The 71,291-nt window shown below is 48.8% G+C and overlaps 1 protein-coding gene and 1 long non-coding RNA gene across 7 annotated transcripts; both read left to right on the forward strand.

The window, feature by feature from the left end:
* Positions 1-26,707: 26,707 nt before the first annotated feature.
* Positions 26,708-45,493, forward strand: LOC130880266 (uncharacterized). Of its 6 annotated transcripts, none has more exons than XR_009057603.1 (4): positions 26,708-38,250; positions 40,541-42,983; positions 43,437-43,627; positions 44,120-45,493. It is a non-coding gene; the product is annotated as an uncharacterized LOC130880266 (long non-coding RNA). The 6 variants fall into 6 exon arrangements; XR_009057604.1 differs by having other exon boundaries at positions 40,541-41,818; positions 42,903-43,627; XR_009057600.1 differs by having other exon boundaries at positions 40,541-41,617; positions 41,688-43,627.
* Positions 45,494-58,221: 12,728 nt separating this feature from the next.
* On the forward strand, positions 58,222-60,772 carry Kcna5 (potassium voltage-gated channel subfamily A member 5). The gene has a single exon (XM_057778044.1). The coding sequence runs from the start codon at positions 58,353-58,355 to the stop codon at positions 60,153-60,155; it is 1,803 nt and encodes a 600-aa protein (XP_057634027.1). The 5' UTR covers positions 58,222-58,352; the 3' UTR covers positions 60,156-60,772.
* The last annotated feature ends 10,519 nt before the right edge of the window (positions 60,773-71,291 follow it).

The following is a 71,291-nucleotide window of genomic DNA, read 5'->3' on the forward strand; positions in this document are numbered from 1 at the left end:
CGCCAGCATTCTGACCTGCCAGAACTTGCTGGCTACTTGTTATGGGCACATCTGGAAAAGCAGGTGGAAAACTGTACAGATGCCTATAGCAGCTGTCTAATTACTAGTGTCACGACATGGCCCAGTTGTCAGGATCAGGCAAATGTCAGCTGGGCATGCTTGGTATGTATGCACGTGCGTGCGTGCGTGCGTGCGTGCGTGTGTGTGTGTGTGTGTGTGCATGTGGGTAAAAACTGTTGCTAACTCAGCAGTCTTGCAGTGAACAAACCCTGCATCTCCAGCTGAGGTCTTAATTCAAGGAAACCCAGGGCAGGCACAAGTTTTGTACTTGCAAGTAGCAGGCTAAGACTCTCCTCGGCCTCATGACTTAGCAAACTAGGCCAGGTGGGCATCTCTGGCTATGGATTTTGAGCTCGTCATTTGTGGCTGGTCTGCTGCCCAGGGTAAGAAGGTGAGGGCCAACCTGACTCTCACAGGAGAGTTTGGTTCAAGCATGGTGGTCTGAGGATGACTCTTGGCTTTCCCCACAGCACATGTTCCTTTAATGTATCAGTGAGACACCAATGGAGATTGTGTTTCTAGTGTTTGCCAGTTCATCTAGTGTTTCCCTTGTGATTTAATCCTCACGGGCACCTGGAGCACTCTCTACAATCATATCTGTGTCACAGATGAGGAAAACAGGGCTTTGAGACAGCCACTGTCTTGCCCAGAATGGACACGAGTGTTAGCACGTGTTGGCAGAACTGGAGCCCACTGTGCACACTCTGACAGGGTCACCCCCTTTCTGCCTAGTTCATTCTCCTGTTTATCCACCCATTTAACACATATTGAGTACTTACCACTCCTAGCACTAATTAGATGACAAAGACTGAAGAGGAAACTGTAGAATACCTTGTGCTCCATGATTACAGGGCTAATAATAGAACGGGAGGATCAATTATTGGCTCATTCTGTGGAATTCAGCTAATGGTCTTACCACTCACATTTAAGTCCAAGGAAACAGTATTAAGACTCTACCAATCACCTAGCCCATTCTACAGTCCCTAGGGATTTTTCTTCACACCCGTGCATTTATCTGCACACCTTGGCATGGTCTGTAATCTGCCCTGAATCAGTGCACGTCTCAGTTTGAAATTATTTGCTGAACACATGCATTTCCCTTCTTTGATTCCTAAAGGGGAATTTTTAAATATCTCGGTGTGCCGACTCTACGTGCGGCCAGTTTTCAGCCTGACTGTTCGCCCCCAAAGCTTGCCCCTCACTCCCGTTGTCCTAATCTTCTGGGAAAAGGTGATGTCATTCCATATGGCCATCATTCCAACCGTACAGGAGAAACTTAGAAGCAGTTCTTAGGTCCTCTCTGGATTCAGTTTGTATTTTTCATAACAGATGGTGCCTTAAATTAAAAGATATGTGCCCACATGTCCTCTTTTCTTTACTACATGATAAGCTTTCTCAGTGAGGGAATGATGGTGCCTTTATCACTCTACCTTCTGCAGAAGCTAGTAAGTTAAAAATGCTTGGCAAACATCGTACAATAGATGTCCCAGCTAGTCATAGCTCATTCCTCCAGAGACTACTTTCACCAGTACTGGACACTTCCCCTGGCTGCCTGCTCTAAGGAACGCTGTTATAACACTGACCCCAAAGACCTGAGCCCCCCTAAAAATGACTCTCCCTGTTGCTAAGCAGTTGCCTACCTCCCATTGAGCTTAACTAGTCTTGGGGTCTCAAGACCCTCTGGCAGATAGAACATTTTCTACTTGAAGTAATTAGGAATCTTTAGTGAAAACTGCATAGAAACCATCAGTCTACATCTGGTTTGCTGTGTGTTGACATCTCTCAGAGGCCATTGGTGTGGACATTGGGCAGTCTCATCAAGGGAATCTCAGAAGCTTGACCAATGCCAGTGTCCCAGGGAGCATCAGGGAGCATGTCGACGTGAACCATTTTTTATATATCAAGGTCATGGCTGGGTTGGAGATCCAGGGCAGGAGTCATCTGGGAATGGAGGATGAAAAGATTCTTAACCTGGTTCCTCAGGATTTTTGTCAGGCAGTAAGATTGTAGTTATCTGGAACTCTCCAAATATTTGTTTTATACATTGACATCCGGAGTCAGCTCTTGAACTTCCGCAAGTATTGAAAGGCAGACAATAGGTGTCTTGGGGGTGGGGGGGCGATTCTGTCAAGGTTGCCATGGAGGTTGAGTTTACCAAGAACTTGCACACATCTTTAGATGAGGAGCAGATGATTTGGGAAACCCACGCTGGTTACAGTCTTCGGGAAGTATTTCTTTGTAGCTGGCATGCAGAGGCACTTAGGTCAAGGTCAGCTGTCTTCCTTCATTGTTCTCTGTACCTTCAGAGACAAGCTTTCTTACTCAACCTTGCTTTCTACTTCCCATAGGCTGGGTGTCTAGAAAGTCCCTGATTCACCTGTCTTGGTGGCCCCGGCACTGTTGGTACAGGTGCATGACACCACGTGGGTCTTGTGTGGATACTGGGGATCGGAACCCACTTCCTCACTCTTACCCAGAAAGTGCTTCACCTCCTGAGCCACCTCCCGCCTCTGCTTTTACTTTCTCCCCACGACTGATGCTTAGCCTCGCTGACTCCAGCTTGACCCCCCAGCGGGACCCAGCCTCTCCTGATTTTGCAGCATGGTCTATTCCTGGCATCCTCTCCCCAGGGATCCAGGAGCTAGCCTGAGTCTCTAGGTTGGGCAAAATTAGTTATTTTCCAAGGCCCCGACGGGCACCTCAATTTCACTGTCCCTGTTTCTTTTGGGGATTATTCGTTTGGTGTCCCCTTGCACCTCCAAGGCCAGGGCCTTACCACGCTCATTTTATTTCTCCAGTTTTTCTGGAATACCCAGTATCTTGGGCAGTGCACTGTGGCAGTTATTCATCAGAGGGGGCAGCTGAACATTTGATATGTGGCACTGAGGAGCTGAGATGTGTATGGGTCTAACGTAGACACAGATTTTAAATACCGGGCATTAAAAAGTGAAATGATCTTGTCAGTTAGTTATTTCACGTAATGTTAAAATGACTATATACTGAATATACTGGGTAAGCTAAAATATACTATTAAAATTACCAGGCATGGTGAGACATGGCTTTTGTCATAGTACTCAGGGGAATCGTCTGGAGAGCAGTCTGGGGCTACATAGTGAGTCTGAGGCTATCCTGGACTACACAGCCACACAGCAAGTTCAAATCTCAAAGCAATTTAACGTTAGTTGTGTCAGTTTCAACGGGATGATCAGACATGGCAAATGACTTTAGCATTGTTGTGCTCTATAGGAAGTGCTGGCCGAGCACACCATGAGGCAGTGACTTCCCTGCGCTGGGTCGTGCTGTGCTGCCGGTTGGTGATTTGGGTGAAAAGTCCCTTCGGACCTCTTGGCTTATCTTTCTCTGGCCCTTTCATCTCCTCCCTCTGAGCCCGGGTTGCCCTACTATTGTTTTTACTCGGTCTGTGTATCAACCGTGTTGACGCTAAGCTTAGAGGACGTAAGTATTTGTAAAGCGGTGGGCTTTTGTATCCGATGAAGAAATTCTTTTTAAATGTCAGAACCCCTAGCCCGTGGGAGGGTCCCCCCTCTGAAGGCCTTTGCAGTCAGGTACCCTTTCCCAGCAGGCTTTAGGAGGCAGGCACAGCTTGTCCGGGACAGCTCTCCTCTCCTCTCCACACTTACATAAAGGCTCCTGTGAAACCGAGAGGCGCATTTTAAGCGCATCGAAGGTCGTGGATTTAAAACGGAGACCTTGAAATCTAGAAGTGCTTGCTTTCATAACGGCCTTGTGTTGCCTCTCTGGGATATGAAGAAAGGGCGGTGCTCTGGGCTGGCAGGCAGGCCGAGGTGGCAGTGCCAGGCTGGGGAGGAGCTTCAGAGCCACGGGGCTGCCCACTCTTCTTCCTTCTTCCTTTTCCTGGAGGAGACAGCTGCCGGCAGTCCTCCATAGCATAGTTTCTCTGCGACTCAGCCCGGGCAGAGCCAGGAAACTTTAGTTCTCTAACTGGCCCCTGCCTTATTTGGGGGGCTTGAGCAGATCCTCTATCCTGCTCTATCCTGCTGTGCTGAGGTTCCAAACTCTGTCTCAGAGCTTGGGAGGCAGACAGAGCAGGTGCAGGCATAGGCGCATGCTCAGAGAAAGAAAGTCTCTAGGTGCATCGGAAGCCGTGGATGGAATTGCTTTTAGACGGGCCATAAAATGGATAACTAACTTGGAACATCATTCAGCTGTGAGCAGTAACATCAGCGCCACCTAACACCAAGGCTGTAGCCTAGACAGTCGCCCGGGGAGAGGGCAGAGGGGAAAGCTGGAACCCAAGAATGCCTGGCTGCTCTTTTCAACTTTACTGTATACAAGCCTCTAGGGAACCAGGAGTTCTGAGTCATGCTCCTTCTCAGGTTTTTGCTTGGCTGCCATTCATTCATTTGTTCGTTGGTTCTTTCGCCCATTTTAATGGCAGTGCTCAAGATTGAACCTAGAATATTTATTTTATGTGCTAAGCAAGTGTTCTACTTCTAAGTTAAATTCTTATATTCTCTCCCTCCCTCCCTCCCTCCCTCCCTCCCTCCCTCCCTCCCTCCCTCCCTCCCTCCCTCCCTCTCTCTCTCTCTCTCTCTCTCTCTCTCTCTCTCTCTCTCTCTCTCTCTCAGTAGCCCAAACTGACTTGGAACTCACTAAGTAGCTTGGGCTGGCCTTGAACTTATCCTTCTGGCTCCACCTTCTGCGTTCTGGGATGAGAGCTGTGCCAGCTTGAATTCACTCATTATCTTTCCCAGCCTGCTTTCTTGGGGCCCTTGGAGTGTAGTGCTCTACAGACGGCGAACAGCAACCCTTGACATTTACCTATAAAATGACATCCTTTATGTTTTTGGAAATGTAAACAGAGTGAGGAACATTCAGCCAAGTTACAAAGGGTACACCCATGGAACCATTTGTACCAATGCACTGAGCACTCAGGTGTGTGTACAAGGTCACCCAAGAGGCGACAGTCATGGAAGTATCTAGAGTGTAAGTTGCAACAGTTAATAGAGATAATCATTTCCTGCTGAGTGGTCACAGCGAAGGTGCAGCCTCTCCTCTGCAGAGAGCACCATCCTCTCATTCCCAGAAGAGGGGACCCGGTTCTTCCCAGGCTGTCCTTGAGGCTGGGGGAAGGGACAGGGCTGCTGTCATGTGCTGGCTTGGCTCTGCCTCTAACAAATACCATCTGGGCCTGCAGGCATTTCGGTGTGGTGGCAGCATCCTGCTGCCCAAGCTCACATCCCTGGTCACAAACGCAGCTTCTCTTCCAAAGATGTGTAACCTCAAAGATGGCATGCTGGTATCTTATGGGGACATCACTAGCATCTACACACCTGGGTATGAGTGAGTCATCACTCTCCCTGCTTCTGGGCATGATCACGCCTCCAGGACACCAGGGCGCATCAGGAAAGGTGCCCCAGTACTGCTTCTGATGGCCAGTGTGAAGATGTCAGTCCTTGTGAGATAGTCTCTCCTGACAACAAGCCCCAAACTAACGAGGAGACCGTTGAACAGGAAAGCATGCTTCCCACTTAGGCCTCTTCCAGGAGCTGGTGGGCTGCATGTGGCTGGTGCCATAAAGTCTCAAACAAGTATCAGGGCTGTGACTGACACTAGAGTGACCCAGAGATGATGGAAACACACAGCATTTGATACGGGCTGAGCTTAGAATCAGTCCACCATATCAGGCGAGGCAGGGTGGAGTTCACGGCCAGGAAATTACGCAGTGGGTGGAAGTCACTTATTCAAGCAGGAAGCTGGTATAAGAGTCAGAAAGAGGACCAGGGTAAAACCCTGAAAACCCCTAAGGTCCTATGACAGCTAAGCCTCATGTCTCAAAGATTCTAAAACCTTTACAAATAGCCTGGCCACCTGGGAACCTAGTGTTCACACAATCGTGTAAACCTTATAAAGGAAAGGGGGAAACATGAGCAAAACAGTCTGTGTGAAATTATCAAAGGATGTGTGTGTGTGTATGGAAGAATGTGCCTCCTGAGAAGTGTGGGTGGGAAGCCTGCCTTCTGAGAATGTGTGGTCTCTTCGCTGTGTGACAATGGCATCCACCACAGTCCAGTGAGGAGGAAAGGCTTGTGGTCCCTTAGCAGAATATGTAGCTGATCCAGGCTAGAAGGGAAGCCAGTGGTCCTTGTGTCCCAAGGGGACACAAAAGGAAAAAGAAACAGAGGGGAAAGGGCATCTTTGCTCCCGTGTGCTTCAAGGGCCAGGTGGCCTCAAATCCAACTTGGAGTCCTCTGCTTGGGAGCGACATCTCCCTGTCCTGATGGCAGCTGTCCTGCACTAGAGGAGTGCCTTGTGCGTGGCTGGCATGGTGCCCTCCTTGCTGTCAGAGTGACTCAGATCCCCATCCTGGCGCTTGCCTGCTCAGGCAGCACAAGCTGTTCCCTTGGCTTGTATCTGCGGAGCCGAGCCGGTACTTCTCTCTCCAGGATGGAGGCCAGGGAAGAGGGGTGTTCGTGTGTCGACCCTCTCCCCTCTCCCTCTCCAGGCACAGGGGTGGGAGAGGAAGGAGTGAGAGCCGCATTGCAGGCATTGCTGAGCTGTTTCTAACTGCCTGGCCTGGTCCAGCCTTGCTCAAGGCATGCCTAGCAGGACAGCAGGCATTCAGAACAAGTGACCAGGTCAGGTAGCACTCGAATGGAAGACTTTCCTGAAGTTACCAGCACAAATCGGGCCAGTTGGACAATTGCTGAGGAGACACTGACGGTGACTGTCTGGGTGTATGACATGACCAAAGGTCATTCGGCGCAGAAAGGGTTTGGACAAAATGTTCACAAGACTCTCTTTGCTCAGCTTCAGTGGCCATGGTTCCTTACACTCTCCAGGGAGTAGTTTCTCTTACCCTTCCTCCTCTCCTCCCTCCATCTCCCCCCTCCTTTATGGTATTTTGAGCTCAGAGATGTTAAGTAAAATGCAGAAGGTCACATAGAAGTTGAAGGGCAGAGCTGAAAACCCAAACCAGAGTCTTCGTCCGTGCATTTCATTTTCTTTTTGTGGTGCTAAGTAGGGATGGAACGCGGAGCCTGTGCACGGTAGGCAAATGCTCTCCCACTAAGCTCTACAAACCCAGTCTTCGAATCATGAGTTTTAGCAAATCCTGGGCTTTCAAGCGTGTTCGTGCATTCTCGGCTATTAGCACTCGTCTTATGTAACTTGTTCTTGCAACGTCACAGCATGACTTTGGGCGCTTCAGCAACGACCCATGCTTTCAAAGGGGAAGCATACAGGTAACTGAACAGTGGGGAGGCCCCAAGGCCGAGAGATTGGCTATTCATTGAGTGGCATTTCCTATTTATTCTGCCCTCGAGATGTGACCAGTATTGAGCCTAGCGTATTAATTTAGATTGAACCACATAAAATCAGCATTTTCTGATGGTCAGGAATGGCCACTTCGTGGTAATACTTTAAAGGTTAACTGCCTACAGCAAAGGTTCTAAATAATATGACATGTGCCTGGAGAGGGTCTAGGGCCTTGAGGTTCATAGTTTCAAAATAGACAGGGCTGCCTCGGGCTGTGCTGTGACTGCCACATTGCAGTGTCGTTGTGTTAGTTAGATGTCCCTATAAAAGAGCTGGTCTGGTTGGTAGCCTGTGAGTGAGGCTGTCCTGCACCTCCTTGCATATGAAAGTCCTCGCCCGAAGGGTTACAGACCCCTCTAGGAGGTGCCTGGGATCGATGCTTGAGCTAAGGGCATGGCCTCGGGTTAAAGAGCTCTAGCTGGAAGCTTCAGTTTTGCTCTCTGCCTGCTCTGTGACCTTGGGTGAGTCACTAATCTCCCTGCCACACAAATCTCATCCTGGGAACAGGAATATTAACATCCTCGCCTCTCAGGAGTTGTGGGGATTATGTAAGTTAATGAAGGCGAAGTCTTTAGAATAACGCTGGTTGTGGAGTGCGCTATCACTCCCTCCGCTGCTATTATAAATACTCCGAAGATCCCCACATCTCAGATGAGAAGGGCAGGAGCGTGCTCTTGACACAGCGCAGAAGCTTCTGTGGTCTAGGCCTCGGGGTCAGGGGGCAGCTAGGAAAATGTCATGCATGTTCTCCAAGTGCCGCATAGCAGGGGAAGCACCTACCTTCAAACCCTTTACTGCCATGCCGTAAGTTAGAAGCTTCTAGAACAGTGGTTCTCAACTCGTGGTCCTTTCACGGGGCTACATGTCAGGTACCCTGCTTATCAGATGCCTACATGGTGAGTCCTAACACTAGCAAAATTACAGTTATGATGTAGCAACGAAAATAATTTCATGGTTGTGGTGCAGGTTTAGGAGAGCCTAGAAGAACTATGCTCAGAGAAGAGTTCTGTCTTCTGAGGGAAAGACCCATAACCACACGGGTGAGAGCAGCAGAACTAGCCTTGACCTCCCAGGCTCTCGTTACCCGGCTCCTGGACTGGGGGAGGCTCTCCAACAGATTGTCCAAGAAAGGGAGACCTGTGAACAGTGTATCCCTACCTCTTCAGGTGAGACCCCCTGAGGCAGTGTGGGGCTTAGGACATAGGCGCCCATTTCTGAACTTCTAGCTCAGCGGTCGTCAGGACTTCCCCACTAATGTGATTTTCGGGGCCCAGTGAGTGACAGCTGTGGCATTTCTAGTGCTGGTTTGCTTCAGGAAACAGGTCAGGACCGATCAGCAGAAGGGACAGAAGGTATCGCGGTAAGAGTCTTGACTATGGATGGAACTTTCAGATGTTTTCTCCTTGCACTCAGGACAGCATGGCTTTCCTGAAGTCAGTGTGTGATGACACACGCGCACTACTGACCGACAGGGCAACCGCCTTTGCCGTCGAGGCATTTCATCAACGCTCCAGCCACGTTAGCATAGGTGACCTCCTGTGCTGCTCATATCAGGCTCTCGATCCACCACCACCCCCTTGTAAGCTCCCGCGATGTCACCCAAAGCCTCGTCTTGGCATCGTCGTTAAGGCTCAAAACCCACGTTGCCGATCACAGCCCAGGTCCCCAAGCAAAGACACCTGTGAGTGTGATATTCCGAGGACTTATCGATTTCCTCCTAGAAATCACAGGCGAAGCCAGAGCTCTTTAGTGAAAGGTCAAAGTCTTTACTAAACACACAGGCTATGGGGGCACAGCTATCGAGGGAGCACACAATCTATGGGGAGATACCACTAGGTCTTCAGCACCTATGCCTGTGGGAGGGGGAGGGCGAGATACCATTGCCTGTGACCACCAGGGGGCGCTTCACTGAGGGTCGACATGGCGTGGGCGCTCTAGAGGGAAGGAGGCAGTCTGAAAGGCAGCTTGTGCTGACTCTAGCCATTTCCAGGAAGGAAGCTCTCAGCTGTTGCTGGCATGCTTGCTAGTTCCAGTGGCCCTGAGGACTTCTCCAGGCGACATCCTCACTGACTTTGGGCATCGAAGGATGTGTGGATAGGGAGGACAGCTGAGCATCCTGGAAAATTGAGATGTTCCTATCTCAAGAGAGATTGATGGGACAGTGCGGTTGAGTGAGAGCGACTGAGTAGGGACAGCAGTTTGTGGACGTGGTTATGTAAACCACCAAAGACCTGACCCTAAGCCAACTATTGCTTCTGGTCCTCACTTGGAAACTACCTTCTCCGTTGACGGTGGCTGCAATGCAGTGTCCCTGAAATCAGAGGAGCAGGCATTCTTCTTTGGCTCTGGCTGCATCCGCAGAGAGAGGGAGGTGTGTCCTTGGATGCCTTTTGTGCCCAAACTGTTTGTCTGCATGGTCTCCACCCATTGCAGTCTCCCATGTCACAGGCGGGAGCCCCTCCATCCTCTTCTAAACCTTGACAGAAGTCCCAGTGAATGACCTTTTAACCTCCGACCATGCAAGCATTTCGTGTTCTGTGTCTGTCTCTCATCTCTACCCTCTGGGCCCTTGGGGACGAGGAAACTAATTAGGAGCCATGGTGGCAGCCGACAGCCTTCAGGGTTGGGCAGGTTTGCTGAGTGGTAGTGAAAACCCTAGATACAACATTTCAGCAGGTCCCCCTGCAGTGGTGGCCATGGGTTTGTGCCCTGGGAATTTTCGTGATCTGACTGACAACCATATTGTTCAAGGTTCTCTGAGGGAGAACTGAGAAGCACAGCCCATGCTTCATCCCTGTATTTGACCCTAACAGCAGCTCACTGTGCTCTGTGAGGAGCAATAACAGCAGCCCCTTCTTCATGACGCATAACCAGTTACTTTGGGGGATTCCGAACAGTTTTAGGTCCTTACGCTTGGTGATCCTGTCCTCTGTTGGTTTGTAATGGGATCTCATGAAGCTCAGGCTGGCCCTGTGTCTGTCATGTAGCCCAAGATGACTGGATTCCTGGCCCTGCTGCCTCTGCCTTCCATGAGCTGGAATTACAAGTACTCACCACTGTACTCAGCCTGCGATTTGCTTTTGAAAACACACTTTGGTGTCCCTGTGTTCGACTCAGAGCTTCAAGAAAAAGAAAACTTGGCTCACGTAGTTTGCAAGAATTCACTGAAAAATTACGATAAGCCTGGCGCAGTAGGGAGCTGGGAATTCAGAGCCACATAGGCAAGGTCACAGTACCTAGAAATACAATTCAGAAGAGGAGACAGGCGTGTAAATAATTAACTCAGTGACTGACGCTGGGGTGGGGGCCAGAAAGGAGAGAGAAAGAATTGATTCGTGGCTAGGAGTGGGGATCAGAGAGGGGTCCCAGAGAAGGAGCTGTCTCAAGCAGCTTTTGAAAGAACACAAGAGCTGTGCAGCTGGAGAAAAAGGAGAGTTATTCCAGGCGATGGCAGATGCACAGACAAAAACCAGGGAGGTGTGAGGATGCATGGCACTCAAAGAAGACACATCAGAGCCAAGGCCACCCCCCACTGCTGCACCAGCTGTGCGCTACACAACTCCAGGGGAGGCCAGCATCTCAGACTGAGATGTGAGCAGCGTAGGTATCAACAGCCACCTAGGGACCAATAGGTGGACCTTAGGACCAATAGCCGGTGCTAAGGCAGATCCGTTAGGAAGAGTACTGAGAAATTCCACTTTTGTTTCATCTGTTGCCTTAACTGTCAGCGTGCAGCTGAGCAATAGCAAACATTGGCTGTGCAACTCTTGAAACCCTGGGGTTCGACCATCCTTCAGTTATGTTTGCTGACTCGGCAATTCCGTGCTCCCAAAGACCTGGGCTAGCAATTCCCGCTGTGTTTTCCGGGACAATGCTCTTTACAGCTTTGGTTCACGTTTCAGTGGCAGGTGGTCAATGGGTTGAGCATCCTCACTCATCATTGTAGACATCTCAGGATGGGAAGACACAGTGCTAACCATCCAGTTAAGCACTGTAAATCAGGAGCTGAGTTACCTGGAGGGGAAGATGCCCCCTCAAAGCCAAGAGCTTGACAGTTTCTGAGCCTTGACTAGCAGAATGGTCTCCTGTCTTGATTGGCAGCATCATTATCACCAAAGAGCCATGAGTTCCCAGGAAGAACCAGGGGTGTGTTCTCCTAGTTCCAGGGATGGGCGACCTTTGAAATAGTAGATTGGAAGTTCATTGTTATCCCATCCCTGTGCAGGTAAGGGAAGTCTCCTGGCTGTAGTACAGGGGTGTCAGGGGGTTCTGAGTTGTGGTTGAGATGATGGGGAAAAGTTGTCCCCTCTCAGTATCCATGGCTGAGGAATGCCATACATCTCAGTGGTGAGAAGAATCCCAGAGTCTATATAGAAGCAAGGGTGTGTGTGGTGGGGAGGGGGGGAGATGTAGTCTAGCGACAGATCGGGAACCTGGGATGAACTTAAAGCATCCCGCAGACCCAGGCACAATCAAGATTGTGCAGCTATCTGCTAACATCGACCACACAGTGACAGTCTGTTGACTATCTGCTCTCTGCATGAGTCCTCCAGTGCCCCTCCTCACGGTCCTTCCCACCCAGAGGAACCATGAGAAGGCATCACACTCTCCAGGTCCTTCCGAATACACACGTCTGAAAGGTAGACACTGTGTGAGGTGAGCTCTCAGGGAGCACTTTCTCGCTGCAGGTGTATGGGGAAAGGATCTTCAGGCTGAAGACAGGCTTCTTATTGGCTGGTGTTCCTGATGGCAGCCTTGGAACTAATGTTCTCGGTGGTAGATGCTGAGCACCCTGGGACCATAGAGGGCAGGGTAGAGAGACCCAGCTGTCCTCTCTGTAGTTTCTTCTGTCAGTCACACTGGCTTTGCACTTCCCAGGAAACCGTTTATTGTTATCGCTTGGATCTGTCCGTGAACGAGGAGCTGCATGCTTGCACGTGTGTGTGTGTGTGTATTTATCTGCTTCTTGGCTTCCTCCTTGTTTCCCCCCGAGATAGATAACAGAAACTAGCGTGTTTTTCTTTCTGCCTTCAAGGCATGTAGGTTTGGGGGCCTGGAGAAAGCATTGATTTGGACAGCGATGGTAATGCTGACCTTCTGAGAATCTCTCTCTTGAGGTCTGGAGATCACCCGATTCCTCCAGGCCTTGCAAGCCCTTCTCCCTGGGGGAAGTTGGACAGTCTCCTCTTTGTTATAGACCTCCAGAGTTCTGACTCAGCCCCACCACACATCCCACCCAACCTGCCCAGCACACATCCTGTAGGCCTTTCGGTGGGCATTTCGAGAGTGAGACCGGATGCGTGTCCATCCCAAGCATGCGGATGTGCAGCTGGTACTGTCCCCGCTGACCTACTCCCATTTTGCGGCGACAAAATCTCGTTTCTACAGAAATCATGCTTCAGCCCCAGGCTCCCACCACCTAACCTATAAGCCCTTTTTAACCAGCAGCCATGATTCCAGGATGGAAGCCTCAGAACGTTTATGGAGCTCCTTGGTGGAAGCTAGCTACACTAGTTGTGAGAGCCCTGCATTGCGGTCCTTGTTCACGTCCCTTCCTTATCCTAGGAGCAATGTGAGGCCAGTTGCTTTTCCTGTGGCTGTGGTGAAATACCCCTGCAAAAGCATCTTAAGGGAGAAAGTATCATTTGGCTCGTAGTTTGAGGTCCAGTTCTTTACGGCAGGTGGGGGGTGGGCGCGGAGCGGGGGCTTGAAGCAGGCTGCTCACATTGAATCCCCAGCCAAGAGGCAGAGAATGTCATGACTGCCTGCTAGTGCCCAACTCCCTGTCTACATTTTGTACAGCACCAGCTCCCCAGCCTGAGGAATGGTCCCGCTCACAATTAGTATGGGCTTTCCCACATACACTTATGTAATAAGAATAATCCAACAGCCCAGAGGCCCATGTCCTGTCACACATGGCAAAGGTCAAAGGGGACTTGACTATGTCTCTATCCAATCAGGAGTGCAGGCTAGTGGTGACTGGGGTATCTTGCCATTGTGGTCATGTCATTAGAGGCAATTTGGCAGCATGGTTCCAGTGACTGCATGAGCTCGTGGTTGTGCCGGATGGTATATAAGGTACTTGACATATGTCAATCACCTTATTTATTTCTCATTCACTTCTAAGAGATAAGCATTATTACCCCCATTTGACATGAGGTTAAAGGTTAAATCACCTTGCTAAGGCACCAGTGAGCGTGGAATAGAGTTTAGGAGTTGTGCCACCGACTCTATCACGAATTACTGCCACAGAGGAGGACAGGCTAAAGCAGAGGACAGCGTCAGGACACTAATGTAGTGCCTAGGAAAAGGAACACTTAATTAATTCTCACAAGGGAGTCAGGGAGCCTGACCTAGATAAGACTAAAGTTGAGCTGGTCCTTAAAGCCTCCGTGTCTCTGGAATCCCAGTGCTTGGAAGGCCAGCCGAGGACAAGTGCACGTTGTAGGCCAGGCAGAGCTACGTGTAGCAAGACCCTGTTCCCAAATCCTATAGCAGTCAAACAACTCAGCACGACTCTGGCACGGTCCTCTCCTGCAGCAGTTCAGAGGAAGCAAGGCTTCAGAGGGTGAGACAGGGCCAGGGGATGTCCCTGAGAGGTGGGAAGAGGTACTTATGTGTTTCTGCACTTAACCTTTGGGGTGCTTAGGTTAGAGAACTCCAAAAACACTTACATTGTTATCAAAAGCAGGGTTCTTCCCTCTCAGTTTGCAGCTGTGGGTTGTTAAGGTTTTCTTGGAATTGTTAAAACCCACAGAGAGTTCTGAGGCCTGGAGGACCCCCCCGGGGGGGGGGTTGGTCACAGATCCTCAGGGCACTCACTCTGCCTGCAGCAGGCCAGCAACATAGCCCCAGGAATGGCCAGTTGCTGCTGAGGTCTCATATGAGACCTCCCCCCCCCCCCCCCCCGAGTTCTTCCCTGACCATACCACAGAGCAGAGTCAGTATATTGTAATCTCAGCCCCAGCTTGAGTCTTGTTTCTAGATTCCCAGATCTCTTCTCGGCAAACACGGGCAATAAAATGGGGAAGAGAGGGCCTGGAATCCTGAAACTTCCATTTCCGCCAGCTGAGTGACTGGTGTTCTCTGCCCCTTCTGCACTGGGCTCCTCATCTGGCGGTATGATCAGTCCCCACTGTTGTGGCCTCAGGCTTTTCCTCTGAAAATAACTAGAAATGGGCTGTAAAGCAGCTAGTGACTCACTGTCATTAAGCAGACAAAGTCTAATTGAATAGCCATGTGGTGAGGCTGCAGCAAGCAGAATCCAACCACAGTTATCGCAGGCAAGATGGAGAGGTGGCTAAAGGGAGAGCCGGCCCCCTGTTGACACCCCGAGACTGTTGGGGCAAGCCAATGGCAGCAAGATGTCTTCTTCATGACTAAGACTTGTGGAATTGTAGGAGATATGGGGGTAAATCACAAAGGGTAGGTTCACTGGTCAGGAGCTCTGGGAAACACTTTGCGTTTGGGTTTTACTGTGCAGCCCACTTCACAGGGACCTTTTTAGAAGGTGGACTGTGGGTCCAGTGGTCTGGGTGGGGTTTGTGCGTTTATAACAAGCTTTCAGGACTAGCTGTGGCCGCTTCTGGCCAAAGACACGTTGGGAACGGGTGGCCAAGAAGACAGGAGGATTCTCCCAGAAACAAACAGACTTGACTCAAGTGTGACTTTCCACATTTCAATGTCTTAGTGGAAACACCCTGATGTTCCTCCGATGGGGGAGGGGAAGAACCTAAGATGCAGGGCTTCTGCTGAGGACAGCTAAGGACTGCTGAAGGACATGACCAGCAGAAAGATCCAGGTAGTCCAGGACCTGGTGCTCCACAGAGCCTGATCAGCACTGGCCAATCACTGCTTGGATCATATAGTCAGGTGATGTCACTCCCAGAGGATCCATGGATGGCCTCCTTGAGGGGGAGGGGGCGACAAAGGATTCTGGTTTTGCTCCTTCCTCCACTGGGGCATAGCTGTCTTCTAGCATCATCTGGGGAAACGGGTATTCTGAATTCATGGGACCCAGTGTCTAATCCTGTCTTGAGTTATCCTTTGGTGATGGCTGGAAAGTGTACCCTCAGAGGTTTTTAAGGTCAGTACTCACAGTGAGATGAAGTTGGAGTAACGGGACAGGCGTATGGGGAGGGAGGTGTCACATGCTAGCAGAGTGGACCCTGGGGCCGGGGCTGACCACAGGACCTCCGGCTTCTTCCCCACTCATATCTGCAAAACGAGTCCTCTGTTTAGCTGAAGAAAAGGGGAGACTTCACCCAGGTTGACCTATTTGCCGCAGATGCCGAATCACCAGGGCCCATTCTGCAAAAGCCCCAGAGAATCTAGATGGTCCAGGCTGTTGATGTCTAAACCATTTCTCCAGCCTTAGGGCAGGGGACCAGGTAATTGTCCCAGAGAAATAGTGCTCAGGCTTAGGGACTGAGTTGTGGGCAGTGACGTGGCTCCTTGAACGGCTTGCGGTCTAAGGCTTCTCCCAGACCAGGTTATGTGCCCTGCTGTAGTTATCCAGATACCTGATGCCAGTCCTTTTACACCTTAGTGCTCCACAGTGACCCTTGGGTCCTAGGCCAGAATATCTCAAGCTCGGCTGCTTTTGTTCTTCTACCCCCAGGGGACATCTGAAAGGGTCTGCAGGTGTTTGGGGGCTGCCATGTTAATCTAGTGGGTAGCGGCCAGGGATGCTGATAGATTCCTACAAGGGATGGAGCAGAATGACTCAGTCCGAAGTGGGGAGAAGCCTTGCTCTATGTAGGTAATCCTTGGGTTCAGGACTAGCCTGGGGAGCTGTTGTACAGGAGGCCAGGCCAAGACTTTGCAGAGAATTTGCTTCGGAGTGAGACACCAGGGTTTAATGCCTCCCTTTCAGTGACAGTCAGCGTGACTGCTCTCTCTTCCCTCTGGCACTGCTGCTGTTTGCCTTTCAGGCTGTGCTTGGGCTTTGTGCCTGATGTCCAGGCAGCTTTCACAGGGGCTTGCGACCTACAGAGGAAGCAGGGAGACACAGGTCTTCCTCATGTTCCCTTCCACATCCCATCTTCGTGGACTTCAGCCTTACCTGAAAGTCAACACAGACTGTGGCATCAACCGCTCTGGGTAGTGGCTGTGTCACCTCAAGAAGAGGGTTCCCCTCTGGCTTCTCAGTTCCCTTGCTTTGCAGGGGGCATGGAACCAGGCTCACTAGCCACAAAGATGAGAACAGGGTGGGCCTTCAGTGGGTGACTACTGACGTAAACACCCCAAACTTCCAGTGAATGCTTGGTTCCTCTACCTCAAATGGTCCTCAGGCAAGGTCTAGGAGCTGAGCAAATGGAACACGGCAGTCTTTCCAAAGGGTGATTCAGGATGTCAGGGGAACAGGCAAGCCGAAGCTTGGCTGGTTGCTGGTGGATCATCCACCTGCTCTCTGCATGTAGCTCTTGGGTTTTGGTGACTGTGAGGCCTGAGGCAGTGGTGCTGAGGTGAGGGAGGGCAGAGCATGCATCTGCTGTATGGATGAGCTTGTTTTTATCTGAGCATGCAAGACTATATAATCAAATGCACATGCAAATGATTCCCAGACTGAATGTTGGTGCTTTGCGGGCTCCTGTTTTACGCCTCTTTAATTGTTCTTAGCATCCCTAAGATGGGAAAATCCTGGAAATGTACAAATATTATGTTTTATTTTTCTTTGTCTCTTGCCTTTTTCCCATTAAATGGTTGGAGGCAGCTTGACCTAATGACGGGCATAGGGCATGAGAAGCTGCCTGAGGCAGAGAAGCACATTTGGGTCATGGGTCTTTGACGATTGGCCACTCAAGATGACATAAAGAGTCTGTGCTATGCGATTTCCTCCCTAATCTCTCTTTTTACCTTTTCTGCTGAGAAAGTTAGAGGCACATGCGATATTCATGGTGAGTAGATTGGTTTATAGCACTGATTTAAATTTCAGTCCTGATATAGGGATGAGAAGATCCTGAGGGGCCAGCGCTTCCAGCCTGCCATGAACTACACCCAAAGGAAAAAACATGCCACTGTTGCTTTTAGTCTTATCTTTAAATATCCACTTGCCTAGTACTTACAGATAATTCATGGTCCTCCTTCCTTCTGAGGGCCGGCGTGCTTGTTTCCAGTGCTGTAGGCAGATAGATCACCTGTGCAGACACAGTCACCCTTGCTCCTGGTGGTGTACAGCCCGTCTCTATTTATCTATCAAAAATGACTATGAAGAGATCGAGGCTAGTCTGGTCTACAAGAGCTAGTTCTAGGGCAGGCTCCAAAGCTACAGAGAAATCCTGTCTCGAAAAACCAAAAAGAAAAGAAAAAAAAAGAAAGAAAGAAAGAAAAGAAAAAAATGACTATTGTTTATTCATTTTTTTTCCATCCATTCATCCACCCACCTATCCATCCAGTTCTTTCTGAATTTGGGGAGGGGGGAATGCAAGGGCTTATGGTTGGCACATCACTCGTTTAAGAAAGCTTGGATGCCTGCGAGCCTTTCGCCCTCTGCCTTCTGTAAGTGCTGAGTCCTCCATGCCAGGGTGAGGCCTGGGGGTGGAGCTGAGGTGAACAGTCCTTGCCATGCAGAAGAAACACGTTTGTGTCCAAGGATATATGGGCTGTGGGAGACATCAGAGGGGAGGGGGTCCAAACAGCTCAGTGCATTCACTGATAGAGCCACGCTGCCTCTCAAGGCAGTGCAAGCCCCCAGCCGCCCTAAGCCTACCAGCCCAGCCCTGCTCTGTCTATTCTTAGGTGCAGACTCGTAGTTGTGCCTGGCTCTGTGGGCGTTCTTAGCACCAGTTTCTCAGCGCCTCACCAGATCCACCCAGTTCACTCTCTACAAACCGTCTCTTTCCTCGGCCTCGGTTGGCTCAGCTTGGCTGGATCATGACATCTCATCACCACACTTACCTGCCCACAGGCACACAGACACTCACATGTGCACTCAGGTGCACTCAACATGGGTACAGCGCAAACACCTTTACATAGATAACTCACCTGTTCAGTAAACCCATTCACACACGCACATTCATTCCTGAACACACGCATGCTCACACTGCAGCAGGCACACATTCTTGTTCATATGCACACACACACACACACACACACACACACACACACACACACACACAAAATCAATGGATGTTTATATGCACATATACCTTTGGCTGACCAAAACTTTAGAAAGCAGCTTTGAAAAAGCTCCAGCATCTTCTGGAGTTCTCAGCTTCCCCTGGTGATAGTAGAGAAGGACTATGTTTGAACAACATAGCAGCTACGCCATTCTGGAGCGTGCATTTTTCTGGTTGTCCGAAAGCCCAAGAGACTACCCCCCCTTGGTTTTGTTTGGTAGCGGTTATGTTAGGGATAACTGAAGAAACTCTGCCACACTGTAACTGTTTCCCTGTCTTCTTGAATTTTTCAATTCTGAACCTGACTTTGAACAATACAGGTTTCATTAGGATTGAGGACAGAGTTTCCTAATGCTAGAAAGACATGGGCTTTGAGATGAGACACATTTGGTGTTGGTATTCAGGTTTGAATGCTGTTTATAAGCCATGCAGGTTTAGAGCCTTGATGACCTTGGCATAATTTACTGATCTGTAGAAATGCAGGCAACCATGTTTATATTGTAAGATGCCTTTGAGAGATGGGGCTCATATGGGTTGAGCTCTGGGGGCTCAGGAGTGGGGTGCTTTAGGAAATTTTTTAGAATGTTATGATCTTGGTCTCCTGGGGTGGTTTATTTAGGGTGGGTTATCTATGGCAGAATTCCCTATTGTTGAGTGGAGAGAAACTTCAAGAAGGAAACACAAACCTGGTCCTGAGCATGTTGGGCTCCCAGTGGCATTCAAGACAAAGAAGATCTTGATGAATTGTCAGACAGTAGCAAACACACACATGCCAGTGCAGGGCCTCCAAGATCTCCAGAGTCAATGGAAAGAGAGGAGCCAGTAGGCTAGGTCAACCAGGGGTAGAAAGCTTCAAGGACAGAGCCAGGCAAGGGCGGAGCCAGGCAAAGGGCAGCAAGAACCGCACTATGGAAGGTTCTGCAGCTCCTGGGGCTATAATTGTGCTCATTTTCCAAGAACAGGCTCGTGTCCAGGCAGCTTTGGATTGGCCAAGCCGCAGTACACAACCTAAACCTCAGCAACCGGGGCTTTATCCCTTCCTTCTCTTTCTCTTATTCAGAATACCACAAATGAAGCTCTAAGGAATACTCAGGACCAGGCATAGAAAACAGAGACCCAAGAAGTCCCTGGTACCCAATCGCCTTTTTAAATGATAAATTTATCACTATTTAGTAAACAAGCAAAAAACAATAGGGACACAAGGCTGTGTCTTCTAGTGTTTTTAGGCATGTTAAATAGCAAGCCAACCAAAGTAGAACTACCTGTCTGCTTCATGACAGTCATTCAATGGGGTATGGCAGAGTCTCGAAGGAACCTGTTGGGGGACTCGGAGTCTGTTGAGGAAACAGGGGGGCAGCTCAAGAAAGTCACAGTCACCTTCATCAATGGCTGTAGTGTAGCCAAGTCTCAGCAGGATGCTAGCCTGGGAAGCCAGCTAGTTGGGAATCTCTTCCTCCTTCTTCCTTAAGAGAGATCCTGGCTGGGCATGCAGCTTCTCCAGACACCCGCCCCGGAAGGAGAGTTTAAAGAAGTCAGGACATGCGAAGAGACGGTGGGGACATTCTGTCCTAAATCATGGACCACGAGGACTGCTTTTGTCACAGGGAAGGACCACAATACTTTTGTACCAAGAACTTCAAGTGTGTGGCATTAAAAAGACACTTGAGCTGCGTATGCTCAGCCCCTACTTCCATGGGCATCTGGTAAAAAGGGGGTCACTGACAACCCCTGCTTCCCTTGGGACAATTCTTAGGCCGAATCTCCAGGTCAATGGCTTTCCTGGTGTGCCCCTGCCTAATAACCTGCCCTTCTGTTCAGCTTTGACAGGGTCTCCGTTTTCCTCCTGTGACATCTGTAGACACTTTGCCACATCAGCATCCTTTTTTGATAGAAGCCACATACTTTTAAAGACAGTGCTTCCCAGGCCAGCTCTGGGCCTTCCACCCTCCGTTTACTAGAATTCTAGGAGTGTTCGCCCTGTCCAGTTTCAGCACCTGAACCAAAGATCCCCATGCTCCAAGTTTATTCTGTAGCTTATCTTTCCTTTCCTTGCCTTTCCTATATATAACCTATAACACCCTCCTTGAGAGCAATTCTCCCTTTTCTTGTCTCTTGGGGTGGGGGTGGGGGTGGGGGTGGGCTGAAACACTGTTGTTACAAGGAATCAGTTCCAACTTTGGGGATAAACAAACATTCATTTGAAGCAGGGCTTGATGGTGTAGCTGGTAGTTGTGTCTCTTCCGGTGGATGATTTGACATCTGTGAGCTTGATTCTTCTGGATAATCAGACATGGCCAGTGTGTCTCACGGTGACTAGAACCTAGCTGCTCGCTGGAACTCTAGTGTGCCATCTTCATTGCTTTGCACACGCACAGTTTATACTAATATAAAGTTAATCGAGCTCCCTATCTGCCGTTCTACACCTGGCTAGCCACTTTCAATAAGTCCTGTATCACTGGATACGATTCCGACTCTGTCTGTGCAGCACACGCTGTTGCTGGTCTCTAGGTGAACAACCAAGGCAGTGATGAGGAGGGTGAACCAGGATTTGGCGAGGATGCCTCTGGCACCTTTGCTCTCACGTCTGGTCATTTGCTTATCTCATGACACCTGGTCCATCAAAAGGATGTTCTTGGCAGTAGCATGGTGTGTCTGGGCTGGGAAAGGGGCTCATGGACTTGCTATCCGAGATGCTGCTGGCTGGTGGAGCACAGTAAGAGACTGGGTAGGGAGAACCAGGCATGCCTGCTTGGATGCTCTGTTTCTATGGAAACTTCTTGCCCTCAGGCCAAGGTCCTACAGGGCAGGTGGTGAGTTGAGGAAGAGTGGCTTATGCCGAGAAAGTTCCAGAAGGTGTCTTTCCATGGCAAATCCACATGCTAAGAGTGATCTTTCTCCAGATGCAAGAATATGACTGAGCTCTGACAGAGGCAGAACAATAGCCAGTGATGCATTCCTAGTCCCCAAGGTGCCCAAAGTCAGCAAGAGCCCTGGCCCTGCTACAGAGAACCATCTGGAAGTATCTGGATGCTGAATGACAAGGACAGAACACTGCTAGAAACAGGGCCGTGAAAAGCAGGCTTGGGTTCTTTCAAGAAGTACCGTGCAGTGCCTTAGATGACATAGTCACCAGACCTGAAGAAAAAGACAGGAGAGTGAGGACCTAGGGTGGGGAGACACCACATTTGAAACCAAAGCAGCTTTAAGCACTTGGGCCATATCTATAGAAATGAGGGGAATAACATGGGTGAGAAATCATACCAGACCCTGGCAAGTGTAGAAGTAACCTAAAGGGTGCTGGTGGTATCTTGCAGAAGTAAAAACCAAACCAAACTAGGGGCTACAGGCCTGGGTCCAAGTCCTAACAACAGAAACTGGTCACTCATTTGTGAGCAAGTCATTGGACTCTCAACCTTGGTTTCTCATCCTTGGAACTAGACCACAGCATCTCTCATGAGGGTTTAGGCAAGACCAGAACGGAGTCTGCAATAATGGGATTCATCCTCTGAAGCTGTGAGGTCTGAATAGGCTTTCTTGTCATGCTCCTGCCTCAGCTCTGCTCGGGAAAACAGGTGTGTGTGTGTGTGTGTGTGTGCGTGTGAAGAAATTATGATACCAACTTTTAGCTCCTTTCCTGTTGTTCTATGACATCAAACAGTCCTTTCTAAGTGGGCACCTCAGCTTTCAAATGGTAAACTGAGGCAGAAAGAAGCGTCCATGTTTGCCTGAGTCTCACATTCTATCATCTGTCGAGGGGCGCAGAGTCCTATTCCAGCTGCACGCTTGGACTCTGTGCCCGAATCCACAAGAGAATGTGTGGGCCCTGTTGAGGGCAAGTTCTTGACTTAGGCAGAGGAAGTCAGGGGATGGGAGTGGGGGCAGGTGGGACTCCAGTCCTTGTTGCTCATAAACTTTGCAAACTCTTCTGATGTTGGGAGTCCAGGATCAACCGTTGCCTTCTGCCTCCATCAGGGCTCTCCTGGAGGCACCGTGGTAATATACTCTGGCCCCTGTCACAGCCTTAGACAGTCCCTTGTTGCGACTCAGGCTGGTGAGCAGCTCACACCTCCACCCAAGAACCATGAGAAGGGCAAAGGTGTGGGTGAGTCCCATGGCTTTTGTCTCTTCTGTCCTGGGCTCTCCACTCTCCCTTTCATGACTTGATTTTTGTAATGAGACTGAGGCAGTCTCTTGTCCCAGAATTTTTCTGCTGGGCTAGAAACTCTTCTAAGACACCTTTTGATTTGAAGCCCCCCCCCATGCACACACCTCTCTCTCTCTCATACCTGTCTCCCAGTGTCGCCCTCCCCATAGTGCTCAAGCTCTTTCTCCCGCTCTCTCATCTACTCTCACCCCACTGAGATCCCCAGCACCATGCCTGCAGGATGGGAGCTGGGAGGCGGTGACTAATGTGCTTGGAGGTGAGTCATCCGCTAAATATAAAACCCACTCACATCCCTGGTTGCAAAAATCCTGAGACTTCACATCCTTCTCCTTCCCCTCTCCCGCCTGGGGGCGGGGCACGGAAAACAAGTAAACACCACCACGCAGCTGCAGTGACGGCAGCATCACCCTGTGCCCTTCAGCTCCATCCTGCCAAGGCGGCCAGTGCCCCTGGTCTATACAGGTCATCTGGGACAAGGAGTGAGACAGGGAGGCTTGACCCGAGAACTTCCGGGCAGTTAAGGAGGCAGGCATTTCTTGGGGGTTCTTCAACCCTCGTCCGTTTGTGCTCCTTTATGTCAAGTGGCCTCAAACTGCTCCTTCTCTGGCAAAGGTGGTCACTCTCTGAACACACTCATGCCTGGCAGAGTCCAGGGAACACTCCTGTGTGCAGTATTGAAAGGCAGGGTTTGGGGACAGTGGGCCAAGACGGATGACACTTGCTTCTTACACACATTCCTATTAGGGCTGACAGCTTGAATTTGGGGTTCTTGTATATGGATTCACGCACACACACACACACAGAGTATCATTGACTTTATACATGAACACATATCTGTAACATCCTATGTGCATTTAATAGTTGCCATTGCCTTTGTGTCCGATGGCATTTTCACCGGTTCACATGAAGTTCCCCAGCTAATGTTCTTGCACACTTCTGAGATTAGGGCCCTCAATATTCTCCCTTGAGAAGGCTGTGGAGACCAAAGTTCTGTAAGATTCAAGCTAACTGCCCCAAAGAACAGTGCCAGGATCTACGGCCTATATGCCTGTGTGTGTGTCCCATGTACCTCACCTGCAGGCTAAACTTGAACTCTTCTGTTTTCTGTGGAACCAACCCATGCTAAGAAAGCGATCTTGGGTCTCAGCGTACATGTGCGTGTGTCCACATGCACTTGCACATAAAACAGCATCTGGGAGGAAAAGCATGTATCCTGACTACCTTCAGATTTAGTCTCTTCTCTGAGCTCCATTCCATTCAACTGTACCCTACTCTTCTTAAGCTTGCTTCATTCTGATTTGACTTTCTTAGTTACAGTGGCCATCACGTTTGTTCTGTGACCTCCCCCAGAGGTCAAGCTGCACCTATGAAAATGATTGAGACATTGGAGTGTGCTCACGGCTTCAGTGGACAGTGGAGAGCTGCATCCTGGTCCTAGAGGGAGAGACTACCTCTGTGACTTTAGACAAGTGTCTTCACTTCTCTGGGCCCCAGTCACAGAACCTGTTTGTCAAGAGGTCTTACAGCATGGCCTGGAAACAGAGACCTTCCTTCCCTATAACCATCACAGATTTGGATGAGGTGGCCTCCCCGAGTGTGAGGTGACAGGTACGTGGCCTATGTGTGATGTAGGGAAGACCCAACAGATGGCCTGGCAGGCGTCCACTCTGGCTCCAGGGCACACTTTTCGCTGTCGCACGGGGCATAAGGATGACACAATTTCTAACTTGGGAGCATTTGATTGGGTGAAAACTCAAAATTTCTATGTAAAAAATGTTAATTCATTTCTTGCCTCCTCTTATATTTGTCCTTCCATGGGTTTGGAGAAGTCCGAGGCAAGACCGTTTTAACTGAGATTAAGAGGTAAACACAGACAGAGAAATGCAGAGGAGCTGTGGGTCAGAATCCTCTGCCCTAAGGGACCAGGCCTACATTCTGGTCGCTGCTGGGTCGCTGGGTGGCTGCGTGAGTGCAGACCTGACAGCTGCCCTGTGCAGGCACCCATGGTCAGACAGGAGGCACCTGGGTGGGTCTTCTCCTGCATACGGCTTCTAGAAAACAAGATGCTGCGACTGACACAGGAAGAAGAGGACAGGTTGGTTCTAGAGAGAGCCCACGAGTCATGAGGGTGGGGAACACTTCGCTTTTCATCATTCAGGGGGTTTGTCATTCCTCAAAACCTGGCCTTGTGTGCTTGTTTACAGACAACGCTACCTTCCACAGTGGCTCATCTTGGGTGGGGTGTTTGCGGGTGGTCTACCTGCCGAATTGTCATAGAATTGCCACAGAGGCCATCCACGGGCATTGCCTGATGCCACCAGTGAGGTTCACAGGAGACATGGCTCGCTTGGATCTCACCGAGAACCAGAGACTCAGAACTTTCAGGTTTTTTACTTCCCAGATCCCAAAGGTCAGGCTGGCTCTGACTCTAAGGACAGTCAGGGGTATATCCAGGCCCTCTCCCTCTCAAGCATTGAGCGAGGCAATGGTAGGATGGTCTGTCTCTCCCAACCTCCAGGCATCCCAGGTCAACCCTGGCCAGGGAAATAGGCTCCATCCTGCGTGCCTTTGTCGGCTTCTTGTGGCTATAATGAAGTATCCGAGGAAGGCTAACTTTATAAAGAAAAGAGGTTCATTTGACTCCCAGTTTTAGGGCTTTCGAAATTCAAAAAGCATGACACCGGCTGCGCTGAAGGACGAATGGCAGATGGCAGGAGTGCGTGTGGGAGGGAGGATCACACCTCAGCCAGAATGAGATAGAGCTGGGCTTTCGTAACAATCTTCCCACTGGAGACTCATGGGGAGCATCTCAGAGTCTCTAAGGGAGGCGCACCGCATCGACCCGAAGACCTGCTAGAAGCAGCCCCATTTTACATGTATGCATGTGTGGTGTTTGCGCATACATCTTTACACGTATGTGGGTGAATGTGTATATATTCTGCATGTGTGTGAAGGTCAGAGAAGGACACTAAGTGTCTTCCTTGTTGGCTTTCCACCTGACTTGTAAAGGTGGGGCTTCTCATTGACCCCAGAGCTTACCAATACAATTAGTCAAGCTACACACTTAACTCCAGGGACCTCCAATCCCCCCCCCACTCCTCACTCCCATCCTCTGTCTGCCCCCAGCGTGCTGGGATTACCACCCAGCATTTCTTTGGATGCTGGGGATTTGAACTTGGGTCTTCACGCTTGCTCACAAACACTTTCCACAGAGCCATCTCTCTAGCTCCTAGGGCCCCACCTCTTAACAGTGCTCCAGTACTTCCTAAGCCTGCAGTCCTGGACACCAAATTCCCAACACGCCATCCCTGGGTTGGCAAGCAGCACCTCTCTGCAGCATCATTTCTTCAAAACACAGCTTTCCTGGGGGGAGGGGCATTATGGGAGGAGCACTCACCTGAGTCCTTTGAAGATCCCACATCTTCTCAGCATCCTCCCCTCTCTGGTAGGGGCTGGTGACCTTTGCCCTCCACTCTACTTTGAAATAAAGGGAGTCATGAGGGTGTCTTGGAATGCTGAGGTACATAGAATGAGAATTCTTGTCACTTGTGCCTAGGTGTTCCCCCTTCCCCTACCGCCCCCCCTTAGAAGTCACTTGGAGCCCAGTTTTGTAATTGGGCACTGAATTCACGCTCTGAAAAACCCTTGAGGAGTTAGCACACCCCCTCTACTCTGTGAGAAAATCCATCCCCGGCTGACGGCCAGACCCTCTGAGCAAATGGACCGCTACGTCAGCCAAGAACCACAGTAGACTCTGGGGACCTTGCTCATGGGTGTTCTCTTCTCCTCTCCCTGCAGCACGGCTGCAGCCACCCCTGTCCGGGATTCCTTGCAGAGGGGAGAGGAGTACCATAGGTTGTCACAGTGCAGCCAAACAGGGTTGCATGTCAGAGGCTTCTGAGAGCAACTTTTGAGAAAGGAGCAAGCACACCTCTGTTTCCTTCCCCCAGAAGGAAGCATGCACTGAATGCCTGTGCTGGACCCCACTCTTTCTAAACATGTTTACCCCCAGTGTAGGGCCCATGTCTCAGGGAGGGACAAGCACTTGCACCCTGCCATTCATCTGACCCCTGGAGATGGCACACAGACTTACTGCCTGCCCCCCTTCCTGTCTGATCTCAAAAACCATTCTATGGCCTTCTCACTATTTCAAGGAAAAAAACCATTATAGAAGCTTCCAGTGCCTTAGAGTAGGAAGGCGCATCAGCTTGCAAAGCCTTCCCTGAAGTCGCTGCAGCGCAAACAGCTCTGCCGGTCCATGCTCAGGTCAGAATGGGCACTGCGGACTGAGAAGTGGGGTGCTGGTCACTCAGGGGGAAAGGCCTATCCCTTGTTGCTGCAGAGGAAATGGTTCTGCTAGAAAACGGCCTTGCCAGCAGTGGCCCCTAACCATATAACAAGGTACTCGTGACCACTGTATCATCTGGGAACACAAACCTGCTACTGGCACTAGAGGCAGTGACTAAGAAGGCAAGGCCCTAAGGTCTGTGAGAGATTGTGTCAATGACCTTAGCCTAACCATGAAACCACCTCTCAGCTACTAAGTGGAAGAAATGTGTCTGGCATGGCCCTCTATCCTCAGGACATCTGACTTCTGGGCCGCCTTTACTTTCATGAGAGCCTGGCTGCTTGCACTCACCTGAGCTATTCACTGTGGTCCCTGTCATTGGCCTCTGCTGAGCCCTGCCTACTTCCACGGCTAGGAATCCCAATGAGGTAGGGACTGGAGAATAAAGCAGAGAAAATGAGAATAGCCCAGGGCTTGTCCTGTAAGGTCTGAGTCGGCTCTACCAGACCTTTGAGGAGGACTTTAGGGCCACCGTCTAGTTTCTTTCCACCCAACCTTGTCACTTCTGGACAGTGGAGCATCTGGGATTGCATCACTGGGACCTGGGAGAAAGGAGGTGACTTCCAAAGAGAAGTATCAGAGGTTAGAAGTGTGTAGATCCCAGAGAACAGGACTGGGTGATAACTGGTGTAACCTCTTACTGAGATAATGAGACACAGGATTTGCGTGACAGTATGAGACTCAGGACCTGGGTGGCAGCGTACCGCTTCACCCCTACGTCCAGGGAAGATGGATGATGGTGACTTCTTCTGTACAAGCCAATGAGTGCAGAGCCTGAATGTGCTCAGGACCCAGCGAGGGTCAGGCCACCCGCATTTATAGACTGTCTGAGAATGCAAAAGGAGATGAGACATGTTTGGCAGTCAGTCGTGTTTGTTTGTGGCAACTTCTCCCGGGGTTCAACTGGCATTTCTAACGCCCAGGCTTCACTCCTTCATAAATCCCTGCTCTCATGGTTGGCAGAAGCCACACCGCCTGTGTTGGAATCCCAGCCTGGTCATATTTTGGCTGAGTGACTGTCACCTGGTTAACTAGCCACTCTTACTCCCAGTCCCTGCACCTAAAAATGTGCCATGATGGTGCTTACTGCCTACCCTAAGATGCCTGAACATGAGCCAAGGGCACAGGCACCCGGGACGGCTCGTGGGCACGGCCAGGACTCTACACACTTCAGGACACACAGTGAGGGCCTTCTGCTTCCACTTAGCATGTAGGACCACTCCACCTCTTAGCAGCTTCCTGGTTGGCTATCATGCCTCCTTCACTAGGGAGCAGCAAGGTGTAGCTCACTCACTGCTACCTCTGCATTTTTGTGCTGTTGCTTGGAATCAAAACACGGAAAGGGTCTCAATGCTTTGGTTAGGGGATTCTCGTTCTCAGCAACAGAACAAGTAAGGATCACTTCAGCTTGCCCTGTGCACCTACAGTAAGGACCCAAGATGTCTACTTTGTGCTTTTTTTCTCCATGTAGTACCTCTGTGGCAATCCCTGGGTTGGATGGATCTTGGCAGAGCCAGTTAACATTCGGCTCAGCCTCATGCCCAAGGTGCCTTTGCAGCCAGGCTGGCAGAGTGGTTGGTGCTTCCTTGAAAATATGGGAAGTATCTGCCCCCTAGTGGCAAGGTTGGGAACAACGGCTGCTGCTTCCTTTCCAGGCTTGGCAGCCTTGTGGCTGTGACTTTGAACTTCACTGAAATGTGAAGTTGGGCGACTGTACACACAAAAGCCCCTCCCAAAGAGCTGAGAAGCAGGCAGCTTCCCTGTCTCAGGTCCCAGGAGTTTACTAAAGAGGCGGCTGTATACAAAGAGTAAGGTCTTTGTGTGAAATTCTCACTCTTAAGGAGCCACATAGGTTGAAAGGAGGTGTTTACAATAAACAGTGCTGGCAACTTCACGTGCCGGGGAGGGAAACTGGATCCCAATATTGTGTGCAGAAATAAACTCAAAATGGATAAGGACTTCGGCATAAACATTGAAAGTGTCAGCCTAATAGAAGAAAACAGGAAATTTTTTGACCTTCATCTAGGTTGTTGTCCTGAAACATGGGCAACAAGTGAAAGAGACACACACATTGCATCAGACTAAGACACTTCCAGATAGTCACAAAACAAGCAACAGAGCGAAGAGACAGATTGCAAAGCAAGAGAAAAGATTCCTAGTCCCAAGTTGCTAGGGGCTAATGTCTGCAACAGGAAAGGGACACAGGACACTTAACTTTAAGTAAACACAATGCCTGACTGAAAATGGGCAAATGGTCTAAAAGAGGTCTTTCTCGAGAAGACATGAACATGAGTGAGAGGTATGTGAAGGGTGAGTACATTCACCAATCAGTGAACACAGATAGCCCAAATCGTGGTGAGTTACCCAGCATGTCCATTAGAATTGCCTGCGGTCGACAAGAGTTAGCGGGCATTGATGAGGATGTGGGAAGCAGCTGCCGCGCACTGTTGGTGGCAATGTAGATATAATCACGAAGGGCAACACAGAGTATTTTGTTTCCTAAAAAGAAAAACATGTCGACTACCACGTACGTTATCCCACCTTGGCTTCACGTCTTTATCTAAAGGAAATGAAGTCAGAAGATCAAAGAAACACTTGCTCTCTGTGTTCATTCTAGCTCTGTGAAGTATGGCCAAGACCTGGAGTCAGCAAGTCTATTACACATAGATGGATAAAGATGTGTGTGTGTGTGTGTGTGTGTGTGTGTGTGTATGCATGCATGTGCACATATGCACATACAAACAATAGAACATTTTTAACCTGGAAGGGAAAGGAAATACTAATGTATTCTGTACCCCATGTAGACTTCAAAAACTTTGTGTTAAGGAAACCAAGTTGGTTGCCCCCGGGTGTATTGTGTGCCTGCATGTGTGCTCGTGTGTGTGCATGTGTGTGGGCGTGTGCACTTGTGTGTGTGTGTGTGTGTGTGTGCACGGGCATGTGCACATGTGTGTCTGTGTGTTTTTGTTTACGTTGAGCACCTAAAGTTGTCCTCAGGTATAGAGAATGGGAAGCAGGATGGTGAGAGGCTGTGGGTAGCTTCTAAGCTTCAGGCAGGATGGATGGAGAGCCCCGGTGGAGAGAGCATGGTGATCACGGGAGATGACGCTAACATGAACCTTTATTTTCCTAAGACATTCTGAATGTTTTTGTGACACACAAACTGAGTGACAGAGATGTGAATTGCTTAATGTACCAGTCATTTCACAATATACACACACATCAAAGTGTCATATTGGACACTTGAAAAATGGACCTCACAAAATCTGGAGAACTAAAATTTTCCTTTTGTTTTCCCCTAAAGTCACACAGACAAGCCTGAGTACGCCTGGAGTTGGCATTCAGGCCAGTGTGGTATTTTCTGGGGCACGAGCAGGGCTCCTAAATTTTGCCTTTCCCCCTCGAAGATGCAAGAAGCTCCTGCCATTAGCCAAGGTTGGATTCCTGGCTCCATATACATTCCGTGTTGAAGTGGTGTCAATAGTCAGATCCCGCTGTAGAAACAGACCTGGAAGACAGTGAGATAGACAGTTGGTGCCTGCTTCCTCCACCTAGCAGTCTTGTGACCTTGGGCATGTCATTGAAATCCCTCAAGCCATGCTCCCAGAACTCATGAGTTGCAAGTGAACTGGAGCATGCAGCCCCTGGGGCTTTCTCTTGCCATGTGCGGCTCTATTCCAGCCAAGCTAATGGGCTGACTTTGGAAAGGTGGCTCAAAGACACTCCTTTCATTGCACAAAGAAAGGAAATAAAATCCTAATAATGAACTTGACACATGTTGCTCAGATCCAGCCTTACACTATATCTCTATCATCTGTGACTGTGGACCAACCCCACATTGCAAGACTTAAGAAGACAATATTGTCACGTTTCCCCTTGGATTCTGAGGTTTTATGGTAATGGATGGGGCTGATTTTCTGTTTAATCTGATTATTTCTGGAGCTAGGATGTCCACAGTGGTATCTTCCCTTTTATGTCTGGTCCTCTGGAACCAGCCACAGACTGGTCAGGCACTTCTCTCTGATGGTGGCTCCACCTGCGTCCTTGAAACTTCCACGTGGTGACTTAAGACTGCGCAAACCCCATGAGGTTAACAGAGGACTGCACCTGCAGTATGGATATCCTTATGGCATTCTGGTTATGTCACATTGGTCAAGGAAGGTCGCACGTCTAACTCAACCAGGGGTCACTGTTGGAGGAAGCCTCAGAAAAGCAGGAATCCTGGGAAGTGTGCCAATAGCCAGTTCCTGTGCTGATGTGAGAAGCCCCTCAGAAAGAGGTGTGGCTACATCCCCAGGATATGTTTTGTTGGGCTGTGCTGCCCAGAGATGATTTTCAACTAGGAAATTCTAGTGATTTTTTCCTGGTTTTATTTCTGTTGCTGTGATGAGTACTCTGACAAAAGAAACTTTGGGGGAAAGGGGATTTTTTTGTAACTTCATAAGTACAGGTTATAGCCCATAACTATGGATAGGCTGCAATGACAAGAGCTTAAAACAGCTAGTCACACCATATCCGCAGACTAGAGCAGAGTCACACCATATCCGCAGATGAGAGCAGAGCCACACCATATTCGCAGATGCGAGCAGAGTCACACCATATCCACAGACGAGAGCAGAGTCACACCATATCCACAGACAAGAGCAGAGTCACACCATATCCAAAGACGAGAGCAGAGTCACACCATATCCACAGATGAGAGCAGAGTCACACCATATCTGCAGACGAGAGCTGAGTCACACCATATCTACAGACAAGAGTGGAATCACACCATATTCACAGACAAGAGCAGAGTCACACCATATCCACAGACAAGAGCAGAGTCACACCATATCTACAGACGAGAGCAGAGTCACACCATATCTGCAGACGAGAGCTAAGTCACACCATATCTACAGACAAGAGTGGAGTCACACCATATCCACAGATAAGAGCAGAGTCACACCATATCCGCAGACAAGAGCAGAGAGAAATGAACGAATGTACTCACTTGTTTGTTTACTTGGTTTAGCATGATTTTTTTCACACACTCTTACACAGTTTAGGCCCATCTTCCTGCCTTGGGAATGGCGCTGCACTCCATCTTCTCACATCTCTGAACAAGTGAGACAACTCCCCACAGACCAGTCCACAGGTCTGCCAGACAACCCCTCCCTGAGACTGTCATCCCAGGTGACTCCAAGCTATGTCAAGTTGACAAAGCTGACCATCCCAGCTCCCATAACCTGATGTTCCAGAGAATAACAAAGCAAGAGATGAGCAAAGTCATTCTTGTCCCGGGGTGCAGGCTTTAGGAACTGGCTGTCCCCACTCCAGCTTGCAAGCTGATATCCCCTCGCCATAATCCATTACTTCATCCCTGCTGGGATGACTGTCTGCACCCCACACATCACCATTCACCTTTCTTCTCTCTTGTCCTCCAAGCTAGCAGTGGCGGAAAAGCCACAGCAGGAACATTGGCAGTGGGGTCCGTGATGGTGAGTGCTGGGGATGGTTGTCAGGTTGCTTGTCTCTTAAAAGCAAGCCAAAAATTAATGGTAATAACAATGATAATAACAACAAAACAAATTTAATGTCCAGTGTTAGTTAAGTATTATCATTATTTATTTTGTTTTTAATTATTTTATTATTCTATATGTATGGGGGTTTGGGCTGCAAATCTATGCACCACATGTGGGCCTGGTACCTTTAGAGATCTGAAGAAGGCAGGAGGTAAAAATGGGCTATTGGCCATTCATTTCTTTATTAAACCAATCACAGCGATGTAGCTTCACACAGTTTACTAATATCCCACAACGTAATGATGTATGGGAATAATAATAATAATGTATTATTCTAAGGCATCAGTTTTATTGATTTTGCTTTTATTTATCGGGTAGAAGTCTGGGTTAATCAGACTCCCCAGACTGTTAAATTGCCCATGTCTTATTTTACTTATGCATAGGTTTATCCTTTTTGCTTCATGCCCCTCATAGACACAAGCTCATAGGCTTGCTATGTATACACATGCCTCCAAAGCATGGATTGTGATCTTATGTGTAACATACTGAATTTTCAGAAAAGGTAACAAGTGGACAGTTTTGTATGGGATTTTAGCCCCACACAGTGCTGGAGATGTGGAAGGACCCTGGAGAGGGCGTGGTATTAAATCCCAATGGCATCTGTTTTGTTTCATTCCTATGGCAATACTGATAAGCCAGGCACTGGATGGACAGTGTCTGACTCCATAGGTCCAGCCTTTAGGGACTCCTACCTTACACTATACCATAAATCATGGGAGGATTTTTATTTATATTGACATCCCATGAGAGTATAACCCAGTGGCTGTTAGTGCAGCCACAAAGTAATGTGGCCATCACCCCTCCTTCTGGAATGTCCACATCATTCTCCAAAGAACCTCATCCCTATTTATAGCCTTGCCCATCTTCTCCCTTCTTCTTTTCCCTTTCTTGGGGTGACCACTGGCCAATTTTATGTCTCTCTGATGAGAGATAAAATCAGACCTTCTTCTTTTAGCAGGGAATCCTATAATGTGTGGCCTCCTATGGCTGGCTTATTTTATTTACAGTAATATTCAAGGATCATCCACGCTGTGGCATGTATCAGTACTTCATTCCTTTGCATGGCTGAGTAGTATTCCGAGGCATACACGCATTTTGTTTGTCCTGCCATCTGTTGGCTCACTGGGGGGAGTTGGGCACTGGCGAGAGCTGCATTTGAAGGCTGGAGATCAAGGATACCATCAAGTCGGGAGGATTTCTCAGTCAGGAGGCTAAGGAGACAGAATTAATGTTTTAGGAAGTTAATATGGCAGGCCTGTGGCACTCAGGTCTGCAGGGAGGCGGAGATAGGAGTGAGGCTAAGCAGACTAAACAGAGACACCAATCAGGAAGGAAACGTCAGGAAGACCCTGTGTCGGGTGCAAACCTCATCTCTCTCTGGCTCCCCCCAGTTCCACTCAATCGCGTTTTTCTCCTTCCCCCTTCCCTCTATCCCTCTCCCTCTCTTGTCCCGCTTTCAGCTCTTTTCTTTCTCAGTGCCTCTCTCCTTCTCTCTTCTTTCTCCCTGTCTCTCTCTTTCATTCTCTTCCCCCTTTCTCCCCGGATTTCCTTTCTTCTTCCCCTCCCTCCATTCCTAGTCCCCTGACTTCCTCTTATTGTGTTTTTTCCTTCCTTTCTTTCTCTCTACCCCTTCCTTTCTGATTCTCTTTTCCCCCCTCCCTGCCTAGTTCCTTTCCCCTCCTCTCCCTCCTGAGCCCCTCCCTTTTTCTCCCCCCCTCCCTCCCTTCCTTGCCTAAAACCACGAGCCTGGAAGCCTAGCTCATCTCAGGCATAAGGCCAGGGTGCTTTCAGTCCTGTCTCCTCTTTCCTTCTGCATGTCTGTTGAGGATCAGCTGGTCACACGCCTTCCTGGAATGTGCATGATGATAATTGCCTCTTGCACAATTATCTGCCAAGCCCTGTCGGTAATGAAATGAATGATTTAGTTATCCTTGTTAGGAATAACCCACAATGCTCAGAAACTCATTATGGCAGCCACGAGGCTGGCAGGAATGCCCTCGGAGGCACCTGCGAGTGAGTGGCTTTTACAATTAGCTCTCTCTTCTCTGCCAGATACCACAATCCCACCCTGCCCCCACCAGGAGCCAAATGCTGGAAGCTTTCTAGAGGAAAACCAATAAACAAGCTTGGGGCTAAGGTTCAGCTGCAGAGCTTGCTGGACAAACACAGGGCCTTGGGTTTGATGTCCATCACCGCAAGAAATATGAGACTGGGCAAGACTCCCTCTGCCAGCTTCCACCCACACAACATGAAACTGCTTTCCCCCAATTAATGGGAAAGCTTACCCAAATCTCTGTGATGAGTGCAGTGTAGAGGCCACCAGGGTTCTGAAGGAAGCTTGCTTGGTCAGCTAAAGGCAGGGCTCAAGTGGGCACATCTTATGCCACCTTCCCATCCCCCCACTGCCTCTCTGGAGGCTTTCCTTGTTCACCTTTTCATAGAGATGCTTCAGCCTTGGCTCCTGCCTCAGTCTTTCTCTGACTATAGCTGTTGAGTTTTAAGGGTAAGAAGAACAAAGGAAAACAGAGATGAGTGTGGGCATGGGCATGGGTGTGGGGAAAGTTGAAGCCAGGGATGCAGAGATGCATGGTGTTTGAGGGAAGCACGTGCCCATGTGCTCTCTTGTCTTCTGGAAGATTCTATTCATAAGTAACTTCTTTGGGATGGGAAAGAACGGCCTAGAGCAGAGACCTCCCCCCCCCCTTACACACACACAGTTTCAGTTTGGCTTTGAAACAGAACCATTGCTCATTGACCACTCCCAAGACAACATACCTCAGAGGCCTGCAGGGCAGGGCGGGTGCCTGAACCTGACCTGGCTCTGATGTGAGAGATCCTTCTGTCAATGTCTTGGTTTTATTGGTTAATGAATAAAGAAACTGCTTTGGACCTATAGCAAGGCAGAACTTAGGTAGGCAGGGAAAGCTAGGCTGAATGCTGGGAGAAAGAAGGGCGGAGTCAGGGAGAAGCCATGGAGCCGCTGGAATCAGACATGCTAAAACTTCACTGGTAAGCCACTGCCATGTGGTGATTCACAGATTAATAGAAATAGGTTAAATTAATATGTAAGAGTTAGCTAATAAGAAGCTAGAGCTAATGGGCCAAGCATTTAAATAATACAGTTTCTGTGTGATTATTTCGGGGCTGAGCAGCTGAAAACCAACAAGTGGCTCACTCCCTCCAACATGGCTCAACCCATTTCATGGTTCCATTTTGAATAAGTCATGCTCATACACACCTGTGCTTAATTCTACAGCCTCCAGCAAGTCATTCTATAAAAATGTTGAGGCAGCTTACAAAGATGATGATGAAACAGCTGGATCAACTAGATTCTGTAAGAAAGATAGAACGTGCAGATTTCCCTGAGGTTGCCAAGACAGTGTCTGTGCCTGAGAAACTCTGCTGTGACCAGAGAGGCAGCCTACAGAATGTAGGAGGCACAGCCTTGACTAATTTTGAGACTGAAGAAAACACAGAATCGATAGGAGCTGAGTGTGTGTGTATAGTGTTGTTCCTAAGAAAGGTCTGTCATGAGTCTCCCCAGGCAACACCAGCATGGTGGCCAATAAGAGCTGGGGACACAACATTGACTGAGTGTCTTCACTGCTAGCACAGTCATTTCTAAGATCTAATGAAAATCACCAAGGGTGCTCTTCTATGACAATGATGGATTTGGTGGTGGTGGTGGTGGGGACAGAGACATCCTCCTATTTGCATGGGATTGGGGACCATTTCCCTAGGGTGCCTTGTTCCCTTAAAAGACTGCCAAGGTCTGTCTATTCTGTATCCCAAGGGTTAGAAAACTCTTACTTTGATCTCAATGGAAGAGGCTTTATCAGAGAGGGAGGAGTAGTGGCAAGAAGAGGAGGTCTGGTGGTGACCGCAGCTTTCCTGCAGGTCATTGCTACACATGCAACTGAAGGAGAGATAAGGATTCAGCAGGTTGAGACAGACAGAGGCCTGATCCTTCATCTCTGTGAGAAAGGGGCAGGGAGGAAACACACTCAACCCTGGGACAGGAAGCAGGAGTTATGCTGGGGCAGACAGGCTACAGGGCGCTGGGGAGGCCCATGCACACAGCTTCTAGGTAGTGCCAATGATTTTATTTTGATGGTTTATTTATTTATATTTTATTATATTTTGAGACAAGGTCTTGCCATGTAGCCCAGGTCAGTCTTGAGTTCATGCCTACATGGTAAGAGCACCTTTGCAAGAGACGGTGTTCTGAGACAGTCCACACCGGGACGGTAGAAGACTGTCCGCCTCCTGTGGTGCTATCTACCTGAGATCCTCCTGACCCCTATCCCCTGTTCCTCTGGTGTCTCTTATTCTCTTTGACTGTAAGAAAAGCAGGGTGAATGGTCAGAATCGACACAGATGGCTTTGGGGTGACTTTTGCTGCCGTTTAGCCGTGATGGGTTCTTATATTCCAGGGTAGGGTGTGTGGATTAGGGACATTAGGTAGGAGGAATAGGGGTGTGAAGGAAATACAGAGACATGGGATAGTACCGGGAGGGCAACTCGGTGAATATTGAATATTGAATTCGCCTGTGTTTAATTTTCATATACTTTAATGCCCCTATACAGAAGTGGGGGAAGAAGGCAAAAGACAGCTTTACCATGACATAAAGGACAACCAGAACAGTTACTTGCTCCAGTACTTGAGACGTCAAGCTATTATTTCCTGAGTAAAGCATTTGGGGGCAGGAATATGCAGTGAACACACTCTAAACCGAGTATCCTGTAGGCAGCCACTTCCAATGTCAAATCCTCCTATTTTAAAAGAAGGAGCACAGGAATAAGCTTGAATTCTCTGACCTTTGGTCAGGGTGGAGCAGATCCACCTCTATGGGCCATCTTGATGTCCAAAACATCAAGCAACCACACCTGACGTCAACAGCTTTGAAAGAGCAAAACTAAGCTCCAACTCTCTGACCTCCAGTCAAGGTGAAACAGGCTCACATCTGTGGGCCTGCGTGTGTGAATGCATGTGAGTGTGTGAATGCGTGTGGGTGTGTGAATGTATGTGTATGTGTGCATGCCTGAGAGCATGTGAGGGGATAGGACTCACCAGCAGACCAGAGCGCAGGGTCAGAGCGCTTCCAGGTGAGGTGGGGCCAGAGGATGCTTCAGCCGGACTCCTGTCAGCCTTCACAGCTGGAGCAGCAATCCTGGTGGCGCTCACTGAGGAGCCAAGAGCAGCCCCTGGAGGAGTAAGTAAATGGTGAAGGACCAGAGGGTTCCGTGGGAGGCGGAAGGAGCCAGGGATGCTCCATCAGAGCCAGCCTTAGAGTATGAGATGAGAGGAAATCGGAAGAGGGGGCTCCTCTGCGCCTGTGTGGCCCTGGCCTCCACCCCTTACTTAATGCACGTATCTCTAACCCTGTCCCTTGAATCCTGACATCTCGAAGCCACTGCCATGGACTGCAAATCTCAAATAGAGCAACCGAGAGTGAACACAAGGACCAATGTGGCCAATAGCATGCCTTGCTACCACAAAGCATTCCAAAGCAAGTCTGGAAACCAGTGGCCATGTCAGGGAGGTGGGGAGGGGAGTCATAGACTCACAGACCGAGGCAGGAAGTGCAGGCAGCAAGGGTTTAGACAAGATGCAAACCCTGCTTCTATTTACAGGTGCTGCCTTGGCATACCCTGGAAAGCTGTGGAATACACAAGTCCAGGCCTCAGACAACAGAGGTAGGAGATCGTGCTGGGTAATGAGAACGTTCATTTGTTCACTCGGCCTACCTGACATTCTGAGGTTAAGAGATGGGGCTGAGCTTGCTTTGGAGCCAGCTAAGGGAGGGCTGGGGGTGGTGGAACTGCCATCCAGACAGCCATTGTCCCTCTCTGCTTCTCTGGATTCAGGTACACTCCTGGCTTCTGGTCTCTATGCCACTCTCAGAGAACTAAAGAACCTTCCTTGCTCTCAGCTTCTCCAGGCAGCAGTGGGCCCTGTGGTTTTAGTCCCAGGGGGACCCTTAGAACTGGCAGGATCCCTTGCCTACAACTTGGGCCCGCTGTTCTTTCCAGGTCATGTATTCTGATAGATGTAGGTCCTTTTGGGGGCACCTAAGGGATAAGTCAGAAGGCCCTGGAGGAGTCACCGTAATGCCTAAGTCTTCCTTTTCATCTGTGACCATTCTATCCCTGTGACCAACCTTGGTGAGTCATCTTAACCGGAAGCAGGCTTACGGTCTGGCGGCTAGACAGACATGTGAATTCACCATGGCTCCAGACCACACAGCCACTACCATTTCTGCCTGCTGCTACGAACCTCTGCCCAGCTCTCTAAGCCCACAAATGGGCCTTTCCTTGGATCTTTGGAAACCACTATTCCACAGGTTCACAAGGAGCTTTTGCTGTGACAGTAACAGCACCTACCTACCCCAGGAGGCTCCCAGTGGGGACTGAGGCAGGGACATCAGTTGATTTAAGTAATTATGAGTCAGGGGAAACAGTAAAAGGCACAAGTTGGGGACACATAGAAGGGGCAACACCTGCCCCTGGGCAAGGGCCTGGGGTGCCAGAAAAAGCTTTTCATGAAAGGTGGTAACAGTTTGTGCTAGTCACAAGAAATAAACTGCGCTGGGTTCAGAGGTTCTTGTCACAGTGCCTGTGGAGGCACCGAAGCTGCAGAGGGGTCAAACACATTACAGATGTCAGGAAGCAGGGGCAGGATGCAAAGCGAGGTGCTGTGACTGTAGAGCTTGTACCCCTACCCCATCCAGAGCCAGGTGCTCTGACTACTTATCCATAGTCTCTAAAGGAGCCAGTGAATCATCCAGATGGTGCCAGGTCCACCTACTCCTTTCTTTTTTGTTTACTGTCTGCCAAAATGGCAGAGTGACCCACTCCAAATACCAAAGGATCTTACACTACCTTCGTGGGAGTCTGGCAACTTGGCTGAGGCTGAAGGGCCGTGGTTGCACCTCCTTCTGCCACCTCCAGAACCTGTGGAGAAGCCACCTCAGGGCTCTGGTTTTTCTCCTGTTCCGTGACTTATTTCTGTCTCCCTCCCAAATGGCCAAGTTTAAAGGCGGGACCCGTGACTTAGCAAATCTCTTTAAATAAAGACAGGCCCTGTAGAGTGGCTAGAACCGGGTGGGACACACCGATACCTCACAGGACACGAAGTGTGCCCTAGAGAACTTGTCATTTTATTGGGAGAGCCAGCCACTCTGTCTGCTGCCACTCTAAACCTTGGCCACTCACCCTCTCACCCATGCCAGCTTCTTGCACAGAATCCTCAGAAACCCTCGGCTTCTATGACCCTGGAGGCAGGTGTTCTGCCAGTGTAATTTGGTGCTCAAAACGGTGCTCATATGGACAACCATTGAGCGAACCAACACAATATTGCCATTTATCATAAAGAAATAGTAAATCAATAAATGGCAGAAGCCATGTTCCTTAAGCAGCCTCCAGCCCCTTCCTGAACCACCCCCTTTCCCTTGATTCTGGTGAGGACCTGCGTCCCCTGTCAGGGATTTCCATCCACCTAAAGCTCCTCAGGAGCTCAGCGCCTTTGGGTGCCATATTCTTGAAGCTGTATCTCCTCCCCTTTGTTGGTATTTGTCCATCTTTAGTCTGCCTCTGACCTATAGAACAACTCCTGTTCTCTTGGCACCAACCTTGGAGGTTGGAGTGCATCTTCCGTCCTCAGGAAGACTTTGAGCTCCTCGTGTATAGGAAGCACGGAGGTGCAAACTTAAGTTCAGCCCAGCCCCTTGATCCCTTGATGCCCAGCAGGACATCATACATTGTCGATATCCTGAGGGGTCCTTAGTTGTGGTCTCCAGTTTCACTCACACACACACACACACACACACACACACACACACGCGCGCGCGCGCGCGCGCGCGCGCGATATCTTGGACACAGTGGGGTGCTCTCACAGTGTGGCTCGGTGTCAGTCTTCCCAGCCATGAGTGTCAGTGTCCTGATCAAACTTTGTGACGTGATCCTCAACTTTGTCCCCTTCCTTCAGGTTCATGACTGCCTGGCTCCTGGCTGACCTCACTCCTTCTGCTCGCCTCTCAACGACAGGGGACTGGGGCTGAGGCTAGGACTGAGGACACGACAGGAAGTTATGGAGAAAAACACGTGCCTGAAGAACCACTGCGAGCGGCCGGCCTGAGCTGGGGTTCCCAGAGCCTTCTGAATTGGGGGCCGTGAAAGGCTACCCTGGACTTTACCGGTTTGGATGTCAGCTCTGCCGGTTCCTTGTCACGTGACATGGAACTTTCCTGGGAATGGATTGGGGGTGCAGTTTGTGTGTATAAATGGAGAGCTACAATACCCACTAACTAAATTGCATCATTATTGCTTCTGCTTCTATTTCAAGCGGAAGCTGAGGATTGGAAAGTTCAATTTGAGGCCCGATAATCCACTGGATGGAAAATGAGTGTAGGGTCATGGGACCTGGGCAAGGCCTCAGTGTGAGAAAAACAGCTCCCGGGGCCGATCCAACTTAGGTCTCGGCCTCCACGCTGTGCAAGGCAACCAAGAAGCCCCTTTGCTTTTCTTTTCCTTTCTTTCCTCTTTACTTTTATTAGCCTTTTTCATGGTTGGGGTCTGAATAACCTAAGACACCGCACATGAACTCTGCCACAGAGCTGTGTCTTCAGCTCTTTCCATTTTTATAAATTTTTATTTTTTAGACAGAGTCTTTTACTAACTCTCCCAAGTCAGTCTTGAACTAGCAATCTTCCTGATTCAGTCTCCCTAGGAGCTGGGATTACAGGCCTGGCTAACAATCTAAGTTTTCGACAACAACAACAAAAATCCTTCCACGATCAAGGTTAGGCTTGGCATGTTCAAAAGTCCTTTTCCGATCACCCAGAAGTTTCTCCCCTGCTTTTCCAAGCTAGTGGACATCTGCCTGCAAACAGGTAGACCCCATGGGAGCAGAAGGCCCATAGAAACAGGCAGTGTGCGCAGTTGGGCTCCCCTGGTTAGCCCTGTCGGTAGCGTGTCGTCTCACTGAACTTCCCCTTCATGTTCAGCAGATGGCGACCGTGTGCTAGTGCTGTTGATTCCTGGACACCACGGAATTGTTTGCAAGGTAAAAAAAAATAAATCCTCCCCCTGCTCCTGTCTGGAGCTCTATCAGGCAAGTCCGGATGTCATTCCAGGTATCCAGCGCAGGTGCCTTTCTTCATCTGGATGTCGGAGGTTGGTGCCGGTACCTGGACAAAGAGATGCTGGGGAGGTAGCATCTCCCTACCCTGGCCTCCTCAATCTTCATCTCTGCATCCGCATGGAGGTCGGTATCTCCCGCCCAATAGCAATGGGATTCTAGATTAAATTAAATGGAAACAAACAATCTAAAAGACAATATACGGCAAAGGTCACCAGACAGCAAAGCCATCTTTACATGTCAGTGGGGGAGGAGCCTGGCTGGGAAACCCGGAGGGTCTGCAGGATCGCATGGATGGATCAGGTCATAACTCATGTGTGGCAGTGTGAAAATAAGGGGACTTTCTTGTTAGCCTCTTACAGGTCTTGTTGCCTGGGTTCTAGAAGGAAGGATGAGATGTCAGAAAGACCCTAGTCTCTGAAACCAGACTACCCAAACCCAGCTTGGCCATTTATTAGTTGTGTGCCTTTGGACAGCATCTAAACTTCCAGAACCTCAGTTTCCTTATCTGTAAGGCAGAGGTTGCAGGAGCTTAAACTGCACACGGTTATGTGTAGTCTAATTGGTTTTAATAATAAAAACCCAGAGTCAGATATTGGGGTACATGCTGGCAGATCAGAGAAGTAAAAGGAGTCAGCCACTAGAGAGACCTTTTAACTCTACTGAATCCTCAGACTGAAGGAGTCAAGATCCTTTCTCCATGAATCCTCAGACTGAATGCCTTGAGCTGTCTCCGCCTGCCTTAGATTCCTCTCTCTGCCCAGGTGTATTCCTTCCTGTCTCCACCTCCATAGTGCTGGGATTAAGGGCATGCGACTCCCAAATACTGGGATTAAAGGGGTGAGCCACCACCACCTGGCTGTAGTATTTCTCTTTGAGACTGAATCAATCTCATGTAGTCCAGGGTAGCCTTGAATTCACAGAGATCCCTGCCTCTGTCTCCCGAGTGCTGGTATTAAAGGTGTGTGCCACCATTGCCTGACCTCTATGGCTAACTAGTGGCTAGCTCCATACTCTGATCTTCAGGCAAGCTTTATTTGTGAGATCACAAACAAATTATCACCACAATTATGTATTGTTTAAAATGATTTTAGAGTCATAATGTATTTGGTATTGCATAGGTGCTAAGTTAATGTTTGGCTGTTATCATTTTTCTTTTGTTTTAGTTTTTCCTTCAGGAAAATAACTAAATCACCTGTCCTTCTCAAAGGTGTGTCTGAAGTTCCAGGAGGAGATGAGCCTGGAGAAAGAAGACCCCAAGAATGGACACAGTCCTCTTCTCCCTCTCAAGGTTTTTCTTCCCCAAGAACCTAAATCAGGTCTTCCAGCGTGCCTCTTGGCATGGTACCATGCTCTTCAACTGGTGGGCCAGAGTCCAGTGTGTTCTGGCTGGGAAGTTAAGTGATGTCGCTGTGGAGGTTCAGACCCTCAGGAAGCAGGTTGCTGCTGGGCTGAGTGACAGCTTGGTAGATGGACATCTCTGTACTGGCATAGCTTGTCTCAGAGCTGGCCCTTCCCTGGGGTCATGAGGACAGACCTTTGCTGCTCCTTAGCGCCTCCTGGAGGCAGGGAAGATGGCCTTCCAGGAGCTCAGTCAATAGCTCAGAGAGTGAGCTAGGGTGGTGGTGGGGGAGTAATTCACACACTCACATAGTATCCTGCACTCAAAGCAGGCTCTCCATCGTGAGCTTAGCTGGCTCCTGCCAGATCTCAGGTGAAAGCTTACTGAGGATTTTCTCTACAGGTTTGTGGGAGTGTGCCCAGCTGTGAGGGAAACATCTCCATCCTCTGACTGGTGAGAAGACCCTGTTAGCTCCAGGATCCTGAGCTGAACCCTCAGTTATGCTTTGAGCTACAGTCGTGTTGATACGTGATCCTGAACAGGCCTTTCTTATCCCAGGGTCTTCCTTGGTCTTCCTACATGTTGGAGTCTCGGTAGCTACCACCTTTGTTCTTTGAGCTAACCACAATAAATGAACATGACAGGAAATGTTTAGTGGGTGCCCAGGGCTCATTCCCATCACCTACAATGTGAGAGCTTAGGCTAGATGACCCCTAAGCGCGAACATCCTGTGACCCATGACTGCTGACCAGACACAGGTGCCTGAGTACCTTGAGGCTTAGGGGCCATCACTGGCAGATACTGGTGACAGTCTGAGGTATCCGTCATAGGGACCAGGAGTCCCTTGGCTCATCGTCAGTGCTAGCATGACAAAACTGGGCGACATATGGGGGTGGCTGATAAGAAGAAGGGAAGATTCCTGAAATCATGGGCTAGTGCTGGAGGCTTTTTTCTGAACAGTGGGAGTTCTTCCTTCTGCTGTTAGACAAGGGGCCTAAAGAAGGGGGACCCAGGGAAGGGTGTGGTCCCTCCTCAGGATGGCTTCTGATGCTCCCCCCTTTCCTCCTATGTTTTCCTTCTTCTAGGATTAGTCTATGGCCATCACTACTCACTCTTTCCGCCATCTCTTCACCAAGTGCCCCTCACAGATGACTTTCAAAGCAACCATGGTTTTCCATGTTGGTCTTACCATCCTTCTTCTCTTCAGCTTCCACCAGAAGACGTCTCCCAAGGGTCACAGGAAGAGGATGACTGAGGACGGAGGTGTCTCCATAGAGACCTGGGTAGAGCAGCTCTCAGCTCAGCAGACCCCACCCCCAGAGCTGCGGATCATCGGATCATCGGGATCATCCAGTGAAAGGAGAATCTCTTCCCTTCTGGAGTTCAGGAGGAATACAGTGGAACCAGGCTTCCTACCCACTGCTCGCAAGGATTTGTAGCTATTTGTGTACCTCCTGCCTCTACTAGATAGAGTCCCTTAATGGAAGGGACTGTCATCTTTTCATTGGACACTGCACTGCTCATCGACTTCATCGCAACAAATGTGCCTCTAAGATTTGGTGTCTGCAAATAGTGGTCATGGCCACTGGTAAAAAACAGGCCACAGTCAAGGATGCCTTGCTATCTGGCTTATGATGGGAAACTTACATGGTTTCCAATGTGGCTGTGAACAGTTACCCCCTCCTCCACATAGCTTTGGGCTCACTACCCTTTGCACACATGTCTCTGTAGTTCTATGATTCCATAGTACATGGTTAGGGGGATAGAAAGGGACATATGCATGGATCAGAATTGTTTTGTCAACCTGTGGGTTTTCTGCTTTGTTCAATTGTTTCTTCTATAAATATCAGCAAATAAAATTATCTAAGATTGATGCTTCTCCTGTCTCAGTGGGAGACACTAAGAACTCTGAATGAAAATTGTGCAACAAGCCTCTACCGAGGAATAACGGGACTGGTGAGAAATGGTTGATCTTCATTTAGTTCATACATAGAAGTCTCCTGACACACACACCATGAACACCCGAGGCAGGTGGGTGAGCTGGCCCCAAGATCATAAGAACAAGAGAGCTACCACTGTCTCACACCAACCAGCTGCAGCACTTGGAGGAGCCGACCCCGACCCTCGCCAGGGCAACCTGATAGAACCATGCCATCCTGTTGATGGAGATGTGGATGAGCTGGCCCCGAAGTTGTGAGCATGGAAGAGCTGTCCCCATCACTCATCTGTCATATGGTGGCACGGGTGGCAGAAAGATGCCTCTTCCCTTGCCCATCAATGCCTGAGGCAGGTGGGAGAGCTGATCCTTACTTTAATTAGGAATATATTAAAGTTCACTCTTTCCTGTGTATAAAAATGTTTTTTTTAATTTTCCAAACATCAATCTATATTATACGATTGAACATTTTTTGACTTTCAAACCAACCTCCCCATCCACACGCACTGTTTAAAGCAGAAGTCCCAGGATCACTGCTTTGACTTCCTGGTTGTCCCTCTGCAGCAGTGATGAGGACAGTGAGGAGGTCAAAGCTACCCTCCGATCAAGGGTGTGCCACGTCCATGCCTTCCAGTGCTTCCAATGGACATAGCACTAGCCTGTGGGTGTGCGAACCTGTGAGTGTGCAAGCCTGTGCGTGTGTGAGCCTGTGGGTGCACGGACCAGACACCTCTTCTCTTGCAAATGAGAGAAGTGAGCCTGAGAGGCTCAGAGGTCAAGTGATTTGTTCAAGGTGACTCAGACTATAAAGAAATGCCAATGGAGGCCAGGCTTGTCTTATTCTGGAGCCTATTCCCTAAAAGTGCTTGGAGGGCAATAGGGTCAAGTGCTGAGTTCTGCCAAGGAAGTTCCTGAATAAAATGGAGTCTTTAGAAACACCTACCATGAGGTGAGCACAGATGTGGCCCAACTGTGCCCTTTGGCAGCAGAGTTCTATCTTAGTGCACAATCTCATTTCATTTATAGTATTTTCAAAGTACTCTTGGCAGAGGGGGAGCCTGAGTTCCTGCCTTTCTCCTGCCTGCTCTCCCTCCTGGGCTAGAGTTGGCCTGCCAGAGAGAGCAGCCAGCAGGTGGTGCTGTCCCAGTTAAGACGCTGTGAAATGGCAGGAAACTGGCTCCCAACCTTTACTGTGTGGATGTCCCACTCTTTGGTGACTGTCTCATGACCCACACCAGGACACTGACTTGTCTCCATTTCAGTGACTTGAGGTAGCCAAGGGCTTGGTGGAAGGAGAAACTTAGAACAAACAAATAAAGACCTTCCTCTGGCCTTAGTTCTGCAGAAAAGCCCTAATACACTCCTACCACCAGGAGTGGCCATGGCCCTGCCACTTGCCCCTCTAGACCCTCCCTCACCTCCTTATCTGAACTAACACTCAGTCTCCAGATCTATAAAGTAGGGCCACTCGCAGCACCCACCTCCCAGCATTGACTGTGTTGGCGCTAGCGTTCCGTTCCGACCCAGTTTACCTGGAGATGAAGTCAGATATAGAGGGTGAGGGCCTGACTATAAGCCCAGGCCGCTTCAGCTGGACTTCTGGCCCAGTGCTTGTGAATCCTGATGCCCACAGTCCCCTTCCAGACTGACTTATGGACCTTGGAGATATTGATGTATTTACCTATTCAATCTAAAGTCTGCAGATGAAGTCACAGGACAAGGCATGGATGCTGATGAACACACTCCAGGAACCCATGTGTCTCCAGCACGCACGCTCCCTGGACTCAACACTTTGACGTTTTCATGGAGGTTTCATTGCATGGACATAGCTGACGAAGTTGTTAACTGCGAGTAACAATCTGATGTTCGTTTGTCTGTCCTCCTAGTCCCCACCAGCTCTCAAGTCCTGCCTTAGTTCTTCCAGTGACAAGGCCCCATGAAGCTCCCCAGGGACTTCAATCTTTAGACCACTTGTTGTTATGGAGAAAAATCTGCCATTTTGAAGATTCCAAGGCTCTTAGAGGTCTTGTTATCAGACACCGAGATGAAAACCAAACATCATGACTGCACCTCTCAGTTCACGTATTCTACACGGACCCCAAGATAACCTAGAAACTCGGTACTATCTTTTCCATCTTATAGAAAGACAAACAAAGGTTTGGACAGGTTAATTTAGTTATCCACATCATGTAACTAGTAATAAGAAGTACGGTCTGGGGAAGCTAAAGAGATGGCTCAGCGGTTAAGAACACACACTCCCCGAGGAGAGGACTGGAGTTCCCGGCATGCCCTTCAGTCAGCTCACAACCATCTGTAGCCCCAGCTTCTGACACCTTCTTCTGACCTGCAAGGACAGCTGTACTCCTATGAAAACACCCCCACAGAGACACACATGCATACACACAATTAAAAATAAAAAAAAAAATACAAAACAGGAAGTGTATGGTGGCATTCCAGCCTTGGACTTTGTCTCCCAAATGCATGCTCTTTAACCCCCCAAAGTGTTAGTAGCCTTCCTTCCCTGCCCACACACACACACAGGGGAGAGAGGAGAGAGAGAGAGAAGGAGAGAGAGAGAGAGAGAGAGAGAGAGAGAGAGAGAGAGAGAGAGAGAGAAGAAGAGAGAGAGAGAGAGAAGAGGAGGGGAGGGGATGGAGGGAGGGAGGGAGGGAGGGAGAGAGAGAGGGAGGGAGGGAGAGGGAGGGAGGGAGGGAGAGAAGGAGGGAGAGAGAGGAGAGAGAGTGCTCTGGCTTGAGTTGTAAATTAGCATCTCACGAGGTTGGGAAATGACTTCCACTAATCTAGTAGAATAATCCCAGGTTCTAAAGGACCATGTAGCTCATGCAGCCAGACACAGGGACTGTAGTCAACAATCTCTTTGTTGGTAGACACAAAAGATGAAGCCTTCTGAGAGCTCCAGTGGGTGGTGGCTGGCCACCAGCCAAAAGACTACAACTCATGATCACAGCCCTTAGTATCAGAGTCCTGCTAGCAGCTTCAGCCAATTGAAAATACATCAGTGTTTCTCCCCAGATTAATAAGACAGAAGCAGTGTGGGAGGGTGGAATGGATCACTGGGCTGAGCAGTTGAGGGGAAAGAGAAGGCAGACATTAAAATAGCAGCAGATGAATACTACGTAATTTCAAGCAGTCAATAATGTCACGCCAAAAAGCTGGTACGGCCGCTGAGATAATTGCCCTTCTCCTGATTAGCATCTTTATGAGAAAAGGAAATGATTGCTGTGTGTGAGAAATCACGCTGCCTCTCGTTTCATAGGCAGTGGTGGTAATGGGAGACCAGGCTCCCAATCTGTAGGCTATCTACACGCATAGCCTTTAAGGAGTGGGCATGGGATAAGTTAGTCTTTGGGGTCATTGTTCAACATTCAGGAGGTATGGAGGATACTACCAACTGAGCTGGATCTCATGTGTCTGGGTTTGAAACTTAAGTCTCGGGTTGCGGAGACTCTCCGATCCCTCAACAGAGCAAACATCTCCGTGTTTCATGACTGTAATAGGTTATTTGACAAGCTCACCTCTTATATCCCTTGCAGCTTTCCAAGTTAGATTCCAAATCACTGGACATGCTCCCTGGGATCAGAACAGTGTGACAGTCCAGTAAGTCACCCATTAAGGATGTCCGCATCTTCATCCCCAGAAGCCATGAACATGCTGCTTTAGATGGTAGAAGGGACCTTGCAAATGTGAGTGCATTTTAAGGATTGTCAATTAGAAAATGTTTTGGATGAGATGGATGGAGTGAATTTAATTACATTCTCATAAGAGAGAAGAGGGTGAGGATGGGTCAGGGTAAGAGGTATAACAAAGCAGAAGTTATATGTGGATGATGACATGGGGGCCATTAGCCAGGGGGTGCAGGTGGCCCTGAGAAGTTGGAGCAGACCAGAAAATAAATGCTTCTAGAGTCCTTCAAAGACATCAGACCTGCTGAAATTTTGATTTTAATTTGAAGAAGGTAATTTTGAACTTCTAGTCTCTGGAACTGCAAAATACTGAGTTTATTCTTGGCAGTTTGTTATAACAGCAACAGAAAGCTGATGCTACTGTTAAGTTGGGAGCGGAGCATTGGTCCCAATCCCTTGTATCTATCCCAGCCCCCATGCCTGGCCTGGACTTCAAATCCCAGCAGGCCAGGTTCTGACCCCTGGGGGTGGGGTCTGGACCACTCCCCAGGGTACTTAAGTGATCCCCCTAAAGAAGAACACGTGGTCTCTCTTTCTTCCTCCGGGGTATCGCGTTCCTGCGGCTTCCTGGTTTCCCCATCAGGGCCACCCGAGAGCGCAGATCTCCCATTAAACCTGGATATTTCTTAATTTGGCTTGTTTTGATTTGGCTTGATTGGGAATTTTTGCATCATCAGGGAGCTCGTATTAGGAAATATTCCTAACAGCTACCTCGGAAGGCCTAGTGCGGATGATGTCAACATCAAGATGCCAACGTCTCCAATGACACAAGCTAGGGTCCTCTGAGAGGCGAAAACATCAATTGAGAAAATGCCTCCGGCCAGGCGGTGGTGGCGCACGCCTTTAATCCCAGCACTCGGGAGGCAGAGGCAGGCGGATCTCTGTGAGTTCGAGACCAGCCTGGTCTACAAGAGCTAGTTCCAGGACAGGCTCCAAAACCACAGAGAAACCCTGTCTCGAAAAACCAAAAAAAAAAAAAAAAAAAAAAAATGCCTCCATAAAACCTGCCTATAGGCAAGCCTGTTGGGTCTTCTCTTGATTGATGATGGATGTGGGAGGGGAGGGCCCAACCCTGTATGGTGGTCCTGGACGGTGTAAGAAACTAAACTGAACAATCCATAGGAAACAAGTCAGTAAGTAGCATTGCTCCAAGGTCTCTGCTTCTGTTCCTGCCTATGTGTTGCTGCCCTGAGTTCCTGCCCCAACTTCTCTCGGTGACAGAGTATGCTCTGAGGCTTATAAGCAGAAATGAACACTTTAATCCCCCAGTTGGTTCTGGTGTTTTGTCACACTAATAGGAACAGTAACGAAGGCAACGGAACTCTCTCTTACCCCCATACCTTCCATCAGGGTCTCCCATGCTAAAGCTGATATCCCAAGATTCACTTTCCCCAACTTTCCGCTAACGCCGAGGATCACAGCTGCACTGTGGTGTCAGCATAGGGAGAGGCCACTAGTGACAGTGTCAGTCACTGTGAACAGTTAATGGGCGTGGCATCAGAGGGTGCTTGTTATAGTCGAATGGCGCAGATTGACTAGTGTTGATAAACGCTGAGCACTGTGGCTTCTGAGACAGTTGATACTTAGAAACTCTATGGGAAGTAGTGTTTACTACTGTCTTCATAGTGTCTTCACACAAGGAAACTGAGACATCATTGTGGTATTGCTGAGTCTCTGCCCAGGTCTGCTTCTATCAAGATCCCCAACCCTCACACAGGAGAATTGGCGACCCAGTCCCAGTCCACTATGTACCTCCAGTAAAAAGAGCAGGCTCTTGAGTGGACAGGCTCTCTGGGAAGTCCTCTCTAGCTCTAGTGAATATCAGGATCATGTAGGAACTTCCTATAACATTGGTTCCTGAGCCCGTCTCCAGATATTCCAATGCAGTATGTGTGGAGAGGGCACTGGGAAACTCACTTTCCAGGATGCTCCGGTTTCATCCAGTATTGCTGGTCAACGAATGACGTTGGAGTAACATGCAAGCTAATGACTGTTCCACCTCTAGGACCAGCTGCTTCAACACTCTTGCTGGGCCTCAGGATTCTGCCATGATTCGTGCAAGTTTCTACCAAAACAGAATGAAAAGGATTTACTTTGATAAGCATACTGAGAAGAAATGGATACAGAGATGAGTATTGCCCACGGATTGTGTGCCATCCTCATGTTTCCCCCCAGATTTAGATGGAATGCTAATCACACAACAGCCAAGGGATCTTACATGTGCTTAGCTGCTTTTCAATAAAATGCTTTTGTCATGCATCCTGATAACCTCACCGAGATTCAAAAACACATCTTCTGATACAGATTGCAATGAGCTGAAAAAGTCAGTGGATCTAATACGCTAAACTCACATGAATTATAGTTAGAATTGGAAAATTGAAAATATAATTCCACCATCTCTAACCTTCCACGATAGGGAGATTCTTGACTAATGATCTCATAGAAGGCTTTCACCCTATGTGAGTGGGGGCTATGGTTAGATAGTTTGAGAGAGGACAAGAGGGATAATAGAGAAAGAGAGAAATACTCACAACTCAGCCTAACCTTCAGTTTGCCAGTGGAGGAGGGGTGACCATGGGGAAGCCCAGGAGAAAGCAAGATACCCAGGACTCACCAAGGCCAGCTGCTCCATGAACTTCACTGCTACTGTGCATTTAGGTCACATTATGCCCTCTGTTTGTCCTCTGGAAATGCACTGGACCCATTAATGAATTTATTCTGTGATTATCACTGTGTAGGGAGGCAGAAAGGGAGAGGGTGGGAGGGGGAGCCAAGCTCCAGATGTGAGCATTAATTTGTGAATGGCCTCTCATCTTAATCCTTCCGAACTGGAATCTGGGTCAATGGAGGCATAATCTCTTTCCCCTCCCCCTCCTAGGATGCTCCTTCCATGCCCACCCTACTTGTTTCCCATCTCTCCACAGGCGAGGGAAAGACCTGTGTCTCCAGCCTGCACACATCTGACTTGTGTGTCTGTTTCCTTCCACTTCTATGCTTTTTCAAACAGGAAAGGGAGGTTGCTTCCAGGGCTTTCTTCCAAGGTGTTGGATTGAGGGGCAATGAGGAGGGAAGAGGTGGAGAGGAAAGAGATCGTCTCCCCTCATTTATGCTACACATGGAGGAGGGAAATGTGTCTGCAAAGAAGATTATGCAAGAGAATAATATCACCATTCATGTTACACGTGGAGGAGGGAAATGTGTCTGGCACAGAAGATTACACAAGAGAATAATATCACCATTCTATTGTCAATGATTGCTTGATCATGTATCTTTCTAGTGTGGCATAGAATTGTATATTTTATAGTCAATAGTAAAACCCAAACTACCTTTGATCATTGATCAACTTTTATTTATCAGAGAAGAAAAAAAATACTTTGGTAGATTCCAAACAGACTGATTTCTATTGGGCTCTCACTGGTGCAGACAGGGAAGTCTTACGGTTGCTTTGCCTTCTCTGGACAACTCCTCAAAAAGATGCTGCCCTAATCTGTGTGACTGTGTACTTTGTCTAGAAAGGGTAGGGTTTTGTTTAATTGCTATTTTGGAGGGAGGGGAAATTCGATGATACGGGGCATGCATGTGAGCAGGATAATGTGGGAGAGCTCCTTCTAAGAGTGATCAAAGAGTGAGGAAGATGTAGCCCCAAATTCAGTATCTCTCAGTTTGATGGTGGAATCTGCCAGAGCTATTGTTCCAGCACAGCAGTCTCTGGTCCACCTCCTTGAATGGGAGAGCTGGAAGAGGCCTGAGTTCTAAGACTTGGCTCCCTGTGTACGCATCTTCAACTTGTTTGCAGATATGCAAACATTTCTGATGAGGGTCTCTTGTGGATCACCCCTCCACTGTGGAAAGGCGCAGTTAATACCTGGTGCTGTAACTAGAACCAAATGTTATTTCTGTTTTTTTCTGTCCATTTAAAATTTGCTCAGTAATGGGAGTCCCCCTGCCCAGATCTAGATGAAAATATAGGTCTCCATGTTTAGGATTATATTATATATTAATGTAATAGCATTATATTAATAAAGTACACAGAACAATAATGACTATATAGGAGTTAAGTTATGTAATCCAACATGCTAAATTGGAATTTTACCCACAATATTGTTTTTGCCCACGAAGTTGATGTGACTTGTTTGGTAATAAATAATTTATTAATTTAATTTGCTCTGAGCTAAGGGTCAGAGCAAACCTAATTTACTCCTTGCCCTATTTGGTCATCTAAATGGCTCTTACATTTATCTGGTTAGATATCAACTCCTCAGTCTCTGTGAGTGTTCGCTGTTGCTAGAAATCACCTTTGCTTCTGTCCCTCAGTTTCCCCTTCCTGCCTGACTTAACCAATAGATGCATTTGTTATTAGCTCAGCTGCAATTAGTGTGTCTTCTCTAAAATGTATAATATAGAGTTTGTATAATGCATAATTTTGTAAGAAGTCAGAAGCTAGTAAAGTATAGCCTAGTTCACATTCTCTCTTCAACTCTCTCTCTCTCATTCACCTACTTATATATTTACTTGTCTATTGATAGATGATAGATAGACAAATAGATAGATGATAGGTAGGCAGGTAGATAGATAGATAGATAGACAGATAGATAGATAGATGATAGGTAGATAGATAGATAGATAGATAGATAGATAGATTGACAGATAGACAGATAGATAGATGATAGGTAGGTAGATAGATAGATGATAGATAGATAGACAGATAGATGATAGGTAGGCAGGTAGGTAGATAGATAGATAGACAGATTGATAGACAAACAGATAGAAAGATAGACAGATGATAGGTAGATAGATAGATAGATAGATAGACAGACAGACAGATAGATGATAGATAGATAGATAGATAGATAGATAGATAGATAGATAGATAGACAGACAGACAGATAGATAATGAGTGGTTGGAACCAGATGTAGGTGCTCACATACACCTCCTTAAGAAAGACAAAGATGCATTCTGAAGGAAGCAGAGTGAAGTGGGGAGAGGCATAAATCACACACAGGAGGAATGAAAGACAGGCAGATCAACCCAGCTGCTTCCATCGAGACACAAGAGAAGTGCCTAAGTGTGGAGTGAAGGCGCTCCTGGTCTAGGGCTGGGAAAATCATTAAGACATGGCTCTTCCTTCATGAACTGGCTTCCGTCCACCTGCCTGGCCAGTCTCACAGAACCTTTCCTCAGGCTGCTGTGTCAGCTCCATTACTGTTTTTATCTGGTCCTCAAGCCAGAGCTGGGATTTCCTTTCTGAACTCACAGTCTTCCTTCCACTTAACTAAGCAGCCCACCTTCCACTCACCCCCTCAGGAGAGCCTCTCTAGGTTCCAAAAGGAGCCCGGCCCCCACTGTTCTTACAGTACCCTGTGTTCTGTGAGGAATCTCTCAAAGTCGGAATTAAATAAGCAGTGTAAAATTAGGCACCAGTGTGTTTTTCCTATCTTGGGGTGTATCACCTGCCTTGGTCATTAATGTATTACTTATTCACTGGGGACATAGCTTGCATGCAGTAAACATTAATTAAGTAAATGAGTAGTTTTCAGTTTTATCTCACGTAGCCCAGGTGAGCCTTGAATTGTCTATGTAGCTAAGGGTGACCTTATGAACTCTTGATCTTTCCACCTCCACCTCCCAAGTACTGGATTTGCAGGTATGTGCCATCATGTCTGGCTTAGTGGGTGTTTTGTAAAATGAAATCTTGCTGTGTAGCCCTGGTTGCCCTCAGCTGTGCTGCCTCTACCAAGTACTGGGATGAAAGGCGTGCACTGCCATTATTGACTCTGTTGATAATGGCTTAATAAAGTTGACATTTAGGACACTTTCTTCTATTTTCTCTCTCCCTTCTCCTCTAGCCCCAGTGCTCTTTCATTCCAATACCCTCCTTGTAACTTCTCTCTTCGGTTATGCAGTCTTGCCAAGGCTTCCCGTGGTCTCGGAGGACTACTCTTAGGAATCAATGTCCTTTCCTTTTCTCTGTAAATTTTATGCTGGGAAAATGGTGAGGTGATGCAGAGAATTCCTTAAGGTCATCATCTGAGTCTTTTTTTTTTTTTTTTTTTTTTTTGGTTTTTCGAGACAGGGTTTCTCTGTAGCTTTGGTTCCTGTCCTGGAACTAGCTCTGTAGACCAGGCTGGTCTCGAACTCACAGAGATCCGCCTGCCTCTGCCTCCCGAGTGCTGGGATTAAAGGCGTGCGCCACCACCGCCCGGCCATCATCTGAGTCTTATCCGAATGAGGTTGTTATTCAAGGTGTGACTTCCAGACAGCTGCATTGGCATCACCTAGGAGCTTTGTCTAAAGCTACAGTCTAAGATCCATGCCATCCTAGAGTCTACATTTCGACAGGACCCTAGGGTGGTGAACCACAGAAACATTGTGAAAGGTGTGTTTCCTGATGTGGGAGGTCCTTCTGCATCTTGTGAATATGTTTCTTTATCATATGTTTGGTTAATAAAGAAGCTGATTTGGCCAATAGTTAGTCAGGAGATAGCTAAGCAGAAAATTCAAAGAGATACAGGGGAATCGGAGATGGAGCCTGAGAGATGCCAGCAGCCACATGAAAGTCAAGATGTGAGGTAACAAGTCACAAGCCTAGTGGTAAAATACAGAATAATAGAAATAGGTTAATTTTAGTTGTAAGAGCTAGTTAATAATAAGCCTGAGCTAATAGCCCAAACATTTTGTAATTAATATTAAGTCTCCGAGTGGTTATTTGGGAACTGGTAGGCTGGAGAGACACCTCCTGTTATAGTTTCCTACAGCTACCTGAGTAGAAAGGAAAGCCTACTGCAATCATGTGCTGTGTCAAGGCGGGGGGGGAGGGGCGTTATCATCTGGGAGTGATGATAACAAACAGGAATGACAGGAAGCCAGTCTTGAGACCACAATGCTGGGGCGCGAAAGGGGAGAAGAACAGTTGAGCAGGGAGAGTCAGTCTTGGCTAGCTCCTTGGTGATCCAGAGTAATAAGTGTGAGTGGGATTCTAGGTGCAGGAGCAGAGACCAGATCTTTGTGAGCCTGCTGTGCAGAGGGCTGCCCAGGAGGAAAGTGATCTTTACAGGAAAGCCAAGTCAGAGATAGAGGCTGAGGGTTCCCAAGCCTAGGAGCTGTCAGCTGACTTTCCTTTAGGTCATGAAGGGTGGTCGCAACAGCCTGCCTGTCTAGGAGAACTGCTAAATATATAAGAAGCAGATTTAGAACAAAGGAGGTCTGGCTAATGTGCTTACGTCCTGTTCTCCTATTCCTCTGGAGATAGTTTGCACAAAGATTGCTGGAAGACAAGCTCCAGAGAACTCATCCCCCTGGGGAGCTCAAAGGTTGACCATATGAGCCAATAATACCCATCCTTGTATGTACAAGATGCACAAGTCAGTGACTAGAGACAGGGCTATGGGTCTCTGACCTCACCCTCTCCATCCCAGCAGGGAGGAACCTAAGTATCTGTAAAGAGGAGGTTGCAGGAGTTATACAGTAGTACAAAGCTTGTCCCAGCATGTGTAAGGTCCTAGGTCAGATCCTCAGCTCCTCAATAAAGAAAAAAGAAACCAAGCTGTAGGGAGCACAAGGCCCTAAGGCTAGCCACTGATGTGGCCACAAACCGCCTTTCACATCCAGGCCCAATCCTCAGCCCTGTACATTTGCAGAGAACACATACACAAAGTCATCCATAACCAAACATCTGCTCAAACCCAGTTCCCAGCAACTGCCTCATACATATCCTTAAAAAAAAAAAATCACACCCACATGCATTTCCAGGGCTGACACAAGTCTGTGTGCCTCTTGCTGTTCCAATGAACTTTGCATCAAGTTTCCAAGACACCCACATGTATGGACCCATTCACAGTCAAGAGGCTATGGCATCCCTGGAGTAGAACCTCCAACAATATGCAGGAAAAGGAATAGACAATTATATATAAGTAGACACTCAGAACAGCAGTAACTTCACGGCAATATAAAACTAAGAAACATCTGGAGGCAGCTGTATCTGGAGTTGCCAGGCATGCCTTGAAAAAGCCTCCTCTTGGTTTTTGATGCACACAATAGCCCCATGGACTAAAAACAAAGGTAGAGAGGCTGCAGGGGGCGAGGGTACCCTGGCATCTATAGTTGCCTAGGACTATATATTACCTCAGCCATCCTACTGCCTCCTGCGATGGAAGAGATACCGGCAGGCATGACTCCAGCGGCTTGGGTTTGAATTACAGTTTTGCTGCTTTCTATTTCTGTGCACCTATGGAATTTTGTCAGTCTTTCTGTGCCTCGCTTTCTTTGTATGTTGAAGGTAGTAGTGGCACTTACTTACAGAGTAAGATGAGGCGGATGTGCCAAAAACAAGTAAGTTCCTCAGACACTCTCCACGTCCCTCTACTTACACTGGTCTAGATGCAGCTCCTGGTTACTAGCCCAGAGGATCCCCCTGCACACTCTTTCCCCCTCCCCCAGGATTTATAAACTTGTAACTCTCTCCTCTCCTTGTTTTTTTTTTTTTTTTTTTTAGTTGAGGATTTGGTGGAGAGTTTGGAGGGATAGTGTAGGATGCAGGATCACAAGACCAGACGGTTTCTCTCTTGATGGGGCTGTCCCTGAGCCTGAAGATCAGATCACCAATGTCTGGGCTGAAAACCAGGTTCAAAGGGTGCTGGGAGGTCTCAGGCCCCTACCTTTCAATGGGTGTGCAGGAAGATCAGAAGAGCTCTCTGTCTCCCTCCCTCCCTCCCTCCCTCCCTCCCTCCCTCCCTCCCTCCCTCCCTCCCTCCCTCCCTCTTTCACTCTCCCCCCCACACACACATACACACAGTTCACCACCCCTCTCCAGTCTATTTCTTTCCTAAGAAAGGAGACTGGTAAATCTCTAAAGCAGTAGTTCTCAATCTGTGGGTGGCGACCCCTGGATAAACCTCTATCTTTCAAAGTATTTACATGGCGACGATTCCCAACACTGACAAAATTTCAGTTATGAACTAGCAACGAAGCAATTGGGGGGGGGGGTCACCGCAACATAAGGAACTATTTAAAGGGTAGCAGCATTAGAAACGTTTGAGAACCACGGTTCAAAAGAAACAATATACAAAGGACTCTCTGTAGTCTCTCATTCTTAGACTCAGCTAAAAGCCTTTCCCTTCCATCTAAAGCAGTTCCCATCCTCTGGTGTCCTCTTGGCTTTCAGTGCGTTCCCAGGTGATCTGAGATCCTGAAGCTATTCTCATCCTGTTGCCCTGGGAGTTTCAGCACTCCTGGAACAACCTGTTCCTCGCTCCTCCCGCTCCCTCCTCCCCTTCCCGTCCATTTTTCAGCTGGACCCCAGCTGAACTCTCCGGAGAGACACTCTCTGACTCTGTCCCCAGAGGAGAAAAAGGGAGGGGGAGAAGGAGAGGAGGGAGCCACAAAGGGCGGAGGCCGGGAGCTCAACCAGAGAAGGGCTGCTGAAGGCTGCATCTGCAGCAAGAAGGCTTTTCTGCTGCCTGGTAACCAGCTGCCGGAATACACAGAGAGAGGCTGGGAGTAGGGGCAGAGGCTTTTTGACGTCAGGACCAGTCAAGGGGATCAGGCCAGCTATCCTATCCAGACCAGAGACAGCTGGGCCCTCGGCTGGAGAGAAGCCCAAAGCAAGACGCGGAGCGTGAGTGAGTTGGGGGTGTGGAAGTCGGTTGTCTGGGGCGCAGCATGCCCCCTGCCCCTGGGTCATGGAGATCTCCCTGGTGCCCCTGGAGAACGGCAGTGCCATGACACTCAGAGGAGGAGGGGAGGCAGGGTCAAGCTGTGCGCAGACCCCCAGGGGAGAGTGTGGGTTCCCTCCGACGGCTGGGCTCAGTAATCAGTCCAAAGAACCCTCACCGAGGGGGCGCGCCACGCAAGGGGATGAGGACCAAGGAGGGAGGCCTTTGCCCTCTCTGCCTCGGAAGCTGCCACAGCCTAGAGAGCCATCTGCCGAGGATGAGGAGGAAGAAGGCGACCCTGGCCTGGGCACAATGGAGGAGGACCAGGCTCCACAGGGCGCAGGGTCGCTCCATCACCAGCGCGTCCTCATAAACATCTCCGGGTTGCGCTTTGAGACGCAGCTGGGCACCCTGGCGCAGTTTCCCAATACCCTCCTGGGGGACCCAGCCAAGCGCCTGCGCTACTTCGACCCCCTGAGAAATGAGTACTTCTTCGATCGCAACCGGCCCAGCTTCGATGGCATCCTCTACTACTACCAGTCTGGGGGTCGCCTGCGTAGGCCAGTCAACGTCTCGCTGGATGTGTTTGCGGATGAGATCCGTTTCTACCAGCTGGGGGACGAGGCCATGGAGCGCTTTCGGGAGGATGAGGGATTCATCAAGGAAGAGGAGAAGCCCCTTCCCCGCAACGAGTTCCAGCGCCAGGTGTGGCTAATCTTCGAATACCCAGAAAGCTCCGGGTCCGCAAGAGCCATCGCCATCGTGTCGGTCTTGGTCATCCTTATCTCTATCATCACCTTCTGCTTGGAGACTCTGCCTGAGTTCAGGGATGAACGGGAGCTGCTCCGCCACCCGCCAGTGCCGCCCCAGCCCCCAGTCCCCGCCCCAGGGACCAATGGCAGCGGGGCCCCTTCCTCTGGCCCCACAGTGGCACCACTCCTGCCTAGGACCTTGGCTGACCCATTCTTCATTGTGGAGACTACATGTGTGATCTGGTTTACTTTTGAGTTGCTTGTGCGCTTCTTCGCCTGCCCTAGCAAGGCAGAGTTCTCTAGAAATATCATGAACATTATTGATATTGTGGCCATCTTCCCCTACTTTATCACCCTGGGCACCGAGCTGGCAGAGCAACAGCCAGGAGGTAGTGGTCAGAACGGGCAGCAGGCCATGTCCCTAGCCATCCTCAGGGTGATCCGCCTGGTCCGGGTGTTCCGCATCTTCAAGCTTTCCCGACATTCCAAGGGGCTGCAGATCCTGGGTAAGACTTTGCAGGCGTCCATGAGAGAGCTGGGGCTGCTCATCTTCTTCCTCTTCATCGGAGTCATCCTCTTCTCCAGCGCCGTCTACTTCGCAGAGGCGGACAACCAGGGGTCCCATTTCTCCAGTATCCCAGATGCCTTCTGGTGGGCAGTAGTCACCATGACCACTGTAGGCTATGGGGACATGAGGCCCATCACGGTGGGAGGCAAGATTGTGGGTTCACTATGCGCCATTGCTGGGGTCCTCACCATTGCCCTGCCTGTACCTGTCATTGTCTCCAATTTTAATTACTTCTATCATCGGGAGACTGACCACGAGGAGCAGGCTGCCCTGAAGGAGGAGCAAGGCAACCAGAGGCGTGAGTCTGGGCTGGACACAGGGGGTCAGCGGAAGGTCAGCAGCAGCAAGGCCTCCTTCTGCAAGACTGGGGGTTCCCTGGAGAATTCTGACAGTATCAGAAGGGGCAGCTGCCCCCTGGAAAAGTGTCACCTTAAGGCCAAGAGCAACGTGGACTTGCGAAGGTCCCTATATGCCCTCTGTCTGGACACTAGCCGGGAAACAGATTTATAAAGAGACGGGTGACAGTGGAGCTAGGAACAGGGATGGGTGGCCCTCTTGAGCCTGGGCATCTGTTTTATACCACAGAGTATTTTAAGCCCACCTGGTCACTGATTTATGGATGTTTGCCTTTCTCCTTTTCACCCTCCCCACCTCCCTAACCTCTAATGTCTCCATTTTTTTCCCTCCTCTTTGCATAACCCCAAGGGTCACCTATTTTTAAGAAGTATCACATTCCATGACGCAGGAGCTGTTGAAATGGTGGCTCTGTGAGATGGATGTATTCCTAACCAGTTTTCTATACCCAGCAGAGGAATAACTCAAACAAAAATGACTTTAAATAGCCCAGATCCCGTGGGATTCCATAGCCCTCCCTATCTCTGCGTTCCAAATTTACTTTACATGTGATTATATTTGTGTATGGGGCAAATATTGTTTTTATGGCTGATGAGTGCATTTTTGTACAGTGATGCACATGAAGAATATTTGGGTGTGTTCTTAAGATATACTTTGAATTGCAAAAGAGTTGGGGTCATCTTTTCCTAGGACACTTGGGGCCAGAGACCCTGAAAAAGCTGTTCACGTTCCTGTGCTATTGGTGCTTTGTGTCTAGGGTAGAGCATGTTCTAGAAGACCAACACATAGTTTGCCTTTCTTTCTTTCTTTCTTTCTTTCTTTCTTTCTTTCTTTCTTTCTTTCTTTCTTTCTTTCTTTCTTTCTTTCTTCCTTTCCTCTCTCTCTCTCTCTCTCTCTCTCTTCCCCCCCCCCATAAATATTTCTTGTGACTTTTCACAGAAGCATTTTAATGACTTTGGAAGAACGCATTTGAGAACTCATTCTTTTCATTTTGATACCAAGAAATAAAATGTGACTCGGTTGGGGCAAGTGTTAGTTTTTCTACTGCTGATGTGTGTTTTGACATGTTAGCAGTGAAGTTTGCCACTTGCTGTCTGGTTTCAGAGTCAGTGCAAATGAGTTGACTGGGCCAGAAAACCTAGGGAGCTCAGCATCCTCCTTTTGGGGGGGTCTCTGAGCTTAGAAGGATGATAGACAGATTGCTTGTGACATAGATGATTACAGTCAGTAAAGACATTCGAAGGGGGATTATAAAGAAAAGGGGTGGAGAGCCCAGCCCTGCAAGTGTCCTCTTGTGGCACCAGCTCTGAATTTCTCAAGGTTGTCTCCCTTATTCTAAGTCCTAAGTCCTTCTTGTTACTGTTCCCAGTGTTCTGAGAAGCATGCCTGATAATGCTCACAGACAGGCCTAGTCAGAGGAGTACAGTCCGGTCAAGGTCACTGGGGGAAAGTGCCTGCCTGTTCACTACCCTGGAGCCTGGTTTGGCAGAGGTGTGAGCCATGGATTCCTGGTGGGGAATACGGGAGGTTTCCTTGTTCCAGCTAAAGGACAAACTGTGAGTTGGCCCCTGTAACCTCTAAATTCAGAATGAGTCTCGTTGTTCCTCCTTCAGCTGGACAGCTTGGGGCGCAACCCCACAGCAGGTTTTATTCCAGCCAGGGTGTCTCTCTGCGTTCCTGAGCTGTCTGGGTTCCTGCTGTTGCTTCTTCTGGCAATACAGGCCGGTGGTTTTACAGGCTCCCTGGGGAAGGTGGCTGGTCCAGTCACCCTTCCTTCAAGATGACACTGGGTTTAGTGGCTAATTCTGAGGGTGTGGCTGGGCCCCCAATTAATGATTCACTAAGTTCAAGTCTAAGAGGTGTGGCTTTCAATAAGGCAGGATATAAAAAGCAGTGTCTGAAAACCCAGCCATCTCTAGTCAAGAACTGTTCTGATAGCAGCTGATTGGCAGGGGAGCCAGAAGGACTTGGAAGCCTGCCTGCCTCTGTTGGTTTTCAGTTCACACTAAAGCTCAAGGAGAAGGAGCAAGAGGCTGGTTGTGATTTGCGGTGTGCCTAAGCAGGGCGCCTGCTAGAGTCCTGCTCCACAGTGTCTTCTCCGACCACTTGGTGCTTTGTTTGAAAGCTAGTGTTTGAGATTGGACACGGGCCTGGGAATTGGATCTGGGAGGTAGCTGCTACCGGTTCCATCTTCCCTCCTGGCAAAGTAAAACAGATGCCACACAGATTGGCAGAAAGGCAGGCCCAGCTGCCCTCAGGGTTCAGGTTTATCCAGGTGTTTAATGAAGTATTGGCCCGTTTATAAAGACTTGCATCTTTGAAGTGTCCAGGGAATGGATGCAGTGTTCACACATGCTTAGGGGCAGAGTGGAGGAAATGAGGAAACAAGGCTGTTGGTCTTCTGGGGGGAGGGGCTGCTGCTGGGGTACCCTACCTAGTTCAGGTCTACACAAAGACACCAAGATGGTTTAACTAGGCTTTCCCAGTCCCCTGTTCCAGGGTCCTACTCTAGATAGAGACAGCAGGGGACCTGTTCCAGGCCACTAGCAATGCACTCACAGAGTGATTCAAAGTGGCTCAGAGTTTCCACATCCCCGCCCTGGCCCCGCTTCAGTCAATCTACCTGCCACTGTGGTTTGCCTTGTGTCCTGGCACCAGGAAAGCTGCCTGAGGTTGGCACTGTCTCTGAGCTAACCTTGCTGGAGGTGCTTCTCCCACAGTCTCCCATCCTCCTCATCTCTGTAGCCTCGCTTTTCCACATTCTTCCCTTTGAAGAGATGAAAACAAGTAGCTTCAACCATGGTTGTTCATCCTCATGTTTTTTCCTGGCTCCTTCAGCAGGAAACCTGCCTTCCGCATGGATAAGGCAGACTCAGAACAGGGGGCTGTGTTTTGGGAGGGGAGCACTGCACCCCTTCTCTCTCCTCCATTTCTTTTCCACTGTTTACAGGTTTTTCTATACCTGCTGTGGGTTTGAGGTGGGGAGGAAGAGAAGAATCTTGGATTCTTTTAGGATCTCCAGCTCCTTGGCGGATCCAGCTGGGGCTGCTCCCTGGAGGGGGTTCAAACAGTTCAAGTTGCTGGTCCTCGAGGAGTTCTCCCGGGAGTTTGGATCGCATTATTCTACCTGATGCAACACTATCTGCCTTGGGGTGGGTGAAGCAGACTTTCTTTGGGGAAGGGACACATAGCTCTGAGCGCCCTCCAGAAATGGCAAGATTGCTTGCAGTGGAGTTTGGTCCCGGGTGAAGGTGAAGTGCTCTTTTTTCTCTGTTGTGGGCCAACTCTCTTCCAGCCTGGTGTGGGACACTGGAACAAATGGTGGGACACCATCCCTTCTTCCGAAGGCTTCCAGACTCACAAGGAAAGAGCTGGTCAGTGTAAAACAAAATGCAAGTCCTGAAGACAATGAGTGATCGAGTCCCCTCCTAGGGATTCTCAAATGGTGTCAAGGGTCACGTGGACTTTGGTCTGTGGCACAGAAGACTACCTAGAGAGCTCAAAGAGGAATTCCAGGAGCAGCCACTGTCCTATGTCATTGTCCTTCCAGGTGGTGTCTTGACTTAGGATTGAGGGCCACAGTGCAAGCTCCAATCTTGCTAAGGGGTGGGGGATGGGCTTGACTTTTTACTAGTCTGCAGCACTTCTGAAAGGGACCAGTTTGAAAATGCTTTAGGTGCTGTAGGCGGAGGCCAAATCTAGCCTACTGTAGGTATTTATATAACCATTCAAAGCGTAATCCTTTACCAATGTAACATCTGCCCCTGCTGGAGAGCTGCACGCTGTCACTTCGGCTTAGCTCTCACACAGAGTTGCCTCTTGGGGGTTTCATCACCCAAGCCCAGATCTCCCTGTATTCAGTTTCATTTGTATTTATCAACAGAGCCCGTGGAGAGGGCAGTGCCCCACTCAGAAAACGACTTTGGGAAAGACTTAGCTTTCTCCTGCCGGTTTGTGAAGGTCGGCTTTTGCCACCTGTCTGCCGGCGGAACAGGTTGCTCTGTGCTCAGGGAGGAGGGAGGAAGTGTCACACTGGACATCCTGCCCAGGGTTTTCCTTAAGTTGCTGGTGAGAGGGTGCAGCCTACAAGACATGGACACTCTCCTTCCCACATTTGACATTTTACACTGCATAGGCAGTCCAGGGGATGATCTTCAGTGAGTTTTGCTGTATACGTGTGTGTGTGTGTGTGTGTGTGTGTGTGTGTGTGTATGCGCGCGCGCATGAGTGCATGAGAGACAGACAGACAGACAGACAGACTTTGGGTTTGTTTAGCCTCTGAGTGCACATGGTATGGATGAGCTACAGCATTAAGCACAGCTGAGGATGAGGGTGTCATGGCCTCCCCTGGAGTGAGTCTGTTCCAGCCCACAGACCTCCAAACATAGAAAGATGCCATCATCCCTTTGGTGTTGAATTTTTAATGTCAAACTGGGTATCATGGGTCATTTCATCTGGAAGAGCTCTTACATGTTACCTAGTTTGTCTCACCCATTTTGCAGATGGACAAACTGAGGTCTGGAAAGAGGTGATTATCAGTGTGAGATCAGAATTGCTTCCCCTTGGCTCCAAGACTGGATTTCTCTCAGGAAGCCTACGTGCAAGATGCATGCCTACCCTCTAGAGGCGCATCCTCACCTCACATTGTATGATTCTTGCATCCAGCTCTCTGGGACAGCTCTTCTGGGTCCTTGTTAAGACAAATCAAGTTGTATTTATTCCTTTTCAAACATTTATAGGCTTGGAGGGATTCATGTTATTAAAGAGGCAACAGTAAAGTTTAACAAGTCACAAGGTCAGAACAGGAATATGGGGTCCATGGGGACGGAAAGGAGAGACCATGTTTTCCTACAACAGTAGAGCTCTCTGCTAGAGCTGGGGGCACGGAAGGCCCAGATGAAAACCAAAGAACCAGTTGCTGGTACCGCCGAGAAATACCTTTGAGTCTAAAGGCGTGGGTGGTTGATAAGTCTGGAAGATAGTAAAGAACACATTATTTTAGAGTTAGCTAATACACAGTGTCCATCTTCCTGCCCTGGGCACCTCCACTCAACTCCACTCAGTCCCTGATCACTGGCCTTTGGAACTGGTTGCTGTCCCCTTTCTTGTGTCTTAGCTACTGGACTGGAAGGTATTTGCCACAGATAGTGCTGATTTTTTGACACAGATCAAGTCTCTGTCATGTGACAGTGAGAGGTCATAGTGAGTCGTTGAACTCTGAGTTCACGTACTCAAAAACAATAACAACAACAACAACAAAAATAAAGTGTGGCCTCTTTGGACTTTAATTCTTTTTGTTTCTTATAATAATTGATCTCCTAAAACAGGCTCCTTTGAGAATTCTTCAGTTCCATTCTTTAGTAAGCATATAAATTGTGTGTGTGTGGGAGGTTAGTTTTGTGTGTTTGTGTGTGTGTGTGATTTGCTTTTTTGAGACAGGGTTTCTCTGTGTAGCTTTGGAGCCTATCCTGGAACGCTCTGTGTAATCCAGGTTCACCTCAAACTCACAGAGACCCACCTGCCTTTGCCTCCCAGGTGCTGGGATTAAGGACGTGTACCACTACTGCCCAGTTTATACAGTGTGGGACCACATACTCATAAACAGTGTTTTAATCCAAGCCCCTCTTCAGGATTCCCCAAGAGCCAATAATATGACATGACAGCAGTGAATCACCCAATACAAATCTCCACATCTGCTCTTTGGAAATGCAAGAGCTGACTGGCAGCTTTGCTCCTAACAGCCGTCACCTTGGTAGTCTACCGTAACCACGGAGCTCACTCCCGCCTGGATGATGTCAGAACCCTCTGCCACTGAAAGGACAGTGTCCTAGTGCTTGGCTTCTCTTCCAAGCTTTCCTCCACGGAGGCCACTTTCGTTTTTAAATGGATGTAGTCACCTAGGCGACTGAGGCGAGTGGTCTCATTCGCACCCAGGGAGCCACCACATCCAGCTGCAATCCAAGGTGCGTGTCCATCTTGGGCAACTGACATTTGCTGACACATCTCTTCCCCTATCCCACTCCCTGGATTACACAGTGCTCTTCCCTGTTCCCGTTTGGCTGTGGTGATGTCGCCTCCGAAGCCCACATCATCTCGGGTGGAGTCATCTAGGGAATCACTTTCTTCCTGGTCTTCCTGCGTCTCTTTCCCATCTTCAGACAGCCTTGCCCGTAATTTCCACAGTATTCTCCCCAGAGGACAGCTCTTGCCATCACATCAGTCCAGGGCTCTCAAGCTGTACCCAGTGCCCTAAACCTGACTCTGAAAGCCCTCCAGAGTGTGATGCCAAATCCATCTTCTCCATGAAGCTGAACTCAGTCTCTCCAGTCCAAAGCCATTCTCCTTCTTGCCTCTTTCTTTCACAAATGTGTTCTACTCACCTGCAGGTGACTGGTGGCTTTCCTGCATCTCCTCCACCCAAGCTTAAATTCCTTCTTAGGGCAGGATATCACTCATCGCCCTCCTAATAATCTCAACACCTCTAATGTTGTAAGGAAGAGAAGGAAGAGAGCTCACTTGTTCGTCCCAGCCGCCTGGCTAGCTTAGCCCCGAAATAAACACACAGAAACTGTATTCATTAAAACATTGCTAGGCCCATTATCTCTAGTTTCTTATTGGCTAATTCTTACATCTTAATTTAAACCATTTCTGTTAATCTGCGTATCACCACATAGCAGTGACTTACCAGGTAAAATTCCCAGCGTGTGTCTCCAACAGACCCATGGCGTCCCTCCGACTCTGCCCTGCTTTCTTCCAGCATTCAATTCTGTCTTCCCTGCCTACCTAAGTTCTGCCCTATCAACTAGCCAGGCAGTTTTTTTATTAGTTAATGCTAGTCACAGCACACAGAGGGAACTCCCACATCACTTTAATCCAGCTTTAGTAGCCGGTACAAACTCAACTTTTCTTTTTACTTAGAATGCAATTACTTTCAGGCTCCTGGATGAGCATTGTCCTTGAATGAGTGATGCAATGTTCTTGGCTTCCAGGAGGCTGTGGGAGAATGGCATTCATTCACTGGTCATGTCTCTCTGCTCTGCCCTGTGCACCAAGGATGCAGTCCAGGTGGATGTAACAAGTCCTGTGGGAGAGAGTGAGCTGAAGGGTAGAGGTGGCAAGCTAGGAAGGCCAGGACCCTGATGACGGGTAGAGTGACTGAGTCTGGTTTCCCAAGGACAACCGCAGCATGAGTGTTATAATGACCACTCACGAGGAGGTGAGAGTAGTATGGTGGCGGTTTTTTCTCCTTCCATTGCTATCAGCTCTATTTTGGGAGCCCCGAGTCATGTGATTAGTTTATGACAATAAAAGTAGCAGCTGCACCTGGAGAGCCAAGGTCAACCAGGCCCCCACAGATGTTCTAAGTTCCCCTACGTCAGCTGTTCAGCTGGATGCTGGGATTTCAGTATAAACCAGACATTGGGGGATCGTCTATGGTTTTAATCCAGTCCTACAACCACAACCCAGTCCTCAGCTGAAGACTTTGGGATGTATTAAGCAGGGAATGAATATAAAATTGAAAATAAAACTGTAGTGGCAGTGTAATTATGGAGATCCCCCAAGTTCTATGCTTCACTTACTGCTTTGTTGTTGATGTTGAGAAATGTCAAATGTTGAGTTATTTCAGAAATACGCTATGTTTTCTGTTCAGCTGGCATTGGTCACTCAAGCTGATATTTAATTCTTTTAGAATTTATTCTTGGACCATTTCATACACACACACACACACACACACACACACACACACACACACACACCCCATGATGTACAGCTATACCGCTGAATAAAATGGCTTGCCTTCCCCTTGTAGCCTTTGACTGCCAAAAGCTCTTTGGCCAGAAGTGAGACTTTATGAGCCTATTCCACATGTTGGAATGATCACGGGTTCCTTCTCATATAGGTTTTGTGCAGGTAATCATATGGCGAGCTCTAGAGCGTGCTGGCTACGCCATCTCCAGAAGACAGCCTTTCACAGTCCTCTTCTCAAAAAAAAAAAAAGAAAGTTATTTTGTGCATACGAGTGCCTGAAAGCAGAGGTCAGCCTCAGAGCCCCTGGGACTACAGGGTCACAGAAGGTTGTGAGCTGCCCTGTGGGAGCTGGATATTGAACCCAGGCTTTTTGAGAGAGCAAGCAGCAGGCACTCTCAACTGCTGAGCCATCTCTCCAACCATACTCCTCTTTGAGTTGATTCTTGTTAGATACAGACTGTATCTTCCCATTGTGGCTTAGCTACACCAGGGTCTTTATCTGGGTGGCTTTGCAAGTGGGAAATGGGATGCAGAGGGGAACAGCTGGCAGCCACTGGAACAAAGGAGTGGGAATCTTCTTGAATGGGCTGGAGGCTTTGCCTGAAGCTTTGAAAGGAGCTGCTCTTCTAGGAGGACCCTGGACTGAAGGTTAAGTCCACACAATCATCTACATATTATTCTACATATTATTTAATTAAGTGATTAAGCTCTCTGGCCTCTGAGGCTTCTTCTAAGCCACACTCAGGTCGTGTGCAGCAGTGGGGAAATAGCATGACAAGGTTTTTCAGAGATGAGGGAGTCTGGCCAGAAGCAGGAAAAATGTCACCACAGTGGAAACTGCATTCATGAGAATTGTATGATGAAGAGATATGAATGAAGACTGGTATGAACTCAATAGAATATGTAAAGAAAATACACATGTGAATATATTTGGAGAAGAGATAGATAAATGTTCAAAGGGTGTCATTTTGGAGTGGGCTATACAAATAACCAGGAGACTTTACCCTTGCTCAGTTGAGGGTTCTCTTTTGGGAGCAGATTCATAACCAGCCCTTGAAGCTGACACAAACGGAAAATTCCTATTGCAGTATAAAGGACTAAGTCTTGGTATTCATACTTTGGTGCGAATTGGTTAGATCTAATACAACTAAACAGAATCAAACGCTCCGGGAAATGTGACTTTCAGATTTGGGGTGGGGGAGGCCAAGCTTGGCAGTCAGCTGCCCAATAGCAGAACAGATGAGGTGCTGGGGGTAGAGTGTGGAGTCTCCAGAGAGCAGCTGCAGAGCAAGCTGTGTCCAGGAGGAAGAGGACGGAAGGGCTGGAATCAGGGTGAAGAGTGGAGGCAGCTAGGAAGGGAGACAAAAGACGATGCTGGGTGTGATCGCTGATATTGGCTGTCCATCTGACACACCTGGGAAGAGAAAACTTCAACTGAGGAAGTCCCTCCATCAGACTGGTCTGTGAGTGTGTCTGTAGGGGCATCTTCTTCATTGCTAACTGACGAAGGAGGGTCCAGTTAACTATGGGTGGCAGATAGGTGTAATGATATTTCATTTGTATTTTAATAAATATATTGTGCCTAGTCTCTGGGGACACCAAAAGACCATCAGGAAGACCAACTCACTGAAATGCAAAAGCAAGGTTTATTGAGTGCACAATACAAGCTGGCAGGGACCTCGTCAAAGCAACTACTGGTGCAGCAGTGGCAAGAGGAGGTACCTGCCCTTCTAGAGGGCATTATTTAAAGGCAAAAACCAGAAAAATTACATTAGTAGGCTGGGGTGACAGGTTTCTAAGGTTTAGGATCCCTGATTGGCTAATATTTGTCTAGGGGTATCCTGGTGAAAAGGGATGGTGAAAAGGGTGCTGGCAGGTGATCTTATCTATCTAGAATGGTTGGAATGCTAGGAATTTTCTTTAGATGGTCTGTTCCTGGGTGGTGCCTGGGTAGTCTCAGTTTGTGATCTTTATCAGAACCAGGGTAAACTACTGAGACTCAGGTCTCTATTGAGCTTCTCGTGGCTGGGTCCTACAAGCTTGCCTGAAGTTCAGAGAGCAAAACAGCCACACTGGTCACCTTTACAGAACAGGCAGTGGTGACACACACCTATAATCCCAGTAACCACCCTAGTTTGCCATAGAAACCAGGTGGTAGTGGTACATGCCTTTAATCCCGGCACTAGAGAGGAATATAAGACGGGAGGAGACAGCTCACACACAGTCTCATTCTGAGATTCCTGAAGACAGGATGGCCATTTTGGATTGAGGTAGAGGTGAGAGCCAGTGGCTGGCTGTTCTACTTTTCTGACCTTGAGGCTGAACCCCAAATTTTGTCTTTGGGTTTTTATTAATTGTGCTACAGATAAGCCTGGGCCATTTAAGAAAAGTAGCTGAACATGAACCTGGGAGTAAGCTAAGAAGGAGCATCCCTCCGTGGTCCCTGCCTTTGCACCTGCATTAGTCAGAAGAATACCTCCATCAGTAAAGCACTGTGGTTAAATGGGTGATGTTTGGGGTCAAGTGAAGCTGAGTTCAAATCACCATTTTGTCATTTATTGCTTATGTGGTCAAACGCAAGAGATCACTTTCTAAATGGCCTCTCGCAAAACAGTTTTGCCCGAGTGTGAAACAGGTCCACGACAGGATCCCTTTTGGAAGTGTCACAGAGCAAACCAGACTTGGAATCTTACTCTGCACTAGAAACACAGCCTAGAGTGCATTGAGTCCTGGTTCCACCCCCAACACCAGAAAATAAAACAGCTAGATAATAAAATAAACCACATGTCTGTTTGTGAGGCAGGAAGCCTTCAGCGAAGGTGAATGGTTGTTGTGATTACGACACAAAACTCCAGGAAGAAGCCTGGAAGCTGCCTTCAAAACCACCCAGCTCATTCAGGTTCGCCAATAGCCAGAACCAGTCACAACAGGGAACCAGACACAGGGAGAGTAAAGGAGGCACTGAGAAGGAGGGTGTGGGAGAAAAGAAAGAAAGGGGGCTAGAAAGGGAGGGGAGAGAAAGGAAGGGAAGGGAAGAGAAATAGCTTTCAATATAATGGAGGATTTATTACTGGGATTTGGAAGACAAGCAGGTTTCTAGCCATTCTGACTGTTTCTAAGTTTTAAAATGAAGACCATGATCTATAGAAGGGAGCTGGGGACCTCACAATAGTCTATGGCTTTGAGGAAGAAGTGATTTGGAGCAGCCACTGGCCCCTTGGGCCCATGTGTCCTGTCATTTACTATTACTATCAGCACTGAGCTCTCAGGAGCCTGTTTGCTCAAGGAGAGACATTGGCTGACACCCCCAGGCAAGGAAAGCCAGGGTGTGCTTTGACAACCAAGAGCTTCCCTTAGCAAGCTGTCTGGGCTCCCAGACAGTTCAGAAGAGTTTCAGCTGCTGAAACAAGGCTGTCACCATTCTCAAGGACTTTCTCCTGGAGAGTACACGCTGACACTCTTCAAAGGTTGATAAGACAATGTGTTCTTCAGCTTGGGGAAAGTGCTGGTCAGCTGAAAGCAGAGCTGGCCTTAGCTCCCAGC

The sequence above is a fragment of the Chionomys nivalis genome, chromosome 1 (assembly GCF_950005125.1).
Source record: "Chionomys nivalis chromosome 1, mChiNiv1.1, whole genome shotgun sequence".
NCBI lineage: Eukaryota > Metazoa > Chordata > Mammalia > Rodentia > Cricetidae > Chionomys > Chionomys nivalis.

What these genes read in the sequence shown, in the direction of transcription:
- Kcna5 (XM_057778044.1), top strand. Translation starts at nt 58,353, where the DNA reads ATGGAGATCTCCCTGGTGCCCCTGGAGAACGGCAGTGCCATGACACTC.